The sequence below is a fragment of the Rissa tridactyla genome, chromosome 1, assembly GCF_028500815.1.
Source record: "Rissa tridactyla isolate bRisTri1 chromosome 1, bRisTri1.patW.cur.20221130, whole genome shotgun sequence".
NCBI lineage: Eukaryota > Metazoa > Chordata > Aves > Charadriiformes > Laridae > Rissa > Rissa tridactyla.
This window is the reverse complement of record NC_071466.1, coordinates 109,586,189-109,658,277: the sequence shown is the minus strand read 5'-3', so window position 1 is coordinate 109,658,277 and position 72,089 is coordinate 109,586,189.

Below are 72,089 nucleotides of genomic sequence, written 5' to 3'. Positions count from 1 at the left end.
AAGTACTAATTCTTAAATTAAATCTCTGCTTTCTCCTGAAATCATTTTTTATCCTCTCTTAATTTCCTCACAGTTTGTTACTTTAGGCATAACCTAAGCTTTCATCTAAATAAGCATTATTCATGTGTGTTTTGATATGCCTTATTTTATTATCAATAAAAATTACTCTTTTTTATTCACTTAATCTTCCAACAACAGATCGTTGACTTTATATCACAATAGGACATGTTTTGCTACAAATGTGGAGAGAGGAAAGCATAGGAAAAAGCAATTTCTATTATTAATTTTCAAGTTTCTTCATATCAAAAAAAGCTCCTTCCTGTAAAAGCATCTGTCCTTCCAAGAGACCCAGAGAGAGTATTCAACACATTTGTAATCCCCCTGCGGGAAAGACATAAAGCTGTGGATCCGTGTTCATTTTATCTTCTCTAGCCAGCCCCAAATAAAAACTTAGAATAAATAATTTGTTAATTATAGAAGACCACACAAACTCTTCCACAAAGCGTTTATGATGGAGACATTGTGGTATAATCCTGATCAGTGGTGAAACATACGGGAAGCACATAGTTCTCTTTAAACTACATTTCTATCACCATGACTTGGATAAAGGCACAAAGTTGTGCATAGTTTTTATGTTGTATCCTAGTGTTGAGAATAGACATGTAGACTATGGAAGATCTGGTATTGTAGATTCTCTTCCATCGTTATCATGTTTAACCTTATAGGCAATGTAATCAACACTTATCTGATTTCTCACAATAAACTTGCTCTTTTTATTGTAGATTGATCTGCCTTGCCATGGCCTGACTGCATTTTTGAGGCTAGGCTTTTTGTTCAGACTTTCCATATTGCATAGGAATGATGGTGCTACTCAAAGTATCAAATACAGTATATCAGGCAAAAATGTCCACAAAAAATGCGCTTATCTAACTTTTGTCATACTTAACAGCAATATGTTGCTGACATCTGGTAAACATTGGTCTGTGCTGTTGGAATAGTGGGAAAATGTTAATGTGATTCACTCGTCTCAGATTGTGGATTGCATCAGCAGCTGGGTTAGAGGATACCAGTGTAGGACCTTGTAGGAACATCTACAAGATTTATTTTGGGGAGTAAAGAGATAACCAATGAAAATAATTGATAGGAAAATGTTGTAAGATCATGTAAAAATCACTGAAACTGTAAGTTCAAGAGTAGAATAACTGAAAAAAAAATCAAATTTATTTATGTTAATAGATGAAAATTATTCAGAGTAAGAAAGGTGTTACTACTAACATATCCTAGTCAGTAAGAAACATCCTGTGAATTTTAATAAGTGTAAGATCACACCCTTTCTGTATCTGCAGCAGAAAAAGTTGGCATTTCAAAAGAAACTGAGAAAGAGGTATATTTACCAATAAATTAGTGTAGAATATATTACAGAAATGTTGGAACTGTCCCCAGAAAGACATTATTGTATTGGGTCTATCTGAGACAGAGTTGATTTTCCCCATAGCAGCCCTCATAATGCTTTGCTTTGTATTGGTAGCTAGAAAGGTGTTGATAACACACCAGTGTTTTGGCTATTGCTGAGCAGTGCTCACACAGCATTGGGGCTGTCTCTTCAAAGCATTCACCTGACTCCTTCCTCCCCCAAAGGCAAGTAGGCTGAGGGAGGGCAAGAGCAATAATTTGGAGGGGGATATAGCAAGGACAGCTGACCCAAGCTGAACAAAATGATATTTCATACCATATGATGTCTGCTTAGCAATAAAGGCTAAGAGAAAGGAGGGGAGGGGGACATTTGTCATTAAGGCATTTTGGACATCGCATGCTGATGGGAAGTAGAAAATGAATCTTTTTCTTTTCCTTCGCTTCCACATGCAGCCTTTGCTTTTTCTTTACTAAACTGCCTGTATCTTGTCCCACGAGTTCTTTTTCATCTTACTTTCTTTCCCCCTGCCCTGCTGAAGAGGGGAGAGATATGGATATGGATATGGATAAGGGACCATCTACACTCTCATTGGTCATGTGCCAGGAAAAGATGTTTGCAGGGCACCTCGAACCCACTGCTGCCCCTGCAACTCGCAGCCTGGAACTCAGCTGAATGGATAGGCTGGGCTCGGCCAGGGCTTTCCAGAGTGTCCCCATGTCCCTTCCCCAGCCCAAACTGGCCCTGCAGGTCTTTTGGTTCTAAGATGCTTCTCCTGCCTTCCTGTGAGGGCTACCCATTAAAGCATTTCTGAGTGTGATGCCTGACGCCTGATCACACGATGGCTAATGGAGCACAGCTCATGAAGCACAGAGGAACTGTTAACAGTTTTCATCCTCATAATAAAGTTAGGAGGAAGAGGTTAAGAAAGTCTAGGAGGTGATAGTAGCCCAGGTAAAAATCCCTGGTTGGCTTTACATATGGAGCAACTAAAAGAGATTGGCCTGGGTTCATGCGATCAATGAGGCCACCGGTGACTTATGCCAACCAACTCAGTTAGAAAGCAGGTAATAATGAACACAATAACCTCTTGGGTTGAACATCAATATTCAGCGGTTTGGTATAGGAGTTTGAGCTCATGGTGAAATGTGACATGTAGGTGCTGCACTGTCAGCCCGGATCCACACATGCCAAAGCCCTGGAAGAGAATGTACTTTTGTCCTGACTCACAACTGGATTGTGGGGCCTGTTTGTGTTCTGCACACCTTGTGAGAGTGTGTCATGGATTAGAAACCTTGCAACAGAAACAGAAACCTCTTTGCATACCTTGCTTAATAATTCATTTTCAAATTTCATGTCACTGAGTGGTGTAGTTCTGTTCTTGGGATTCTTCACCTCTAGGTTCACCTGTGACAGCTATAAATCCCAGATATGGTAATATTTTTCAAGTATTTTGCTGGTAATGACGTTCTGCCAATCCTTTTTCTAAAAATGTCTAGTGTTTCACGTAATCCTCTACAGCCTTCAATAATCTTAGTGGCATATTGTAGTACCCCATTATGATGTTCCTTACAAGTATTCTTAGAAGCCATGTATTTGCTTACACACTCCATCTGCTCTGTATGCGTTTTCTATGATGCTTCTTTGCACTTCAGCTTATTTCATTAGTATTCTCTGCTATAATAACCAGTTTTGGCACAAAGTATTTTAATTATTTCATTGGATTTGCTTGTCTTCTGTTTTTTCCTAGTTGCTCATTGGTATCAATCCCTTTGAGTCTTAGCTTCACAGTTTAATTCCTGGCGTATATTATGACTTCTCATGTAGGGGCAAGGAAGAGCTTTTTGGTTGGTTGTTTTTTTAATAAAAATATATTGATGCTATTTTATTAGAAGTTGAAGATTAGTGGAGACCTAATCTCAAGTTTGAAAACGAAATAGGTTTGTATACGAGGCAAATATACAGTTTTATAACATGCTAATTTCTGTTACATACTCTTGCTATAGACATTATAGTTCAACATCATTGAGCATTTTATACTAGAACATTGTTAAAAAACATCCAACTTTACATCAGTTCATACAGGCTCATATTAGATCCATACTAGAACTTTGATAAAAATGAAACTTTGTATTACACGATATAGCTGACAGCAGACTTTAGACTTTATTTGGAGTGAAAAATCACTTTTTAATGATTTATATATCTAAAGTGAATCTCACTCTTATTTTTGAATAAGCTTTGAATTAACACCTGGGTGACCTCAGTTGCTTCTATGCAGACTTATAAGGATCATTCCTCATTGCCTGCTTGAGCTGAAGCCCATATGGATTCCTTTAATGTATTAACTTGACCTTTAATTATGTCATTTACCAAGCATTTTTGCATAATTGTCCCATCTGGGTTTATAAATTGGATGATTGGTGTTTTGCCATGTTGTCAACCGTCTGATAAGTAACTGACCAGTTCACAGCTGAACTTGTAATAGTGCAGCCTCTCAGGCTGAGAGATCATAATTTCCTTTTATTTTTTTTTTTTTAATTTTGGTTTGCTAACATTGATGTTACTTTACTTTCAAAATATGAGACAGATTAAAATGTGAAAGTGGATGAAACTGTGATCTGTACAACTTGATTATTCCCATTTCTTCCTTCAGCACTGCCGTTTCTGTAGATAATACACTCTTTATTTTCTGGATGTTCAATGATTTACTTCCCTGTTTTTATCTTTTTTTGTGACTTAGAAGTCACAAATTCAATGCATTTGAAGTTAGTAGGTGCTATTTGTAAACACTTCTTAAAAAGTCATAGCTCTATGTATTTCAGGTTAAGCTGTGACAGGACCTCAAGTTGAATTTGCCTGCCAAATGTGGATCAATCAGCATTTTTTCCTTAAAGATGATGCCCCAAAACATTTTGAATCTGTAAATGTGTCTGTATCTAAGCAGAAACTAAAGGAATGGATTTATCCAAATAAATAAAATTATTAATTAAGATGAATGGAAATAAAAGACAGTATAAAAAAATCTGTTTCTTTTTCCTCAACCTTCCACTGTTAGCAAAGCAATGAGTTTCTGGCTGAATAAACTTTCAAGGATAGTGGAAGTCTTTCTCTTTTTCTGCCTAAAGCCTAATTGTGTGTCTGCTCTCTGCTACTCTTGAAGTTTCATCTATTTGAAGATGTCTGACTTGCAGGGAAGATGTCAGAAGAGCTCTCAAGCAAGCTCAATTGCATCTAGGGAATCAGTTCTCCTGTGTCTGAATGTTACAGCTCACCCAAAGGGCAGCAGCTAGAACACGGAAAACAAGTAGCACTTTTACCTAAGCAGTATATCTTAGAAAATTGTGAAGTCACTGGTTTGTTACATGAAAATTAAAGGTCAAAGACTTTGGCAAGCCTTTTTTTTTAAGAACATATGACTACTTTGGTGTGCTGCAGAAATGTCTACAAGACTGGGTTCTTCAGAAATCCTGTATGCCATGACACCACATTTCTCAACACAGTTACATACTGGCTCAGACTGGATCAATTTGAGGTACTCTAAGATGCTGAAGAGTAGTCATTTTAGGAACTTTCCAGCTCAACATGAAAACTTCAGGGAAAGTTCAGGAGGTATCTTGGTATAACACAAATCCTGGACTCTATCCCATTTCCAAAAGTTAAAATTGAATGAATAGGGAATGTCAGGAAATCCTTGAATTTGAATAATTTGCACACTCAAGAGGATATAACTGAGAACAAAAATGTAATTTCAATGGTTAATTTTATTTATATCTGAGCGTTGGATGTCTTCTTCTACAAATACTTTTTTTTTTTTAGAATAATTGGTGGGGTTTTACTTTATGTCCTAGTAGCTTAAGGGAATGTACATGTATAGATTTGTGCTAAAAATACTTTAAGCTCTTTTGCTGACCATGCAACTTTCCATGAATCTTCAGATTTTAGGAAAGATGCTTAATTGTTGATTTTGTTAAAACATTACAGATTACATTTAGCCTTTTTTTAACACAATTGCAATATATAATCAGTCAGGGTCAGGTTTATTGTGCTGTTTTGATAAAATCATACAGTGCACTAATGACTGCTTTACAGAATTATATTTCTTTATAATTTACTGAGACATGATTATTCAGGACATTTGAAATAAAATATTTGTAAAAAATAAGTCTATTTTTTCAGCAATTAAGTTAACTCTGTCAGAGGAGCGGGTGATCATGGTTGTGATAGCAACGCTAAACTGAGAGGAAAGCATGCATGGGTTTCAAAAATGCATCAGAGGATATTTAATATTCATGTTGATTAATTTTTATAAGGAACATTTTTGTCATTGTTCAAAAAAGGTAAATATGAATATTAGAGATACTCAGATGTTCTTCTCTATCACAGGCTACCTGCAGTGGTTAACTGCCAGGTTGAGCCAGCAACTCCAGGTATAGGTTAGTGTTATGTTGAGTAGGAAGGGAGTCTCTAAATTAATCATTTCAAAATCACGTATTCCAGGACTGACAGACAATACTGTGCTTGCTTTTTACCTCTCTGTATGTTAATATACCCAGCTGCTTTGAAATTGGAAAGTGTAAGGCTACAGACCCATAAGGATTGCAGCGTACACATTATTAGCTCATCCTTCTACACCAAAGAGAGATTTGAGACGTTAACACTAAATGACTCAAAGGATAGTGGAAGGCATACAAAACAGAGAAACTTCTTTTTCCAACTAATGCCATTAGCAGGGTTATTTTAGCTTAAGTGGCCATAAGAAGACATTTAAAGATATTAAGGGAAATCAGATATCACCCCCAAACAGCTTATATATATATATGGGAAAAACATTAGGACAGATATTGCAGAAAGAGAGATTCCTGCGAAGCAAAGCAGATTGGATCAGAATGAGATTTGCAAAAAAAAAAAAATAAAAAAAAAAAATTAACTCTTTTTCCTGGTGAGTGAATATACTCATGAGTAAAGGTTAGGACTATGCCCTGAGTACATCAGTCACATTCTCAAAAAATTTTTGAATTCAAATAAATTACCAATTATCTGACATAGAAGATTTTCCTGACAGCGAATGGGCCTTGATAGGACCACTTGCTTGCATTTTATAGCTTTGGACTATTCAGACTGACAACATAGTGACATACTGTCAAACTCTTGGGTCACTTCATAAAGGCTGATCTGACTATATTTTCATGGTCTTTTTCATCATAGCTTTAGTTATCCTTGCTAAAGTTTGCAAAGTCAAGGGAAATGACAGCAGAATGATGAAGTGCATGAAACCTTAATTATTGTGAATAATTTTGAACATAGGTTTGATTTTGGAAAACATAGTATATAAGCTAATAGATCATCCCTGAGAATTTGAAAATCTCAGTAGTTAAATGAAAGTCCTGTCAATAGGAAAGCTATCATGGAATTGAGAAGAAAAGATGATGATACAGTCACTTTTTTGATCAGAGGAAAAACGTTTCTCATCCTTCCCACCATGACTACTATGCACTTTGTTCATTGACTAGCTATGAACTAAAAGAAAAGATCCTATACAGAGCACATTTCTCTACAGCTGTGTATTCAGTTTATTGTTAATTTTGGATCAATCTAGCTTTTCCTGAATACTGCAAATGGAATCTAGCCATCTAGTATAAGCTGCCATTTTCCATTTCAGGAAGCAGAAGCATAAAAGTTTTCTGTCAGCACTATTTTGTTCAAGTTTCTTTTTGGATTTGGAGCGAGCTGTCTTGTGAAAGTGTAATAAATTGGACCCACTTCAACCATTAGACTGTCTCTGCTTTGCATCTTTTCTGAAAGAATAGGATCCACTAGGCAAGTTTTTTGAGAACTTGTAAGAGTAGGCTCTGAGATACCTGTCAGGAAGCAGGCTCTCGCAGAAGTCATCAGTCTTTTTTGAAGGATGCACTGAAGTGCCAAAACTGGACACTGAAGTATCAACACTGGAGGATTTTTTTCTTTTAACACTGAATGGAATTAGATTGAAAATCTTTCTGTACCTTTTTATCTCCTCAAAAGATACATATAAAAAAAGTGCAAGTTAAAGCCCTGTTACGTACATCTATGGTCCTGATTTCTGAGCTCTCTTAAAGCATATACATGGGGAGGATCATTCCAGTCCTGCCTTTATTATTAAACTTTACAATATTATCTTTATTTCAGAATCAGTGCAGGGAGCAAAAAGATTATCTCCCTGCTTTAGGTATAGGCTAGTTCTCTACTAGTTAAGGCTAAAGCAAGGATTGTGTTTTTAAATGGCTAACACAACAGTTTCGATTATATTTGATTTCTGAAGGGTTGTAACAGAGCTATACAAGCAATTCTGCTGTGCTCTGCTCAGTGCATAAGTTTCTGGTTATTAGAAGTTCATTTTCTCAGAGATATTGCAAATATTCTTGTCCGGCATACTGGAAAGATGTACTATATAATTATTTACTGTCCATCTGCTCATGAACTTTTTCTCACGTTGCTTCCTGGCTAACTTAGTCTATCTCTTAGCATATTTTTAATTCCTACTGCTAAGTGAGAAGACAACTATCATGTCCATTGTCGGGCCAATGTTCTGTTCCTTCTCTTTAACTGTACATAGAGACTGTGGTTTCACACTTTCTTCAAAACAACTGATTTTTTTTCCCACTTTTTCATTATACCTACTACGTCTTGGAGTTTTTTCTATTAATTTTATAGAACATGGCGGCTTATTTTTTTAATTAAGATCAGTGTTTAATAGTATAAGTCAATTATGCTCTGAAAAAAATGGATGAATTTCCTATAACTAGCTCCATGACCAGAAAAAAATAATCCCATGATTTGGAATAATTCCAGATTTATGGTAAAGAAAGAATCAATTAGGAGGAGACTCCTCTTTTTGTGTTGAGAATTGGTATCTGAATTCCAGCATAACAGCTCTGAAAATATTTTAAAAATGTATTTAATAGTAAATTTTAATTTATTTGCTCAAACATATTTAATTCCTTTTTCTTTTAATTGTATTCTACATCTCTTTGGTTCTTGCACAATAATCTGCAGAGAAAGACTCAGAGCTGTTCCTGTCATTGCTTACAAATAGGTCACCCTGGGGTTTAGGAAAAATATGTCACGCTGTTCTGTTTAAGGCTTTAATGGATTGTATAACAGTGTATTTTAATGGATCAAGTTAAGGTGGTTCAGTCGTTGATGAACTTCATTGTAAAGTCTTTTTTTCTTGGGGTTTTAACATAAATCACTTTTAGAATTTTATGTTGATGCATTTTGTTTTTTGTTTATGTGCAAAAATTTTATTTAGCCCCTTGTTGTGTTTTGAAGATGTTTTTGTTTTAGGAATGCATACCCCAGAGTACATGAAAGTAATGCACGTCGTTCTACCATCTCTTTTAACTGGGCAATAATTTGATTGTACTTTATGTATTTATGCATTCCCCACCTTTCTTTCAAGTCAAGGCACCAGAACACTGGGCTGTACGCATCTCTCACCGAAACACTGCCCTTTCTGAATGATAATCAATAGTGTCATATTAGCAATGGATTTAGCTTAGTATGCTTTCCATCTATGCAATGTGGACCTCTTTTGCTGACTATCCACAAAGTAATATATCATTCATCTCACAAATTGCAATGCTACAACTGATATCATATAATTTGTTAACTGGCTTATTATCTAGTTTAACACATTTAAGAAAAGAAGCAAACAGAACTGTTGGACCTTTTAACACTTTAAAGTTCTTTGATAAAATACTTTTACTGCTCAAGGTGGCTATGTCACAATTCTGAGCAGATCCCATTCAATACCAATATTACAACGATGCTCATAGTATGGATAACTGTAGCAGGGCCCTGAGTACATCCCACCTCCTGGAGGTTTGGCTGCCAGGGATCAGACCAACTTAGAGACAGCACAACTGATGACCTTGAAAGAAAGAGCTAGAAAGAGCCTGAGCAAAGGAAGCACTTTCCTCCCCTGTTAGGTCCCATTAGGCTGATAGTCTTGCCCTTAGTCCATATCACTTCCCTTCCCTTGCAGAGGATCCTGCTCTTGCTACTCCTCGGCAAGCTGTGGGGCTTATTTAAATAGTGGTAGCATGTTAGAAGCAAATGCTACTTTGGACAGGAGGCAGCAAACCAAGAAAGTAGCTGTTGCTTCTGCGTGTCAGGAGAGGGAACTGAAGCCTGTGATACTTAACAGAAGGGTATCTCAGCATCTTCTACCATGCAGCTGTGGCCCATGCTGGCCTGACGGGTTTTGGTGTGGTGCAGCTGTGCACCAGTGTGTATAATGCAAAACTTAGCTTCATGATTTAGATGCAGTTGATGTGTGAAAAATAGATCACTGAGTAAACATCATGTTTTGCCACTGAAATGTGGTCACATGGGTGTCATCCTCCAATATGCTGTCAGATTCAATGTGGCCTAAGTACATTGGCACAGACGTTAGCTTATCTCCTTCTTCAAATTCTCTATCAAGTAGCTCAGGATGGATTGCAAAGGCATTTCTTCTTATTTAAAACTGTTAATGGCCTTTATTTTAACCATCTTTTTGTCACTTCTCTAAGCCTACTGTTTCACTCCTCCCTCCTCTTGAGAGATGTTGCTGTTGCTGCCTTACACCTTAGATACGAAAACATGGGATAGAACATTTCCAGTCTACTGCAGTCTGTGTGAAATATAATAGATTTTTCTATTATTTGAAAATAAATTCCGTTTTTATAGATATATAGTTAATATTTGCTTGCCGTTGTCTGTTTAGTGTGCTAAAAAAGTAATTTAAAGCATTAAAAGCAAATATTCTGTGACTAGAACAAAGACTCCTCTTAATAAAATTACTGGACTAGAGGCTGTTAAGAACAACATTATCCTTAATAATCTCCTGTATGCTTTAAATAAAAAAAATGTGGCATAGAGCTAACAGGTCTGTGAAGGATAAAATTATTCCTAAAAATTCAGAGTGCTTTATGAACCCTTCCCTGGAACGTACTAAAACCTTAAAAGAGATATGTTGTTTATTGGAAGTTCAGGATTACTAAGTCTTCAAGATAGGTGAGTAATTACAGAGAATTTATAACTGACAACATATTGCTGTGCAGACATTTGCATTACTTTTACGTTAAAATTAACAACTCACGAACGGCAACTTCGATTGCTGTGTTAGTAAGACATCAGTTTCAAAATACAAACGTGTTTTTAGTCATTCAATCATTTTTACGGGTAAGCTTTGAAGCCTGGTGCTGTACACCCACGTGGTGGCACTGTTGATTAAATTTGGATTCTGACAACGTTGTCGTGTCAGAGCCCTCTATTAAAGCTGCTGGAGAGCCCTGTTATCTCTGTGCGTGAATCTGCCTGCTACCCTTTATTTGGGGATAATGAGGGGACCTGAGTGCAGAGGCAGATGTTGACAGTTACTTCAGAAACAGGTTCACAGACAGAGGAACTCACGATAAAATGAATGTAGTCCAGCCTGATTTAGCAATCCAGAATCCAGCTCTCTATGAAGTGTACACAGTAAGATGTTGTCATTGATGATTTTAATTGTCTTTTTATTTTCCTTTAAAGCTCCTTCTAATAGCAAGTAGTATTACAGCTCTCTTCAAAATACATTAATTTAGTTTTGAATGGATATCAACAAAATAACACCTTTGACAGAGAATTATGTTCATTGTCTAACGTGACAAGAATGTAATGTAGCTCAGTGGGAGAAATACTTTTGGTATTCTAACCTTTTAGCATGGCTCAGATGTTTTTCCTATTACTATTTCACCATTAAAATTATTACTTAGATTCTCCATGTGCCTGGTTTATGTTTGAAGCTAGCTATTTCAGGGAGACTACAAAGAAACCTGAAGCATCCACAAGACATTCCCAAATTGCTGAATAACAATTGAATCTTTGAGCCCCTGAGATCGCATGTGCTTTAGGAGAGATGAGTGAGTAATAGCAATGCAGCTATCTGTCTGATGGTGGAAGCTTCAAGAGTCTCGATGGGTTTGCATGACTTGTGTCTATTCTTCATAGTAATAAAAGGTAATATTGGAATCAGTTTGTGTAGTCTGTCTCTTTTCAGTGTGTTGGTTTGATGTATATTTGTGAGATAGAACATGGAAGGATTCTCATAAAACAGTCAAAGGAGGCAAAGATAGAAATTTATGTGTAAACACAGCATGGTGTGAAATTACCAATGGACTGCTATGCCTGCAGCCAGAAATCTTTGTCTTGGATCAGTAAAAACTAAAATCCTCATGTTTGTCTGTCTCCTGCCAGATCAAATGCCTCTGTATGAGACATTTGGTATATGGCTGCAGACAAAAAAAAATCTTTTTTTTCCTTAATTTTAAAATCACTGCAACTTGTTTTCAATGCAGTTATATTAAATCAATAATATTTGTATGAATATTACTTGCTGTAATATTTTTTACTGTACTTATTTTTACATACATCAGACTTCAGATTTTCCATAAAACTGCAAATTCAAAGCATTAGCTATGCTTGTTAGAGAGTTCTGACAGTACAATTCATAACAGATGAAGTTACAACTTGACATGGTATATAAGTTTATATCAGATACTGTCAGCATAAAGAAAGACAATCATTGACCCTTTAAATTTTATATTCACTGTTAGTAGCAGAGCTAAACTCTTGTAACTGATCTTGTTTGTATACTTTGGCCCTCATCCTGATACCAAATCATTGTGAGTCTATTTGTCTTTCTGGTATCGTTTTGGGTTTATGTTAACATAACATGAGCTGACTTACCCTATTTATCATTGTAGAACAATGGGCAGCTAATTTATTAGCAGTTCAAGACGCAATACCCAAGACAAACTAATTTCTAGGAACTGGAAACCCCTTGCATTCTTTTACTTGTCACTTTGTTTCCTTAGAAAGCTAACTTATTTTCCTATTATTAGGTTTACTACTGTGAGAGGATTTAAAATCTCTTAAGGGAATAAAGTCACATATGGGATGGCTGGGCTGCCCTTGGTCTGAGCTGGGTTTACCAGGTGCCCCATGACCACATGCCAGGTGCCCAACCTGTCTGAACTCCAGCTCTGTGAGTGCCGCTGGGGAAGGGGCTGACAGCCCCAGGCAGTCCCTGAGGGGGACAAATGGCCCCTGGGCAAATCTGGGAGGCTGCAGGGCCACTTTCACCCTCTCCCTGCGAGCAGGGAGAAGGGACCAGGTAGGGACAGGAAAATCCATAAAAAGAAATCTAGTAGCTCATTCCTTCAGCCATGTCACTCCCAGAGACACACACATAGCTGGCTCCCAAGCCACTTCACTTTTGCCTCAGCTAGCCTGGCTTAATACTGCCTGGTAAACACACAGACATGAATACCTTCACCCATACCAGTTGCTAGCACCACACACATACATGACCCTATGACCCACAGTCCAACTCCAGTTACTGGTAGCCAGCCTGCCGTGCACACATGTACACACAGAATAGAAAGTCCCTCACTCAGGGAAATAATTAGAAATGGAGTTTAGTGCGGGGATAGGATGGACTGCACTGATCAGGCACAAGGCATAGCCAAAAGAATGAATTAACCAACAACCTGTTTACTCACATGCAGTTCCTTTTATCACCTAATCCATCTGTTCTCCCATGTTTGTTCCTCCCTGATTTATCTTGGTCCCTCCCTTTCACTGACTTTGGTTTCTCCACTAAACACAGAATCAGAGTGGTTCGGGTTGGAAAGGACCTTTAAAGATCATCAATTCCAACCACCCTGCTGTGTTTTTTCCAGCACAACTGAAACAAAAGGGCTTATTCTAAGTGACCATTGTTATCCAATCTTATTAAGAATGTCATTGTTTTCTGCGGTGTAAGGTAAGGCTGATTCCCTAGGATATTCCCAAACAATAGAAGAAAAGGAAGCAAAGAACCTACTTAGAGCATTGATGAGGCTGTTGTGAATTTCTGTCTCCAGGTATGAATTTCTGTTCCCAAATATATACTACTCCTTATACTTTGTGTAAAACAGGAAAACCAAATAGAATTTGTCACACTCAGAGAGTTTTATTATTTTGTTTGGGGTTTTTATGTAAGGCTTGCAAAGTCAATTTCAAAACTGCAAATTAATTTCTCATTTAATTAGATACGTAATTAAACAGCAGTATTATTACTTTGATTTGTTCATTTTTGAATTGTTCTGCCAGTATTCCATGAAAACACAACCCTTAAAGGAGCAAAAATGACTTACAGTTAACAACACAAGGCATCTGCAAAGCAACATGGCAAATGGGGGTAAAAGAGAGAAGCTGGAGATGAGACCAGCTGTTCTGTGATTTGCATTTTGAGATAAACTGCACACTGAAATGTGAGAGTGGTCTTTTTAAATGACCATGATAAAACTCAGCACCCATGTGTCTATGATCATTGCTGAGAAGTGAAAAATGAACAGCCTAAATGAAGTTCTGAGAGCTGTAACAGAAGGCTGGAGAGGCATGGTTTATGAAGAAAAGTAAAAAAAAAAAAAAAGTTAGATTCTGTCTTAATTGGGAATTTCAGTAAGTATTTGATAAGTGAGAACATTTGAAGACAATAATACATGTAGGAAAATATAATCACTCATGACAGACCGCAGCCCTTTTAAATTATGATCATAACTCCTTTCATCCTGACTGATACACCAGTATCACAGGAAATGAGGTGCTTGATAACCATCATCAATTTGGGAAAGAGTGAAGAAGGTTTTTTTTTTTAATTCCTGTTCAAAATTTAGCATTTGGCAAGAAACAAATTCATGACAGAAACTGACTGAGACATTTCAGTCTACTTTTAAAAGATCCACAAAAATTCCTGTCTCTGCCTAAGCTTTGCAGATACTTTCCTTTTCTCACAAATACACAAATATCTTCCTCAAATATCTTCCTCCTGGGCATGCTTTCTGTGTCACTCCCATAGTTCTTTCCTTTATCCAAATATTCATGGTCTGTCTATCAACTAGTGGCTGCAGCCATTTATGAGATCTACGTTTGGTTCAGAGGAGTCATATGCTCAACCCAGCTACATGTGTAGTTTGTATTGTCCACTGTCTATACTGGACAGTGTGTACTTGCATTAAAACAGTGTACAGTCACAACAAATAGATGAATAGATAAAGTAAGTTTGATCCTGACCATGTTATTTTCACCAAGTTCAACATTTCTTATTTAGGTTATCTTCTCAGAAATCCTTTTTTTTCCCTTTTTGATTTCCTTTTCTTTTAAATAAAATACACTTTCTTGTCTCAATAGGCATGCATCCAACAACACCCAGTGAAAATACCTATGGCAGAACCAGTTTCTTTGTGTAGTTTAACTGTATTTTGATCATTTTTCATAGTGTTATTTTTATGACGTATGTTTTTTATTGTCTATGATTAAAAAAATATAAATGTATCTTTTGTTAGATTTCATATGATAGCTTAGTCTTTTTATGGATGCTTATTTTTAAGATTTTTCTCTTTCCATGTTTTTTCCTTATAGTATGCTACTCTGGTTTAAGTAGGTCTCACCTTTACTTTTCTATCTTTTACTTAAATTCTTAGTTCACAGTGGAGTCTTTCCATTAGTTTCAATCAGCTTCAGATTGAATACTAATGCTAACAGATTTTGAAAGTTTGGGGGGGGGTTGGGTTGTTGGATTTTTTTGTTGTTTTGTTATTGTTAATAGAAATGTAGCCACTTTTTTCTATTTAAGATAAGATATTAAGATCCATTTTGCATTGCAGGCACTATGTAAGATCCTAAAAAAAAATTAGGGTAAAGGAAAAGTAATCATGGAAGAGTTCACGACAGGAGCAGTCAGTTCACATGTGGTATATCTCTCCTGTCTTCCACAGTCTGGCATCAAAACCAGTTCAAGTTCAACATTTCCACAGCAATTTTAAGTATCCTCTGAGGACACAGGCACCTTCAGCACTTCTCCTTTAATGACAGAAGTCAGTCAGGAATAACATATGTTCTGGAGTAAAAAAGCTGAATTCATCAATGCCCATTTCCCTGTCAGAGGAAATTGACCATGTCAGGTACATTCAGCTAAACATAACAGATTAATTTTCTGGCGTTATAGAATGTAATATATTTTCTAGAAATATAAAAAGAAAAAAAAATAGAATATATTTTTTCTAATTTTATTTTTTCCTGTCTTCATATTTCTGCAAGCTGTTGCATGTCGGAGTACATAACCAAGGGTTCTGAATCTTTCTCCTACTGACTGGATAATGCCTTTAATTTTCCTAAGGGGCAAATCAGAATTGATTTTTTGTTGTTGTTGCTTGTTGTTAAAAATTACAATTATTAAGAAAACAACTTTTACATCAGTCTTAAGAAGCATCATATCTGATTTCCATTCCTGTTACAAATGTGGTGCACAACATACGAGGTAATTTTGATGAAGTCCAGGCAAAGCATGTTTCTTGTTATAAAATGGAACAAAACAAAACAAAACAAACTCCTCAGAACAATGTAACTGTTAGTAATATAAAAAATCAAGGCTGAAAGAATACTGTCAGCTGATCTATTTGAGATGAACGTGGTATATAAATAACCCCAAATTTATTACTGGACTTTTAAAAAGTGTTTGGAATCATCTCTTCTTACTGAGTTCCACAGGAAAAAATCTGACAGTGAATAACTTTTAAATGACAGTTTTGAAGGACAGTATAAAACAATTTAATTTTTGTTAGTTTTGTAAAGACTAAACACACACACATTATTTTGCAAAACACAGTACACATTTACATTATTAGGGATTAACTTCTAAGAGACTCTGTATACCCTTTGCTCCCACAAAGTTGCAAGTGACAGAAAGCATTTGCATCAGTTAAATCTGTGTCTTCAAAGCTTAAGTATGCTACATATTGACACCTGCACTTCTAAATAGCATTCCATTCAAAAAAAACTTGATCATAGTGAGCATGAATAAGGTCAGCAGATCTAGTTCATATTAATCAATAATCCATGCAATGCTCTAAAAGTATGCAGAAAAATGAACAAAACTGACAGGGTGATGATGCTGAAATACAGGCTTGACCAAGTAAGTCATCATCAAAGGCATGACAGTTTCTGTAAAATTTTCTGATATGTCATATCAATAAAAAAAGTGATAAAGAGTGGAAATTAGCAACTAGAAACTGGAAATATGTTTGCTACTCAAGACATGAAGCTTTATGTAGTGGAAGTTGCTGGAAGGTTCTCTCACAAATCAGCAGTTTTAACTCTCCTGGACCTTGGTTATTTGATCAAGAGAAGTTATTCTGTGGATGTAATCAATATCCATAACATTATGTGAGTTTATTTCTACTCCAGTATTGAAGATACCCTTATTCTCTTATATACTTTAAGTGAGAATTTCTGCAGCTAAGCTGTAGTCTGTATTGATCATATATATATACACACACATACCTACTGGCTTCCATTTTTCTTTTAGCTATGCAAGAAGCAATATTATAAGTATTTATAACACTTACAGCTCCTGGAAATATGATGGAAGGATAAAAAAGCTATAGGAAACAGTGGTAAGTTTTTCTGTCTAAAGAAACCTGTGAGTAATCCTCAGTCATTCAATGGAAATCTACAGTACAGTTATCTTTCTTTCCTTGCTCATTAGCTAAATTGCCATTGGACTCACTTCTATTGCTGTGTTTTCGACTGTAAATATGTCAGAACAGACAGTTATTTTTTTTTTTCTTCTTGACCCTCTTTTGAAGTTTTGTCATATTATGTCATTTGCTGACAGCAATTTGTATAATCTAAGACTTATTTATTTTCTCCTTTTGCACATGCATACAAGGAAAAGGAAAAAAAAATTGCATTCACATTCTAATATCACTGGATTTGCTGGCAGTTTTCACTACACTGTTTATGTTCCTCATCAAAACTGAAGCTCTTGAATTTTCAGTAGAAGTAGAGCTTTTATTTCTTTTCACCTTGGCCTTTCTTCTATCTTCAGCTCCTTTTTTTTCCCAAAATTTCACATGGAAGTCTCCCTTCTATTTTACAAGTCTAAGTTTCTATGTTACTCTTTCGGTATATCATAAATAATGTTCATGATACCAAACATCTTGTTCAAAGATCCAAAAAGACACAGTGGAATCCTGAAGATGCCATGCAGCTCATCAATGAACTCAGTCAGGCAGAAGTGACTATACACCAAAAAGGGCAAAGTAACATAGATTGACAAGGTCGACGTTAGCACTTACTCTTAGCAATTGTCTTTTTACCAGTAGTTCTAGTACCAGTAATCTGTACAGTAATTTCTCTGCCTAAAACTGGTTACTTTCAATATATTCCTCAAGATGCCTTTGAATGGCAGGGTTTTGCATCTAAAATAGCTGGCAGCAGGCTCAAGTCCTAGGAAACTTTATGACATTTTTTTCCCAGTACATAGACAAACCCCTCAGTTTTTAATGGAAGGACAATAGATTCAGAACCTGCTCCTCTGAGAATGATTACCCTAAGGACACCTTTCAGTACCTTTTGCGAAACAACAGGAAAAGCATCAAAAATAACGACAATCTTTCTTTAGTTTGTAAAGGTTATTAGGTGTTTATATATTCTATTTTCCATTCCAAAGGATGACAAAATCATCTTTGATTGACCGTTTTAGAAACTATGCAAAAACTTAAACAAAACTGTCAAAGGAAGGATCCACGTTCTCAGAAGTTACAGTTTATGGGCAAGAATAAAAGACTGAGTATGTCCTTACAAGAAATTCTCACTCACTGTACACATGGCTTTTTTTTTTTTTGCTAGACAGAAAATACCAGTCTCCAAACACAGACAGTATTACAAAAGCTACAAAGGAATTCTACATTAAGCCTAGACTGTGGACATTTTCTTTCTTTGGAAACAAAATATTTTTCTTCGTACTGTGGTGCTCTTACCTTTAATTGATATATATTGTATTTCACCAAATAATCATAGAATCATAGAATGGTTTGGGTTCAAAGGGACCTTAAAGATCACCTAGTTCCAACCCCCCTGCCATGGGCAGGGACACCTCCCACTAGACCAGGCTGCTCAAAGCCCCATCTCTAACCTGGCCTTGAACACCTCCAGGGATGGGGCATCCACACCTTCTCTATGCAACCTCTTCCAGTATCTCACCACCCTCAGAGTAAAGAATTTCTTCCTAATATCTAATCTAAATCTACCCTCTTTCAGTTTGAAGCTGTTACCCCATGTCCTATCATTATAATCCCCAGTAAAGAGTCCCTACCCATCTTTCCTGTAGGCCCCTTTTAGGTACTGGAAGGCTGCTGTAAGGTCTCCCCAGAGCCTTCTCTTCTCCAGGCTGAACAACCCCAACTCTCTCAGCCTGTCTTCATAGGAGACGTGCTCCAGCCCTCTGATCATCTTCATGGCCCTCCTCTGGACCCATTCCAACAGGTTCATGTCGTTCCTGTCCTGAGGACTCCAGAGCTGGACGCAGTACTCCAGGTGGGGTGTCATGAGAGCAGAGTAGAGGGGCAGAATCACCTCCCTCAACCTGCTGGCCACACTTCTTTTGATGCAGCCCAGGATGTGGTTGGCTTTCTGGGCTGCAAGCACATGCTCCTGACTCATGTTGAGCTTCTCATCCACCAAATCCATTCTCCGCCCAACCTGCATTTGTGCTTGGGATTGCCGTGACCCGGCTGCATGACCTTGCACTTGTCCTGGTTGAACTTCATGAGGTTTGCATGGGCCCACCTCTCAAGCCTGTCCAGGTCCCTCTGGATGGCATCCCTTCTCTCCAGCGTGTCAACTGTGCCATACAGCTTAGTGTCATCGGCAAAGCTGCTGAGGGTGCACTCAATCCCACTGTCCATGTTGCCAACAAAGATGTTAAACAGCATTGGTCCCTGTAGTGAGCCCTGAGGAAGGCCACTCATCACTTGTTTGCACTTGGAATAAAATAAAATAAAATAAAACAAAACAAAATAAAATAAAATAATAAAATAAGATAACTAATTATGTTTTTAAGATAAATGTTAAACTGCAGTTTTTAAGGAAATCACTGTCCTACTGGGATAGTCTTGTAAAAAGTCACATACCCACCAAACCTTCTAACCTCCTTTCTCTCCTTCGGTTAAATGAAACCTTCATTTCTTATTAGCTCTCTCAAATCTTTTCTATAGACTCTTAAAATGATTAATTTTGTAATCCCCTATTTTGAGAGTTTTAGTATACAGTGATGATCCTTATGCATCTTGAATTATGAAGAATATCTAAGTTTTAACATTAACAAACTCTCTTTTCTAAACCATCTCATTCTGATTAATACAGTACTTCTATAAGAAAAATCTAATCAAGATTCAAGTGATTATGTAGTCAAAATGAGCAAATAATTTTTATTATATAGTAGTTAAACTCATTTATTAATCCATTTATTTTTCAGATGTTCTTATTTTTCAGAAATGAGGGATAACTGTTGCTGTGACACTATTATGTTTATTGTCTATGTGACTACAAAGTGCTCACCAAATTCATGTAGGCCTACAAAGCTTCCAGTGATTTTGTCTTTTTGCCTTCTACATCTAAACTCTGCTATTCAAATGTTATGTGCCTGAACAGGTCTCCTAAGAATTATATGTTAAGGACCTCTGAATATCAGTGTATTGGTGTCTCATACTGCAAAAAAGGAAATAGGTTCTAGACAAATTTCTATTACTCTCCCTATTTAATTTATAGTTAAGAAGTTCCAAACGGCAACAAAGACCTGCAAAAATCTCTCATCTTTTCCAGCTGGTAAGTCATGAGTGTCCCTGGGTACTTCCATTTTGGAGAGCCCAAACAACAAAGCAACAATGTACAGTAGGTAGAACATGGTCTTTAAAATATAAATGGCACTGGAAACCATAAAGCTCTTAACCACTGCTTACTCTGGAAAGTTAAGAGAATTTTAGTTCTCTATTTCAGTCATTCTATGCACAGAAAAATACAATCCCACAACATTAGAATCATTTTAGTACTCTTAGAGGTAAATTCTTATCCTGACAATTGCTAGATCTAATTAAGCCATCAGATGCTGCATTAATGAATTTTCTGTGGAATTTAGCTAAAAATTTAAATAGATTCTGCATTTATGAATATATGAACTGTGACTTATACCATATATTTTGAATTGGATTATATATCTATTAAATCTGTTGTATTAAACCAGAATATACCAAAATGTTTGGTATATATGTGGAAGCAAACACTCTAATAAAGGCATTTAAGAAGGAAAAAAGAAAAATCAATTCTTTACTTACTGTAAAAGAGATACAGCACCACACTTTAGTATGAGTTCTGTCCATCACATCACAATTTTTTAGACAGAATTTCTAAAGCAACCTATGGTTGGACATCAGAAATAAAATACAGCTTGTTCTTTACATATCAGAATTTTACAGAAGCATAAAAGTATTGTCTGCATCATACTAATAAAAATAGCTGCATTGTCTACATAAAAACATACACGTGAGTAAAGTAGGCATGAAGAATCTTCCTTATAGTAGAGAACTTTGGTGTTGGACAGGTGAGATGGTCAAGAAAAAGGACCTTGTGAAGTGAAATTTAGTTTTAAAATGGATTGATTCAGATTATACATGTCTGTGTATTCATGTGAGTGTGTCTGTGTATAGATATACATTAAAACAAAAATGAAATAAAAAATTGTTAGTTTCAAGTTCCATCATCTGGAAATAGATTACAAAATAGGTGAAGATGTCAGAGAGATATTCCCAAGAAAAGAATTCTCTTTGTTTTGTTGCAATGAAGTTCAAGAGGAATTGAAATAAAATGCCTTCATCCTGAGCATATTTTCAGCCATTTCTAGTAACTACACATCCATCTATGTAATGACTGATATTGTAAGAGTGTTACAGTATTACAGTTCACTTTTACTCATATTCATGGGCTAAATTTAGTAATGATTGCATAAGTGTAATTAAAGGAAATTAGATCTGATATTACTAAAAGGCCCTGAATAGTTTTACATCATTCTGCATTACATTAAGAGGAAACATACGTGAAAAAGTAAGACTTGAAAATCTCTTAAAGTTCTTTAAAACCTATCCAGTATTAAGACATTTACAAACAGTCCTTTTGGGTGACCTATGGAATTCACAGAAGATCATTGCATCAGTAGAAAATCAACCAATAACATAAAAGTTGATTTCATTCTCCACTTTATGGTCTCTTTGGTTAAATTACTGAGTGATATAAAAGTTATCTGGATTTATTTCCCACTTTAGAAAGCCATATGCTACATGTGAACTACTTTTTTAAGACCTCATAAGCCAAAAACATGCTGGTTCTTTAGAGTGTTCTTATTGAAGTGAAATCAAGTCATATGTTGGATCTATACAAGTATCTACATAACACACAGTTATAACCAAGAATATTAAAATAATTGGTTAAGGGCAGTAAAATTAAGAAATGAAGTGGTAAAGGAAGAAAATAATTGTCAGGTCCTTAAGTGCACTAGTAAACCTTAATGGCCCTAATGAGGCTCAACCTGGGGCCTCCAGATTTATCCATGGACAAGGAGGGCTATTTAGGCTTGGTTTGGGGGCATTTGGTTCTTCTCTGAGCTATGTTAGAGGGCAGCCACTGTCCATCTCAGCTACAGACGTAATCATGCCCAGTAATGGAGCCCCTTGAATTGCACCCTGCCCTTCATCACTACGGACACACCCAGAGGTCACTGGATTGACTTTCGACCTGTCTCATTGCCATTATATTGCCTTTTGATCTGAACTCTTGGTTGGTCCTGGTTATCATCCGTGGGTATGTCCTGCTCACGTTTCTCCAGTTCTGCAGGGTATGGCATGTCACCTGCCCTGCTGGCTGTGTGCTTCCCTCAGCTCCTGTCCCTTAAGGAGCAGTCATGCTCTTGCTGATCCATGACAATAATGTAAGAATGAGTAAGAGAATTAATTGTTGCTTAGACATTTAATTAGCCAGGAAATTTTAAAGAACACTCACAGATATTTCAGAAAAAACTTCCATCCTCACATGAAATGGACAAAAAAGCCTGATTGTTTTCACTTGTGTATTAAATACAAAATAAACTTCTCAATTATTTTAAGGGACCTGAGGTTCCCCCCTCCTGAGGAAGATCTGGCTGTTTGGGAGTTTGACTCAGTGTCTGTTTAGAGACAGGACAACTGAGAGTAGTACCTTTCTTCTATAGGCCGTAGAGTGCCCTCTGTACTGATTCTACTGAGAGAAATACCTAGCACCTAAACTAGGGACTTTGGAACTAGTAACCCAGTAAATGTACTTCAGAAAGGGGAAATTATTCAAAAAGTTCAGTCTCCTCAGCACTTGAATATGCTTTTTATGATAGGACCATTGGATTTTGTACTTTATAAAATTATAATGTCTGATCTGTATGGTGGTTATAATAGTAATAAGCTTAGCTCTGAAAAGGCTTACCTCATTTCTCTATCTTTACTGATCTTATAGTGTTTTTTTCAAGTTTGTCTTAGTTTGTAAAGAATACTTTGAACAATATTTAGCTCTCCTTTTCACATTCTTTCTGAAATAGATTTTTTTCCTGAAGCCAACCCTCTGACTTTGACAGGCCCTGTTACTTTTGTTACAGGCCTTTGCTATCAGATTTCAGGGCCCTAATGGACAGGAATAGTAGACTTTAAGGAAAATCACAATGGAGTACATCTTACCGCCTTTCCGAATGGTGATAGATCTCTAAAAAGTTATGAGCATCAGGGGTTTCTGGCAAAGTCCATCAGGATGTTTTCCTGACAAGATGATCACATTTTTGGAAGCCTTTCATGTTCTGGCAGAGGTTATTCTATTGATATTCTTCATCTATGAATTTATCAATTAATTACGAGATCCACCATCATTGTTAACCCAGTTGTTTGAAATCTTTCTCTTTAAGTCATCATTCTGTAAAAAAGAAGGTTCTTGGCAGTACATTCTCTGAACTACTACATGTCTGTTCTGTAGTTAAAAAGTTACCTGAAGAAAATCTGAAGTGGTCCTCTCATAATTCCCACCCTCTTAAAATTCAACTTCAATAGAGAGTCACTTCAAGCTAAGTCTTTAATGAGCAACAGTGTTTTCTTTCTCTTCTAACCCAGTTAGGCACCCAACCTCAGTAGCTAATCTCTGCAGTCTATAGTCAGCTGGGAAAATAAGTGCTATTGGCAGGTGCACATAATAAGGAGCGCTACACTCCTTTGTACTGATCATTACAGATATAATCTCTCCCTCTAAAGGAGGTCTGGTGGGATGGTGGGAAGCAAAATAAAACATTGCCAACTCATTTTGGCCCCTGAAGCTGGAACAAAAAATATAACCCATCTAAAGTATGGACTGAGTCCTAGCTTTCCTGTCACTGACTTTCCCCCCTTGATTAAACTGTAATTCATTACTATTAAGATAGTAACATCATTTGAAAACCATTTCAAGGAAAGTTTTTAAAAGTCAAAGAAAATCAAACCCTTTCTAGGAGTAATGTTTCTGTTTTCTTTTTAATTCAGCAGAATTGTTTAAAGAAAGGAATTTATCTCATTTGTTTATCATCTCAGGTAAAATCATAATCTTCAAAGCCAGATACATAGTCAACATTTCAGACTGAGCAAGAGCATATTATAAACTTAATTTTGCTTTACTGTTACTGAGAAACCTTAGAAATGTAGCTTGCAAAGGCTAATTGTTCTCTTCTATATTTAGAGAAAAATAGTATCAGCAGATTTAGGAAATACTATCGTTGGAAATTTTGTTGAAAAAGACTAATTTCTGCTGGAAAAACTAGCAACCTCAACAAAGTTGGACTTGGGATAATTTATGGACATGCAATCTGGGGGAGAACATAAAGACTTCATTTTACTATATTTCAATAGAGACAATTAGAGTTATGCAGCAATAGTTCAAAATAATGGTTTGATTTATAGTAGGGTTTGTGCCAAATTCTCTTATCGTAGACCTACTGGCAGAGGGAGTTCATATGGTCAGTGAGCTTGTGCTTCTTATCATGCCAGATGCCAGCTGTGGCTGCTGAAAAGGAAGTGGCAGTAGTTGAGATATACCACAGGAGAGAGAAATATTTCTTGCAGGCACATTAGACTAGCAAATATTATCTATGCTTTATAGTTATTAAGGGGCTCTGCAAACAACATCTGCCATCCTCCAAGGCTGCATATCTTCTGGTGTGGGAGCTAGTGCTGGGATCAGAGAAGGAGACTCCAGCAGAGGAGCTGTTATATAGGTAAGCAGGCAGCCTTAATTGTGCTGCTCTTGCATCATTATGGTTGGGCTCTGAATGAAACCTGCCAGAATCTGGCAGGAACTTCTGAAAAGTACTTTGTCATGGCAGAGTCAGGAAAATATATTTGACAGTGTTTTATAAAAGCATCCGGATCAAGCTAATGAGATTTACTTCCTCTTTTGAATCAGTTTATTATTATTAATAATAGAGCATCCTCAATTAATTTAAAATACTACTCTGATTGAGGAAAAACCTTAAATTGCTTTTCAGGAGGATTTTTGCCATTTGCTATATCAACTAAAGCTAGTAGAATAATAAATCTTCCCCAAATAGTTGCTTTAGACTTACCATTATCTGATACTTAATCTGTAGTGTAGACGTGCAACCAAAACTATAAAGTTTTTGTTGAGATACTATCAATATTATTTTGAAATACTTTGAAATGTATTTGACTTATGTATTTCCCGAGGATTCTAATCCTTTGAATACCAAAAATTAGAAATTTTTTTTCTTACTTCTAATTTGAAGTTCCTACTAGGCTTTCACAACTTTCCTACCAGGAATCATGACTAGCCTAATTCTGAGTTGCAATAATCAAATGTTTTGATACAGTATCCACAATAAAGCATATGAAAACAATCAGACAGCTAAAAAACTTTTTAAAAACTTTCTTTAGGTTTATACAACTGCACTAGTGGCCTTTTTCCATTAGGAAAAAAAAAAAAAAAAAGTAACTTTTTCTCTTACATATCCTACTAAGTGAGACTTGCTCATATGTAAAACTTGGAAAAAACTTATCAAAACAAATAAAAAAACCCCAGAATTTTGTTTAGGAAAAACAAACAAATCCCTTAAAAAAAAAGAAACTGCAATGACAAATTGACATACTATGTTGCTATTTTGAAAAAAAGAATGGAAACAGAAGTGTGTCTTACAGGAAAAAAAAGTAATGTCCTAAAGAACACAGTAAAAATCTGGAGTTGATAGATGGCACAAAAAAATTTGATTCAAGAATTCCATCACATGGAGAGCAGAAAATTATGAAGCACTTTAACGTAAACTCGGTCTCTTTCAAAAGCTTAATCATCTTATGGCTGACTCTTTTTTTGAAAAATGCAGGGTATATATTCTTGCTTTAAAGAAAATGTATTTACTGCAACTATGTTTTAATGACATATGTATGGTTTTACTCTGTGAATCCACCAAGGACTCAATATCTTGCAAAACAAATTTTGTATGTTTAGTATGAATAGTTTAAAAAAGCCAAAAAAGCAAACTTTCTGTTATTTAGAATGATTTTTACTCTCTGATTCACCTTGTTTAATGAGAAAAATAGGTGTCTATTTCACTAAATCTGAACTTTTTTCAAGTCACTTTACTGTTTTATGTGAAATGTAGCTTCTTCTTTGGCTTGGTGCGGAAGAAACTGAAAGTACATTTGTACATCTTTATTTTTTGAAGTGGATTCTCTGTGCTACTTGAAGTGACTTAGAAGTTGGAATATATAAAATGAGAATGGAAACCCCACAGTGCAAATAGAACTTCCATTTCAAATATGTGCTTTCAAAGTCTTCATGCCAAATGCATCCCTGGTGTAAATCAATTTTAGTAGCATTACACCAGGGAAGAATTCAGATTTTCCTCTGCATGCCAGTGACCCACTGGTAATATCAATTTATCTGCCACGCTACTTTCAATTTTCTTTCACTCACATTTACAGAATTAGTTACAATTTATGGCAGAAGTAGTAAGACAGCTTTTTTTTACCCCAATACCTTCAGGAGTGAATGCAGTGTGAGTGAATTGCACCTTTTATTTATTATTTTTCTCAAGATAGATGGAGCAGGTGTAAAGGAATTAATGAAGCAACTGCCAAATTGCAAGGGTCATTGGTGTGTAGAAAGCTATAAATTAGGTGGTTCTTATGGGAAATTAACTTCTACCTTTAAGATGTTGCCATTTGTAAATTCTTGTTAAACTCCTGGGAAATAGTAGTCTGAAAGTTCAGAAAAGAAAATGTTGAAATCATTTTTTGTTTGCAGATTTTTCAGAAAAAAGTCTGTAAGAGCTTGTAATATAATCATAAACATTCAATGGAAGCTACAGAACCCTAAATTTCTTTTTACATTTAGAAAAGTTAGCTGAAATATACATACTAACATCCATTTTGTATAAACAGGCTAAATATATGATCATTGAAGACCAGTTCGCTACCTGAAGTATGTAAATATGCAAATCATAACACTTTTTGTAAGATACATTCTTATTCTCTTTAAACAGGTAGCTACAAAGATTTTTTTATATAGGTAGAATGGAGGACCATGAAAATTCTTTAGTTATGTATCTGTTACATAATTCTTCAGGATTTTATTGAGGAACAATGGTAATATGCATACATTTACAAGAAAAAACGTAGCTCTGCTACTTCCCTATATGGTAAACCCAGATGGCTAAAAATAAGCTCCTAAAACCAATGAAATATGTAACAGCAATGTCACATATATAAAAATGTAAAAAGCAATGAAATATATACTGGTATCTTTTGGTAATTAACATGAGAAACATCACAGTATTCTTGGAGCTGAAAGAGTAGTATCATTTGATGTATCATTTGATGTGTCAAATGAGTCTCATAATATGAAAGTTTCAACCAGCATCCTCAAAAATTCTCTGTACTTCTATTATTATTCTTAAGTAGATCTTCAGTTGATGGACAGTTGATTAAAAAATCTGTTCTATAAATTAATTTAATATGTACAATTTTAAGCCTTTACTTTATTCTTTTTTTCTAAAATGGATACTTGACATAACACTATTAAAATAGAAAAGCATTACATTGTAAAGAGGAGGAAAACGTGCATTCTGTATTTCAGTAGTCAAAAGGCAGCTTGAGACTATTTTTCCTATCCCTTATTATCAAAGGCAATCAAGTCAGAGAATTTACTTCGTATATTTTGCAACTTAATTGTTCTTTTAGGGAAGCAGTTTGTAAATGTTTGCCCCATTGCTACTTTTAAAGATTTTACCACAGCCTTCTTCCTTGGTAGTTGGAAGCTTCTTTCTAATTTCAAATGAATTCAAGACAGTTTATAGCCATTCTTTTTGCCATTTCGTTTAACAAGCTTTTTCTTATCTAGCGTTCTCCTCACTTCCAAAATTGTATTTGCATTCCTTCTCTGGCACTGTACAGCTGCATTCAAGAAGTCAAATTCTTCTACTGCATATCTAGTAAGGTAGAATACCCTTTCTTTCCATCATAAAATTTTTGCAGTTAGCTGCAAAGGTTCATTTCAGGGGCAATTCATCTTGCATGTGGATGATAAGAAATACATATATGCTATCATTTTGTAGAGGTCTTGTTTAACTATGAACACCCCTCCTTTTCTTAGAAATGTCTTACTAGAAAGAAAAATGCCAGTGCTGCATTTATAAGTAGTTCATGATTGCACCATACTGATAATGCAATGTCAAACTGTGTTCAGTACGCAAGCTTTGCTCCTCTTCCCATAATTTCTGCTGAGGAGGTTTTTAGCATGAATTCAGAAATCTTATTAAACTCTGCAATATGGTACTTTGTACTACTAAATTTAATCGAATCCATTTTATTCCCATCCTTGAAGTGTTCAGGTTCTTCTAGCATGACATTATAATCTTCTTCTGTGTTGATGTTCCTTTGTACCTTCAACAGATTTCACTAACAAGCTCCTGCATTTTGCCTTGTCAATAAAATCGATTATGTTCTCTAAGCCTGATTTTCAGTTAACTGGTTTATCAAAAAAAGATCTATCCCATTTTATTCCCTTTTCTGTTTATCTCCTTGCCTAATTTATTAGAAATCTAAAAATTATTCATTTTGAATAATTATCTAAAGCCATGGGCACTATCATGGTATTTCAGGGTAGGCTGCAATAGATAGTATCTTATCTGTAGTCACCAGTACTCCTAAATGGATATTCCTTTGTTTCCTGTGCTGTCACTTTTATAATTCTGAAAGAACAGTGTAGCAGTGAAAATAGTTTGTAATCATGGCAAATACAATATTATTTAAACAAAGTAAGTTGCATAGAAACATCTTCCATCAGCTCAAGAAAGAAAGGGGATCCAGATACTGACTGTCATTGGGTGTTCATACTCTGTGTCGATCAGGGTCCCTGTAACTGTATCCCAAGGGATTAAACAATGAAGAACATGCTGTTAAATGGTCTGATTTTCATTAGATATATGGGACATACATCATGCAATATCAAATTGACTAGCTTGCGGATGAATATACATATACCCATGTTCATATACCATTTTAAGTGGACTGAATACAGCTTTGCATTTTCTCTTTTGCAGTTCTCTGATTAGTGGATAATTCATTTAATTTCTCTTGTCACCTCCATTCTCATATGTTCTGTTCAAAATGACAAATATTATATGTCATATAGAGTGAGACTACGCATCACATAATTTTGCATATAAAGACAAAGGATGCCAGCATTATGTTGTTATATCTATTCTTGATAATTTACTGAGTTTTTTTGCTGTGACATAGCAATAAGTATAGTAAAAGTGGATAACATAGTCTTCTGCGAATATTACTTACTGTGATAATTATGATCTTAATAGGTTAAATTCAGTGAAAAATCATCCTTCCTACGTAGGGTTTGATGCATAAACTAACAAAGTGTATGAGATACCCTACCGAGCCCTTCTGGATCTGGCCTGTATCATGCTTTATTCTTGCTAGCTACTAAGAAAGTTATTTTAATGGAATGGGTCAGACGAATATGATTTGGAATATCTTGCAAAAAGTTTCACTTCCCTAACATACTAAAAATCTCTGAGAATTATTTTCCCTCATACAGGGGGGACTTTGAGTTGGATAATTAATCAACTATTATCTAGCTTCAGCTATCATTTGTTTGCTTTGTCTTGAGATATTGCAGAGTGAGAATGTTAGTTTTCCAAAAATAAGCCCTCCACTGGTCGATGCCCTCCTATTTATGAACAATATTTTTCCCAAGAATTCAAATAAAGGTCATATACATACATTATTTTAGCAAACTCATTAGAGCATTGAAATGCCTAAACAAAGACATAACAACATAGGTTGCTAGAATAAGACTTCAGGCATTGCCCTGAGCAGGAGGTGATACATAATTGTATGGGTCCATGAGTTGCTTCATGTCGTGTTCCTCACTCACTATCCCTATTCCCTTCACTGTTCTTTCCACAATTCATTCATTCCCCATGGAAAGAGTAAATTCCACAATTCATTCATTTCCCATAGAAAGAGTAAATTACGGATGGGATAATACAGTAAATCTTCTAAAGTGTCCCTTAAGTAAAATCAGGAAATTGACTATTTCCCGCTTGCAACGGGGAGAAAGCAAGCAAGCAATTAGGATCAGTAAGCTCTGAGCACTCATATCCAAAGGTCAAAGTAGGCCAGGTGGATTTCAAAGGATTTCTTCCTTCTTTGTGCTGGCATAGACTGAAAGTCACAGAGTAAATCCAGTTTACAATTTACAGCTCTGTGTGTGTATGAAGGAAGCCACTTAGACATCCTTCCTTTCTCTGACTTGACATGTAATTACTGTAAATCTTGGACACTTGTTTTTAATAATTGAGACAAATTATGAATTGGATAATTCATCAGAAGCTGGTCATCTTCTGGCAGTCACCACTATCAGGTGTTTCTTGTTAGGCAGCAAGCCACCTCTAGAGAAAGAACCTGGTAAATTGTTAATGATCTGTCTTTGCCTTGATTTGAAATAGATCCTTTTTTTGCGTGTTACTCTCACCATCTTAGTAAGTCAATGAAACCTGTGAACTGAACTTCTGTCAAAATGAAAAAAAAATCCAAGGAGGATCTGTGTAAATTTTAAAATGGGCTCCAAAAGTTAAAATTTTATTTCAAACTAGTCTATTTTTTCTGAATTTGTATGCATTAATTTCTACATCAAACTTGTTTCTGGTGTTCAATATTCACAGAGCGAAATTCTTTATAACGCACTAACTGACATGTAGCTGGAGGGCAACTAGGCTCTTCATGGTTACTGGAGTATGTCATCTTTGACTGTAGCAGCCCAAGACATATTTTGTGGTAGCAGATATGCTTTTTATGCATTTTATCTATTCTCAAATTAAATCCATTACTTATACTGTAGAACTTGAAAGATCACTCAACATTTAAATTGGTGAAGGCCAGTGATCCTTATGTGAGGTTCTTCAACTGTGTCTTAAAAAGAGTATGAGGAAAATTCACTGAAAATGAAAATACTAGCTATAGGAAAGGTGTTAAATAACATGTAACAATACATTTTTATGTGGGTTTACCACTCTTTGTGTTGTGGTAGGAGTTTTGAAAATACTGGCACGTATTTTGACACTTTAATAACTGTAAAAATGGCATTAATTGAATGGGTAGTAGAACATGAAGGTGCTCCAAAACTTAGGATATTAATGAACTTCTACAGCGATTAGGATTTTTTGTCTATCTTTGGAAATACCTCACAGTCTCTGCTTTGGTGAAAGGAAATACGAATTCATGAAGGTATTAAAGATGTTTGATTTCTTTCAAAAATCCTGAAAAAAAAGTCTGCTGCAAAAAAAATAGCATTTCTAAGAAGATAAATTAGCATTAAGGGAAACAATGGTTTTCACCTGATGTATCACACAGATTATCCACTTCACTGCCAGAGTCAGGATTCAGAGATTTTGAACACTGAGAATCTGCAAGCCAAGCGACAGCCTATTCCTTAAGGAAACTCTCTGACTTGCACCTTAAACAATTTTAATATCATGAATCTCCAAAATGTATTTCTAATATATAACCTAATAAAAAAAAAAAAGAGTTGTATGCTCATGATTGGTCTACAGGTAGTGTTGATCCTCTTAAAGATCCTTTTCCAGCTTCTAAAGAAGCACCTCATATAGAAAGTAGGAGTTATTGAACATTTCCTCTTTGCTTGCTGTGTTTACCCTCAAGAATTTAAAAGTGCACTTCCTGGATTTAGTTTATTCACGGAGTTAAAATGTGACCCCAACAAGCTGTTCAAATATTACTGCAAATCTTTGGAAGTTTTCAAAGAACAATTATATTTTTTTTCTTTTGAGAGGGACTTTCAAAATGACTGCATATGCACCTGATCTCCCAGGCATGCATACCACATATATAATATGTTTTTGTAGTTTGATAGGAAAAGAAGGATAACAGAAGGAATATCTTTGTTTCCTGCTTTATTGGGATTTAGTGTAGTCTTGTTTCACATTCTATTCCATTTCTTGAAGGACAGTAGTCTCATGATGCAAAATATTTTTTCAAATATCTGGATGTTCAGTGTGTTTGGAAATTGCTTTTTATCAGGACAAAGAGGACTGAAAGATGCGTAGACAGTCATTTAAAAGGCTCTTGACTTAAAAATGCTAGAGATTTTTCACAGCTCTTGATAAGAGATTTAGATCTTGTTTCACCAAATCCACTTTAATGCTAGATCACATTGCACTTGCAATGAAAGGAAACTGCAGATATAATACTAGTAGAAACTGTTCTGTAGGGAAGTTTTGCTAAGAAGCTATTGTTTACACCGAGTCCATTCTTTTGTTCAGCAAGGAAAAAACTCCCAAATAAAATCCACTTACTGTGCTGGGCTTGGATGTTAAAAATAACATTGGTTAATAAGGAGTGATCAATCCCTAAACTATGCTTATTGCTTCCGGATTCACTCATAATAGATTCTTGATTGTAAAAGTAGAACATATTCTGTTCTGTACCGCCCTGTTTAGTTGAGGGTATTTTCTAAGAAAGAGAGTTTGATTGGCACAGTCTGTTCTGGTTCTGTTAACAAAACATAGAGAAATAGATATCGTTAAGTGTCATTACAACAATCAAACTTTTCCGTTGAAGAAAGTAGTTTTTGAGTTGCATCACTTTGTCTGTGATTTATGAAGCTGTTTTGGGATCAGTGACTAACAGGGCAGAAAATGAAAATTCAGAGCAGGAACAATACGAACTTCATGCGTTACTTATTGTTGAGGGAGATACACAGCACGTCAGCAATGCCAAAGAAGCTGAGCAGCTGTGCTTGTGCTAAGGTTAAATCCTGGTATGTTCTTAGTAAAAAATAATATAATCAAAAAAGTACAATCAGCAATCAAAATGCTGGGAGGTGTATTTGGCCTATTTAGGTAGGGCACAAACGTCAGTTAACAAGTTATTTTTATGTTTTGTTTCCTAGTAACTAAATATGCATCTAAAATGTACAATACTTACCTACTTCCTTATATTGCACTGCAACCTTTTGCTGTATGCAAGTGTAAAGTTTAACTACATGCAGGGAATGTCATATATTAGGTTTTTAGAACTTACTGAAAGTACAAAACTCATTTATTGAAATTCTCGACAAAACTTTAACTAGAACAGATTTTCTTTTCATCAAGGAAAGCAGACAACTTCAAATAATAAATGGCCTGTGATAAAGAGGATATTTAGAGTGTGGTTACATCTACATTAGTACTGTAGTTCAGATGAAGAATGTGCTTTTGAACTGAATGTCCCAATCATCCATTAACAGCACTTTGGCTAAGACAGCATAATAGTCTTAGAGGAGTTGAAGTGGATTCCTTTCAAACAGAAGTAAACTAAAATGTACACTCCAAAAGTGCACCTGATGTCCTCCTTGGCATTCAGATTACAGGCCAAGAAGATGGTCCAAGCCCTGCCAAGACTTGTAGCAGGTATGTTCTGAGTGTTAGTTCTTTAGATTGAATTGCTTCGTCTACAGAATTGATCCCATTACACTGCATTGCCTGGTATTGATAATGTAGGACATTGTCTATTTGCTGATACTGACACAGCCTTTTAAAACAAGATGAAAGATAGTGGAGTTTCACAATATTACAGAAAAGCATACGTAGGTCGTACCTTAAAAAAAGTGGGAGAACAGGTAATTATTGTTCAGTAATGTAGCTCTTGCGAAAACATACAAACAACCAACTTTTCTGTGAGTATCTAGGAGATGACAAGGTGAATAACAGATGCTTTGGATTTGTCAGGAACAAATTATATCAAATCAACCTAACTTTCTTCTGTGATTGTGAACAGGTATGTGACCAGGGAGGAACATTAGATCTTTAAGGTTTTTGTCTCATTACATGTTCTAATAAGGAATATGAAAAAAGACATATTAAACTATTATGAGGTGGCTTCATAACTGCTTAGAAAGCCAACTCCATAGATAATGTTACTTGTGAATCTTTTATTACCTTAAGTAAAGTGGAAAACTTAAGAGTGGAAAGACAGAGACAGACCCCATCTAGTAGAGGCAACAAGTATTGTCTAGTCATTTGAAACTCATTCTAGCTAATGTTCTGAAACTGGTAAATTAACAATTAAAAATTATGTATTCTGCATCCTGGTTAATGAATCTAAAAAGCAGCCAAATTTCACTCTCATTTTTTGAAATATACTACATCTCCTAAGGAAAATGTTCTACCAACTTATTAAGGGTAGCGTGTTCTCCTTCTGCTCACTCTTCAGATTCAACCTTAACATTTGAAAATCAAACCAAGTTTTTCCTTAAACAAATCACTGCCAAGATAATAAGATTCAGGAGGACTGCTTCTGACCTCATTTATACCTGTATGATAAGGCTGCCTTCAAATTATCTACTCTAACTTTTGTATGATCCTCTTGCTTTGGTAAGATTTCATAGGTGCAGCTAATTAGAAATTTGTAAACAAACCTCTTGAGATTGCACAAGATGCAACACAATCTAGGGACAACTTTGTTCTGTCAGTAAAACAAGCAGATAACATAGCGAGTGTATTTAAAGAGCAGTGAAAGCTGAATAAGTGTTCGATTTTCACTTAGTCACTGTTCAGAATATATTGTCTCTCTAGGACCCCATTAGGTCATTGTTCAAGTCCTGCTCTTCCAGAATCAAGAGCTGTCTGTCTCACTGGAACAGATGTTCCCCTCAGCTTTGTGCATACCATATTTTTATCATCTGTGATCTGTCTTTTAAGTAGGTGAATCTGAATGCCTGAATAAAGCTGCCAGGCCACAAATAATAAGATGAATCTTATCAAAAGATGTTGTAATTAGACCACATTGTTTTACAGTTATACATTTGCTATTTTGAATACCAAAGTGCAAACTTGTGCATTTAAAAGAATGCTGCCGTGTAATGCTAGGTTTCAAAGGATATAGAAAACATAAGAATACAGTAAGATCAGATAATGAATATTTTTGTCATATTGAATCATTACCTTAAGAAAATTTTTCAGGAAAAAAAGCTTTACAGATTTGCATGTGGACATTATTATGTGTGAACTGAATTTGAGAATCAGAATAGGTAAATGGCTCAAGCATACTTTAAGAATCATAATGTGTAAAATGAATCATCTATCAAGGAATTCAGAACAAAGGAATTGAACTTTACAACATGGTCTTAGTGGTTGTAATAAATAATTTTATCCTAAATTCATGTCTTAAATATACATAGAATCATAGAATGGTTTGGGTTCGAAGGGACCTTAAAGATCATCTTGTTCCAACACCCCTGGGGCACCTCCCCTGGGTCACCTCCCACTAGACCAGGTTGCTCAAAGCCCCATCCAGCCTGGCCTTGAACACTTCCAGGGATGGGGCATCCACAACTTCTCTGGGGAACCTGTTCCAGTATTTCACTGCCCTCACAGTAAAGAATTTCTTCCTAATACCTATCTAAATCTCATCTTTTTCAGTTTAAAACCATTACCTCTCGTTATATCGCTCCACTCCCTGATAAAGAGTCCCTCCCCATCTTTCCTGTAGGCCCCCTTTAGGTACTGGAAGGCTGCTATAAGGTCTCCTCAGAGCCTTCTCTTCTCCAGGCTGAACAACCCCAACTCTCTCAGCCTGTCTTCATAGGAGAGATGTTCCAGCCCTCTGATCATCTTCGTGGCCTTTTCATTATTATTCATATGTTGTATTTCCTTCCTCAATTTTTCAGCGGTATTTACAAAACAACCCTTTGAAATGCCAAAACGGTGGCATACTGTTTAGAGAATGGTGCCCTAGCTGTTTCTCAGCTGTGACAGCAGATTTTTGCAAGTGGCTGAGCATTTTTCCATTCTTCCTCTTTACTAAAATTGAAGAGCTATCAAGTAGTCTTCCGCAGATTACAGATATGCAGATATGTCCTGCTAAACAGAATTTTAAGAGGCTTCTTAATGTTTTTATTTTCTTAATACAATTTCTAATCAAATCAATCAAATTATCAAATTCTAATGCTCAGGTTATAATGGGAGTCAAGTTAGTGGACAGTGAAATTTTATGAAATTCATTCAATAAAAGATTTTTTCTTTAATTTGAAAGTGCATTTGAGTAAGAACATAATATGCTAATGAAATATCAAGGTTATTTTTTTCAGTTTAGCATTTTTTTTCATTATAGGGCTATTTAATTTTTTTATCAGTGGTTATTTATTTAATAATTTATTACCACTTTTTATTCTTTCTCTATTTTTTTTTAGTTTAAATTCAATGTTATCTGATTTAATTAAAAGGTTTCTCTCTCTCTCTTTTTATTTAGGGCCACTACATGTGAGACTTTACAGAAAAGGACCAAATGGAGGAGAGACACCTGTCAAATGCCCCTGGAAACAATGCAAATCTTCCCCTAGCTGTGATGTTGGAGGACAAGTCATGATCAGAGAAAGGCTGTGTAACTGAGTATTGGAGGTACTGGCCATTCTTTGCCTGGCTGCTCGGTCTAGGGTAGGTGCAGAGGGATTTGGCTAACTGTGAGGAGTGCTGGCTTCCTTTCAGCCTCGAATCAAGTTCTGAGGGGATGTTTGGTTCTAAATAATATAGGCCAAAGAAAAGCCTTCAAGTTAAATCATCTTTGATTTTGATGTTGAAACATCTTTGATCTGATGCTAGCAGTTCTGAAACTTCTAAATTCATATCCTGAGCACAAGAAGATGAGGGAAGTCAATAGAATAATCAAAACCATGTCTAGTCCCAAAATCTTTCAGGATATGTCATTTAGGTTATTTTATAGGGAAAACCACCACCACCACCACCACCAAAACCCAAAAAAACCCAACAAAAAACCAAAACAAACCCCCCAAAAAACAACAACAAAAAACCCCCACAAAATCAAAAAGCCAAAAGACCCAATCAAATCCCTCCCTCTTAAATTCACTGAAGAGTTTTTGCAAAACAATATGATTTGTTATTCATAGTTTGAGCAGAATCGGACTTGTCAATCACTGGCAATAAGCAGTGTTTTATCTGACTTAATGCCACTTGTCGGTTTATCTCATATTTCTGTTGATATTTCTTTTTTTCTGAAGGACATTTCTATTTTTTCTAATGTTTAAACATTTGGTTTAAAATGTAATGTTCTCGTCCCATTTCTCATGGCAGAAATTGTCCCTGCTTTCCCTTCTGAGCAATTTGCAGTGGCTAGTGCCTCTATAGACTTGCAGATAAGGGCCTCAAAAGCAGCAATTGCTAAAAGAAAAAGACCATGTTTGTCCCTCTGCTTTTTTAGCAAATATTGTATGAGAGAAAAACAGTGGGTTTGGAATTTGACTCTTCTCCTTCCTACAGGCAATTTTAGAATAGAGAGCATCAAGTAAATATTCTAGAAAGGGAATAACAATAGATGAAAAATGCTGGGTTTAGCAGAACTGTTCCTTGCAGAATAGTGATTTGGGTAAAAGTAAATGATTCACAGACAAAATAATTTCTCTGGAACAATGCTTTACAAACCCCATCATAATGGATTTCTGGTCTTTGTACAAAATAATTTTTTTTTGTACATACCATAAATACCATGACAGAAACATTTATTTGTAAATACCTAAAATGTTCTTTGGTTTGAGAATGAGGTACAAGCAAATGAGAAACAAAGGATCATCTACGGTGACAATGAACACCTCCAGTTTTTCTGCAAAAGACAATAGTCTATTTTTATTTATATCATTGTTATCAGAGTCTTTAAGAAATGAGAATTGAATATGCCTGACTGTGAAAGTTGTGCTTGTTAGATGTAACTTCACTTTGAAGTCAGCTCCCAAATGGGCTCTTAGGAGAATCTGTATAGGATGCTTTGTCTCGCAGAAGCTTATGAACAAACGTGCATTAATGGATATCTGGAGGTGCAAGACACAGATAAAATCTGTAAGCCAAACATCCACCTTGGGGTCAAAGCGGACAGCAATTCAGTCAGATGAGGAGAGACATCTTCCTGGTTTTACCTTAGAATAAATAGATTTTGTGCTTCATTTCACTTATATCTTCTGTTGTTTTGTTCATTATTGACATTAAAAATACTTTTATCTGCCTATTTCTTTGATCCAGCTTAAGTCTGATTGTAAGGTACCTGGATAACAAGAAAGCATTTCTTACTGAAACATACAGCAGGGTTTACAAGGTATATTAATAAATACCCAAGTTTCATAGCATATTTCTCATATAGTCAAAGGCTAGGAGTGGGTATCTGTTTCATATGTCTGAGACAGAGGGAAATATTGCACTGCAGAGGTCACGAGAAACAAAGAGCCAGATCATAAACAAGGTTGCTGTCTGGAGTGTTGGATGTGTCCTTCCTTGAAGGTTAATACAGAGAATATATCAGCACCTTTCTGGATTTTGTGACTCCAAAGCATCTAGATTTGGAGGATCAAAAATTCCAAGCATATCCTCACTAGAGACGAAAAGATGTCTTTTTTGGATTTATAATGTATTAGCTTAATCATGCAGTTTGGGATGGGCCAAAAGTATTTACATATTCACGGTGAATAAAAACACAATATACTTTGCAATTTTTAATAATTTAAATTCTTTATTTTGAAATAAAAGTAGTTAAAATGTTTATCAAAGATAAAAATTAGGCAAATGAAAAAAAAACAAGCTCTAGTGTTCATACTAAACATTTAGCTCTTGTTTGGGTTGTTTGAGGGTGTTTTTTTCTATTCATTGCCAACAATTTCAAGTTCAAGCAGGGACTCAAATGTTCAGATGAAATAGTTTTTATCCTCAAGCAAATCTCGTAAATGGAGAAAAGCATCCTTACTTTATACTATTCAAATAAAAAAGGCCACAGATTTCTGCAGCCTAAAGACTAAAGTAGCCCCTGAGGTTGTAGCAGTGTGTTTCAATAGAGTTCAGGAAATGAATCTCTGCACAAGAATGTTTGGTGAAATTGGAGACCTGTACATACATAAATACACAATTGTGAATCTCAGTCCCTTGAAGCAACTCAAGATATCCTCTGTCAGCTTTTGAATCACAATTTCAGGATGAGCTGTCCTCGGATATGCTATTTATATTCTCCTGATGTTCATACAAATTGGACTGAAGACTGATCCCTTGCTATAAAAAAAATCTTAATACTCCAGGATAGCAAGATACAATCACTGCCACTTCACTGTTAAAAGTCTTAGCTTCCATGACAAACAATAAACTGTGCAGCTGGTGATAACAGCAGTACAACACATCTTCAGTTTCTTTTTCGCCCATTTTGTTAATTTTCAAGGGAACAAAACTCATATTCAAGTTTGTACAAAAGCAGTTTTGTACCATTCATAATTTACAATTTCTGTTCTTCAGCTTTAACTGTGATTAACAGTTTCCTATGCCCTGTATGTTGTCTCTTCATTTCATGGATATTTTCTTAAATCAGCACTCTTATATAGATGAAATTTGCTAGAAGTTAACACTTCAAAAATCTCACACAGCCCTGTGAGGTAGAAACACAGTGTTAAATAGGCCTTCATTTTTTTAAGGATCTCCCTGCTTTTTTCTTATGCTTGTATGTATCTTTGCAAAACATAGTTTGGAACAACTGTAGCTCCAAGCCACTGTTTAATACTATTATGCAATAGTGTTCAGCATAAAAAAAAAAACTTTGCTCATTCAGTGTGCTTTTAGTTGTTTCTGGGTATGGCTTTTACTTCTTTACTTTTTTTTTTTTTAATTGGATTTTGCTATTAGCACATTCTGATGCTGTTTAATATCATATCCTTCAAATACTATTGGTAATAGAATTATGTCAAAATAGGACACAATTTCCTGTTTTAGGATATAAGTTGAATTAAAAATCTCTGGTCACATGAAGTTTTCGAAGCCCTTGAGCATCCTGTGATTTACGAGACACACATTCACGTATTGATAATTATGTGGTCATATAGCTGAAAGAGAAACCGTAGAAATATTTAATATATTATATGAAAAAATAGGGCTTTGTAGGAGAAATACGTTATTGTACTTGAGTGCAGAGGACTGTTTTTCTGCATTTACTTTAGACAAGTTATTTTCTCTCAGATCATGATGCCTTTGACATAAACATGGAAAAACATTGGAGGAATAAGAAAACTATTTTGAAGATGTATTTTTCTTCTTAGAAAAAGAAAATCATATCTGCATGGAGGAATTTGTCTAACAGATCTTTTCATTAGGTGATAAGAATCCCTTAATTTAACATGAAATATTACTTAATTATTGCATCTTTCCCTCTCAGATTTTTTTTTTTTTATTCCGAACCCTGGTATTTTTATGCAAAATGACTTAATTAAAATGTCTCAAGGTGTTCTGGTCAGTGCTGCAGCAATGTGGCCTTTTACATACCAAATTAACATAATTACACTGTTTTATAGAGAATTATACGCTGCATCTCATTGCAAGTAATTGTTAGCCTTTTTCTCTCCCTTGATTTATGAAAAAGGAGAGGAGTGTTTTATGGATCATTCATGGTGCTATTTTCTTTAAAAAAGGCATTAAAGTAATAAAAAAAAAGATTTTTATTTGATGGACAGAAAATGTAATAAAGCCATACTGAGTTTTCCTTTTCATTAACAGAAAGATAAGGAAAACTTAAATAATAAGAGAGTGTTTCTTTGTGAATGAGATAGCGTTTATTGTTCTTTTGTTTGTTTTCTTGTAGCTTAGGAAAACACATGCAGCTGTGTGAAACCTTCAGTTGTACAAACTATGTGACTAAGCATTACTCTGTTATCATGACTGGTACTTTGATCTATCTATTTCATACCCAAACTCTGAGCACATGCTTAAGTATCTGCCTTATGTAACACGATGGACTCACAAGTAAAAAGAAGATCAGCTAATACGAAGAACAAAATCAAAAGCAGAATAAAATTAAGAGTGAAGTTTGAGAACAGACTATTTGAAATGAGAAAAATCAGAAAATGATTTGAGCTAGTTTGTGGAGGAAAAAAAAGTCAGGTACCTATTTGCTGTATTGGTCTACAAACTATGTAGAACCCCCTATACAGACTATGTATGCACAAATTTTCTCAACAAGTTCAAGAAAATTATATGTAAGAAATCTTCTCTTAGATTTAGCATGGGAACTACCTTACCAGGAAAGCAAAGGATTTCTCACCACAGTCCTGTGGTCACAGCCTACAGCATCCTCTATTTGCTAAATAGCGCCTGGAAGGTCAAGTTTATCCTGGCTTTCTGTTGCAGGGATCCTTAATGGTCTGAGATTATGCAATGCTTTAAATTTAAAGTCTCTACAGTTAGTATGCTGCTTATTCCCAATGCCTATATCTTTTTAATCTTCCTTCTGTTCGGTGAAATTAAAAGAGAAAGAACAGGCAGTTAAAGATGTTTTCAGCTTTTGGCAATATGCATCTATACTGTTTAGGAGGTGACATTCCCTACTCCTTGCAGAGTTTTTTATTGGCTCTACACTTATTTGGATCAGTGGAATACCAACTACATAATTTTTAGGAATAAAAAAAAAAAAAGACCGAAAACCAAACAAACAACAAAATCAAAAGCATATAGTTCCAATACTAGGGTGAAGAATATCCCCTCCTTCACTTTACACTGCTAAGGAGGTCCCTAAATTCCTGAACACAATTTGTTTGGTTTTCAGTACAGATATTTAAAGAACTTTTTCCACACCGAGCTCAGTTTTCCACAAAATACATGTGTTCAAATTTTCTGGCTGACTTTGTTCAATGGTATGTGTCATGTTGTGTTGTGTCAGTCAAGGCAAGGTGACTGAAGCAAAGCGATGTGACTCATTAGCTACTAGAGATTTCAGCAGTAACCATCAAAACCCAAATCTTACTGGCTTCTTAAAAGTAATTGCTTTTTATTCTTGTAAATAGTGTTTTCCAACCTGTTTTATAAAGGCAGATTGTTTTCAAATGGTCTTGGCACAGGATATGGATGGTTCTGACTTGTTTTTGTTTTGAAATGCTCAGCACATCTCTAATTGCACAAAAACATTATTTAAATGCTTGACTGCAACTTTATTTTATTTTGGCATAAAGTACAGTAGATGCTTTAGTAACTTGCGATAGTGGAAAAGAAATTTAAAAGTAAATGTTTCTAGGTTAATAAGGAAGAACAGCTTCTCATCTCAAACTGTGACTGCAAAACTATTTTTTAACTAGAAGCACTATCAGAAGAAAAGAAGAGAAAGCAGCAGCAAGAATGAATCTCGACTATAGCATATAATTTACTTAGCACTAAACTGAGGAACAAATTCCAGAGGAACAAATTCCTTTAAAATTATTCATTGTTCAGAAAGATGTCAGTGTTATTAGAACCTAGGTATATATTAGCATGTTTTAATACAGTGTACAAAATGAAGTTGTTTGACTTTTTGGTTAATACTCTAATCTAGGACTCAGGAAACCGCAGTTCATCAGATTTCTCCTTTTATTACAACTGTAGTCATGTTTGCTTTTTTTCCAGATGCAGCCGAGACAGTTGAAGAGATTTCTCTTCTCAGCTACTTTTCAGCACCTTCTGGCTGAAAGTTACCTTCCCCCCTCTCAGCCTTCAAGTGTAGATGTTCCCATTCCACTTCTGTTAAAATGATCCAATTCAACTTTTAGTGATAGCATGTTCAAACTTGACTGTCTCTGATAGAACTAGGTTGGTATTTCCCATATTCATATATACACTCTGACACCTGAGAAGGTAGCAAATTCTGGTGTGGTAAGGTTAGTTAAAAGTGAGATCTTTCCCACCTCAACTGTGTTTGCCCAAGGTATCCCATTGACTTGCTTTGGTTTGTCAGTTTAGAGGACAAGCTGTTGCTGAGAAAATTCAGTCTATTCTGTGATTGTGAAGCACCTAGTAGGACCTTGTTATTGTTTGGATACCTTCTGCATTTCTGTGATATATATAATAAATTCACAGCAAATGAACACAAAATGAACAAAACCCTGCTATGTGGTATCTTAGCACTTAAAATTAATTACTTGTTTTTAAGTTACAGCAGTTATATCACACCTTCCCTGTGAGAATCTTGATTCCTTTTTCTTTGTTCCAACAGGCTTAACACTGGTTTTCCAAATCATATAATTATATAATTTATGTAATTTTTTTCTTCAGCTTCAACAAGGCCACTTGCAAAAGTTATTACTTTCAAACAATATATTATTGTAATCGGAAGCTGTGCAGATATACTTGAACTCTGTTATTTTTCACTGAAATTGGGATTTTTTAAAAAGAGGAACTAAATTAACTAACTCATTGAATAGACACTAAAGACAAGATCTAAAGAATTTTACTGATGTTCTAAGTCTTAACATAAGGACAAGAATTATTTTGTTCCAGAATACATTTTTCTGTAACAGCAAAATGAAGACAACTTGAGAAAGCAGAAAGAAAGTAGGAACAGCCAAGTATATTGCAAAATACCGGGTTTTGAAGAAAAAAATCAAATCTAGAAAGAACATGAAAAAGACTAATGTTGGATTGCCAACATATTCAAGGCAAAAGAAAGCATAATTTTTAGAATCATTAAATTTTAAAATCATAGAATCATCTAGTTTGGAAGGGACCTTTAAGATCATCTAGCCCAACGATTAACCTAATACTGACAAAACCACCACTTAACCATGTCCCTAAGCGCCACATCTACACATCTTTGAAATACCTCCAGGGATGCTTGACCACCCTTTCAGTGAAGAATTTTTTCCTAATATCCAATCTAAACATCTCATAGTGCAACTTGAGGTCATTTCCTCTTGTCCTACCACTTGTTACTTGGAAGAGACCGACCCCCACCTTGCTACAACCTCCTTTCAGGTAATTGTAGAGAGCGATAAGGTCTCCCCTCAGCCTCCTTTTCTCCATGCTAAACAACCCCAGTTCCCTCAACCGCTCCTCGTAAGGCTTGTTCTCCAGACCCCTCACCAGCTTTGTTGCCCTTCTCTGGACACGCTCCAGAATCTCAATGTCTTCCTTGTAGTGAGGCGCCCAAAACTGGACACAGTGTTTGATGTGTGGCCTCACCAGTGCCAAGTACAGGGGGACAATCATTTCCCTAGTCCTGCTGGCCCCTCTATTTCTAATGCAAGCCAGGATGCTGTTGGCCTTCTTGGCCACCTGGACACACTGCTGGCTCACATTCAACTGGCTGCTGACCAACACTCCCAGGTCCTTATCCACTGGGCAGCTCTTCAGCCACTCTTCCCCAAGCCTGTAGTGCTGCATGGGGTTGTTGTGACACATGTGCAGGGCCTGGCACTTGGTCTTGTTGAACCTCATACCATTGGCCCTGGCCCATCGATCCAGTCTGTCCAGATCCCTCTGCAGAGGCTTCCTACCCTCAAGCAGATCAGCACTCCCACCTAACTTGGTGTCATCTGCAAACTTAGTGAGGGTGCACTCAATCCCCTCATCCACATCATTGATAAAGATATTTAAAGATATTAAAGAGAAAAGGCCCCAGTACTGAGCCCTGAGGAACACCACTTGTGACCAGCCACCAACTGGATTTAACTCCATTCACCACAACTCTTTGGGCCTGGACATCCAGCCAATTTTTTACCCAGCGAAGCATACACCCATCCAAGCCATCAGCAGCCAGTTTCTCCAGGAGAACGCTGTGGGAAGCGGTGTCAAAGGCTTTACTAAAGTCGAGGTAAACAATATGCACAGCTTTTTGCTCATCCACTAGGTGGGTCACGTTATCATAGAAGGAGATCAGGTTTGTTAAGCAGGACCTGCCTTCCATGAACCCATGCTTACTGTGCCTTATCACCTAGTTGTCCTGCACATGAGGTATAATGGCACTTGAGTTGATCTGGTCCATAACCTTCCCAGGCACCGAGGTCACACTGACAGGCTTGTAGTTCCCCATATCCTCCTTTTGGCCCTGCTTGTGGATAGGCTTTTTGTTATATAACACACATACATTTTCTTGTATAACACATGTATATTCCATTGACAGCAAGAAAAATTAAGCCTTCTCAAACACTTAAATATTTTTCACAAAGCTACATAGATTTAAAGTTTCATTCTGCTTTGTACTAAATGAAGTGGAAGGTGAAATTGACTGGAGATGTATGGTAGTATGCCTCTTTCAGTACGTATTTTAGCTTTTCTAGCTTATTTAATATTTTTTTTAAAAAAGTTAACTTTTTTTTGTCCGAAGCTTTTATTTTTACACTCATTCTTGGCTGCTTAGCAACCCAGAGAATATCACAATGTAACAGATTGCATAAGTGAGATCACTGACTAGTTGTACCTAAGGGAAATTTCTTTGCTATAGTTGGTTTAAACTAAAAAATGCTATGGACTCAATTTATCAAGGCATTGAAGATACTTTCGTCTTCTGAGTAGTCTTGCTGACCTCAGCTGACACCCTTATCTCACTGACATCCTTTTCCAAGGAGGAACACTTTTCTGTGTAAAGAACTTTAAATTATAATGTCATGTAGCACTTTAGATCTTCTTAGAGGTGCCTCTGGCATATTATGTAGTGATTCTTCTCTTCCATTGAAAACAGACAAGTCTATTGTATAAATATGGAGTCTCAGTCTTGCATCTTTATGTGAAAAAGAAATCTTGCAAAGCTGAGTTAAAGGATAAAATTCTAGTACTGTTGCAAAAACGTAAGGCTCCTTATGCAGAGCCTTGTAAATTCATTGGTGCTTGAGTATGCTTAGCCTTTTCAGACATGCATTTTTTTCTCATCAAGGAATGACCATGGTTTGGACTGTGTTCTTTTTATTTTATAATCTATGTTACTGAGTTGTTCTCTGAACTGCATCCAGTTTAGAAGAAGCAAAAAAGAATTCTTAACTCACTCACTTAAGTAGTTCTTCACTGTGATGTCAGAATAAAAAGGATATGGATGAAAAAGCACATAAATGTTGAAACAGCAATTTTCTGTGTATTGGTTACTCCATGAAAGATATCAAATATCCAGAAGCACATGCTTTCTATCATACATAATTATAACTACTTGTATGCTACATAAATATTTTAAAGAGCAAAATGCAGAATCTTGTATAATGCCAAAAAAATCAGAAACTGTTCAAGACTTTAAAGCATGTTCTGATGCATAAAATAAATGGTGAAAAGAGTAGATTTAGGGTGTAATATTGGTTTTCCATCTACTGTCTTGATGTCAGTTTTGCATGCTTTTATGCTTAAGGTAACACCTAATCTTAAAATAAGCTTGTACTGTTTCATAACAGCCAGCTAGAAATTTCTCTGTGGTAGGACTACTTCTATATATGGCTGCCATCCTGGTTTTAAGTTTATGGAATGCAATATGGTGTGCATCTGAATAGGTCCACAGAATTAGTACGATCCCTGCCTCCCCCACTGCACCAGTACAAGATGCATATGTGGTGATACTTTATTATGGCTTGATGAGTCAAAAAATGTTTCCTAGGGCTTCACAGCCAATCTCAACCAATTTTGTATTCATGCTGAACATTTCCATAGACTTTTTGTGTGAAGTTCTGCACTGCATGAAGGGACTGCAATTTCTAAAGTGTTTCTTCATCCCAAATCCTCCAGTCTCAGAAATACTGCTACATGTGTTCATGTGCCCAAGAAACCAAGCGCAGAAAGACGTTGAATGAATCATGCTATATATGAGGTGTAATTCTGAGATGGGGCAAAACACAGTACAGCATTTGTATTCAAATTGATATCTGAAACTGTAAAGAGAGAAAGCATTTCAAAATTACTTACACCTGAAAGCTTTGAGGGCAGCTATGCCAGAAGATGGCCACTAGGAAATCCATAAACACGGATATACAGGCAAGATATCACAGATGCCAGTACTTCTATCTCCTGGACATAGGTGTTTCTAGAAATGAAACCTGGGGAAAGTCTCATTTTTCGTCCTTGATGCACAGTGTCTGCACATTGTGAAGTAAGACATGTGATGAGCTACAGAAGGTATCATGTGAAAAAAATCCCAGGAAAAAAAAAAATAAGTTTCAATATAGTTGATAAAGGAACATTATTATCTTTAGATCATACATTCACAGATCCCATCCCAGTCCCTCAAGACAGAGTTTTAAAAAGCATTATCTTCCACCTTCCTGAGTACATCTCAACCAAATAGGATGGTTGCAGGAGGCTACTACCATCCCATTATTAATCTAATTCAGAAAAAAAAAAGAAAAAAAAAAGGAAAAAAAAGCAGACAAGGAATTCATTAGTTATTTCAGAATCTTAGACAGACAAAAACCTGCCTACTGCCATAATAGGAATGAAATTCCTTTATGCCTTAATTTCCACAAGATGTCTTAAAAAAACAGCAGTACACGAGATGGACCACTTTGCTGTGTTGAAAAGTGATTTGTCATTACCAGTGACAGGAAGACACAAGGACATAAATAAGCAACCAGGAAAGCAAGAACTGCTTAAGTTAGCAATGCCAGTGACAGAAATGCCTGTAGACTTACAAGCTTCAGTGTCAATATTGTTTATAAAATTCTAGAGACTCATCCCTTGCCGTATTTCTCTGTTGGGCTAAATCACTCTGGGACCTCATGCAGGAGTAACAACACATAGCCATCAATCTAAGATTTCAGGTAGCCCGCCCAAAACTTTTTCATAGGCACTATGTAGGTGTGTGGAGAGTAGGTTCAAAGACGTTTTTTCCAATCATTAGACATACCTTTTTCTGATGCTCTGAAGGCAGGAAGAAGGACTACCTCTGGCATGGGTTATACAGTCATTCTGACAGATAACATTTTTTTTGAAAAGTAAGCATGAATTGTATCCTTGATGTCTTGGTAGTTCTGTAAATTTTTAATAGTTACAGACTTTCCTATTTTAGTCATTTTGATTCAGATGTAAAAAAGGAACATATTAAAGGTTTTAAAACAGAATATAACATAGTGTTTTACTTGTCTCTAAAGCACTTAAAACTGAAGTGCTCCTAAACTGTGTTGAGCTTAAATAATTCAAGAGTCATTTATACAAAATTCTTGTAATGTCCAGCCTTAGGAACACAGTAATAGTCTCTGCATTGACAAATAAAAACCTTGCCCTGAGGAATCAGAACATATTGTCCAAAACCATCTAATAGATGAGGGAAGCACAACATTTTTAAGACTGGATATACCATGAGATGCCAAAGGTAAAAAGGAACTTTTACCTGCCTCTTGAACAGAATACAGTTACAGACTAGTAGTGAGCAAGCACAGGTACTACAGGGGTCAGTTGTTTAGTGGATTACACTAAGCAGGATTGTAGGACAGAGAACAGAAAAACTCCTGACGTTTCCTCACTTATTTTCACTTGTACAATGTTGCTCTAATGAAGCATAGTAAACAGTTCTGACTGAAGGACAATGATTCCAGTTCGTCATTCTATTGGCATGTAGTAATAGAAATTTGAGTCTGAATATGTTCTTGATAATAATGATTGAAATAGATAATAAATGAAATAGATAACAAACAAATAGAAACAGAATCCATTTAATCACTTCTCATAAAAGCAGAGATTTTAATCACGTGCTACTTCTTTGAGGACTTTGTAGACTGTCTGAGACATAGTGACATCTACAGCTCTTAAAAACTTTATACATCTAAACACCCTTCCTACCTTTTTTTTTTTGTTGTAGGCAATGTGCAATGCATTTAGGCAGAAAATGTTTGTTAATAATATGTTTAATCATTGAGATTTAAATTACGAGATGCACATGAGATGCTCAGTGTCACACATAGTGTGCACAGGGGGCAATAACTTCTTAAATGATCCTCCTTTTAATAGACAAATCAATCTGTTTTAAATGGTATAAAATAAACCTGCAACCAAAGAAAAAAAAATTAGAAGTTAAAAAAAGTAACTTGATCAGAGTAACACTCTCAGTATCTTAAATATTTATGGAACAAGTATGCTGCTGGGCATGAATTTCCAGTTCTGTTTACCAACTTTATCCAATTCTGATTAATATCTTTATCAATGATGTGGATGAGGGGATTGAGTGCACCCTCACTAAGTTTGCAGACGACACCAACTTAGGTGGGAGTGCTGATCTGCTTGAGGGTAGAAAGCCTCTGCAGAGGGATCTGGACAGGCTGGATCGATGGGCCAGGGCCAATGGTATGAAGTTTAACAAGGCCAAGTTCTGGGTCCTGCACTTGTGTCAAACAACCCCATGCTGCCTGGTGGATAAGGACCTGGGGAAGTTGGTCGACAGCCAGTGGTGTTTCCAGCTGGCCAAGAAGGCCAGTGGCATCCTGACTTGTGTCAGAAATAGTGTGGACTAGGGCTAGGGAAGTGATTTTCCTGCTGTACTCAGCACTGTTGAGGCAAGTGCCCACTGGCAAGGCTTGGGCTCCAAGACATGAGCAGCCAGTTTATTCAGAAGTATGCTGTGGGGTGTCAAAGGCTTTACTAAAGTCTAGGTAGACAACATCCACAGCTTTTCCATCATCCACTAAGCAGGTCACCTTGTCATAGAAGGAGATCAGGTTAGTCAAGCAGGACCTGCCTCTCATAAACCCATGCTGACTGGGCCTTATCACCTGGTTGTCCTGTATGTGCCACGTGATGACACTCAAGGTGATCTGTTCCATAACCTTCCCTGGCACCAAGGCAACGCTGACAGCCTTGTAGTTCCCTGGATCCTCCTTCCGTCCCTTCTTGTAGATGGGTGTCACATTTGATAACTTCCAGTCAACTGGGACCTCCCCTGTTAGCCAAGACTGCTGATAAATGGTTGAAAAAGGATCGGTCTGCACTTCTGCCAGCTCCCTCAGTACCCCTGGGTGGATCCCATTTGGCCCCATAGAGTTGTGTGTGTCTAAATGGTGTAGCAGGTCACTCACCATTTCCCCTTGGATTATGGGGGCTTCATTCTGCATACAGGCTCTCATACCAATTCTGCAAGAGCACCTGGGAAGGCGAGGTAGTCACAGAGGTGAGGTGCCTGCTGTGCTGGGGAGGAACTTGTTGCCATTGTCCCCTATCCCTTAAGCCACTGTGTTCAGCCAGGCAGAGAGAGGATAGGGAATCCTCCGTGTCATGCGTCCTGTCTACCTGTTGGACCTGTGCCAGGGAAGGTAGGGTGTGACACCAGGAGGAATTAGGGGACTGAGGCAGCTTTCACCCTTTCCCTGAGAGCAGGGAGAAGGGAGTGGGTGGTGATGGGAAAACATAAAAACAGTCCTAAGCAGACCCAAGACTCGGGAAAAAGTTAGCCCACTACCTGTATCATGTTCTTTCTGGTGAAGACCTCAGGGTGTTGGTGACTCGTTGTCACCACCATCTCTTGCCCACAGTCTTCTTGAGAAGGATTTCAGTGTTGACTGTGAGATCCAAATGGACTTTAAAAGAGTGATCCTAACATCAGACAAAAGGGGTAAACCTAATAAATTTCCTTAGGTAACAATTTTAACTTTATTTTAATTATTAGTAGTGCTTTCCTGTATTTATTAGATAATCTGGACTATGGATACTAATAATATGACTGCTAATAGCTGTTAGTTGTACTTTGTTTTACGTTGTGAAGCTTTTAATTAGGATAAGAATGCATTCTTGGTTTCATTTATGTGTCATGGTCCCTTTTGTCTTTCAGAATATTTTAAGTGTCACAAAATCAGGATGTTTTTCCTTGCACAAGGCACCATTTTCCCATCAGCCTTAAGCTCAGAAAAGAAGGATGTTGGCTTTCACTGTTGTTGGTATTTTTCTTTTCATTTTTACATAGTAATACACAGTTGTGCATGAAGATGACAGAGTACAGTGAAAAAAGAAAATATTATTCATTGTTATTTGTTTGTCCTGTAATGTCATTTTTTTTTCCTTTCTGGGAAATAATACTCAAGGAAATAAGGGTAGATCTTCAAGTGTTGCATTTAAAGTAAATTAAAAAAAAAAAAAGGTAATGTAGCAAGTATATGTACCATTCATCGGTATTTGCATAACATACTTAAACAAGTAAACCACCAAAATAGTGTAGTGTGGAGCTTTGAGGTCTTTATATCCTTGATCTTATTTATTTACTTTCCTGGTAAATGAAGCAAAGTTCTGCTGGAGAATTAAAAAAAAATAAAAATTAACTTTTAATCAAAAAAATTAAAAAAAAGAACAACCTCTTTTTCACTATCTGTAAATGCAATTTTTTTTTTAAAACCATTGTTTATAAACATACTGAATAAGAAAACTAAAGGCACTTTGAAAAGCAAAACGTTTTCCTAGTAAACTCTGAGTTGGAAATACATTTATTTAGGTGAATGGCATTCTTTTCTGTAGAGTCATAAGCAAGAAGACATAGTCTTTAAAGAAGCTTTTCATCATCTGCATCATTTAGATAATTTACAGTCAAGCCATCTACCTCCTCCTTTTAATATATTTCTCACTTTACAAAACTTCTCAACAAAAATTCTAAATATCTTCAAATAACATACTAAAAAAAAGTCTTTAATAGTTATTAAGCTGTGTTTTTATTTCAAAAACCACACAATATCTGAAATTTAATAATGTATAACAAGGTTAGTATGGAAAATGATGAATATAAAAATTAAATAGCTCCTATATGGAGGGCAGATCTTTTCTCCCATTGAGTGGCTTACAGCCAATAAGGCAAATTTCTGTGCACCATTCCCAGGCACAAGTACGAAGTTTCTATCAACACTTGGATTATGCTCCCGGAGTCTTCCTCCAAAGACAACTCCTGGACTCCATTAGTGTTTCCTGTCTTACAAATCTGCTCTGGAATATACAAGAAGAGTAGCAGTGTGTGGGTTAGTCATAGCGCAAGGGAGGGGAGAAACTTTTGATTTCTACTGACGTGTTCATCGACATGTACTTGAGTAGGTAAAACCAATTTGTGCTTCTGGATCTAAAACCTGTAATAATGAATTTCATCACTAAGTTTAATTTAGCCAATTTAGACCATGACTTTTGAACCTCTGAGACTCAAAGAAATATCATCATAATTTGTATTCAAGAATATAGCCGAAGCATTTCCCAGGTGTTACTGTTTACAGTGCTTTTCTCTTCATACCAGTAGGTTGCACTTAGGACTGTGGCTGCAGAGTGTGCAAAGCTGACTGTAAAGGAAAGGAACAGGGGAAGGCCAATAGATTTCTTAGTCTCTCCTCTAAGAAGATATCCAATGAAACTCACAAATATAACAGTGATAATTAAAACACGGATGCATGTAGTTATTCAAAACTCTTTTTTAAGGTGTTTCAGTACACACAGGTAACATTGTCAGGAATTTATTGAAAGGATTGTGCTTGTTCCTGCTCTCTACATGTGACTTTTTTTTTTCCATATGACACAGAGCACTTGTTTATATTTAGAAGATTATAACAGAGACAAACACTTGAAGCTATAAGAGTAATTAAGAAGTGCAATAGAACACTGTTCAAACAGTAAAAAGGAAGGGGAAAAGACCTTTTCCTATTCCTGAAGCAAGAGAGACTGTGATTTCAACTACTTTTTCATAAGAAGAAAGTAGAAACATTTTTCTAACAAGGAAGTAAGTAAATAGAGAATGTCAGTTTCTGATGATACATTTTTTCCCCATATTCCAGACATAGAATTGTTCTCTGAAGGAACATATGAGATCCCAGAGATTAAAGCCAGGATATTGAAGCAAGTAGGAAGAATAATTTTTGTTAGTTTTAAACTATAGAATATACTAGCCTTTTTTATCTTTATTCTGTATTATTTAATGCAAATGTGTTCTTTCAATCTTAAAATTTATTTACTGATAAAGTTAATGAAAGAATTGACACCAAGGACTTTCATACTAAAAGTGAAATGACTCAAAAACCCTGCAATACTGAGGCATTTCCACAAGTTCCTAGTTTTCCAAAATACACCTTCAGAGCACCTAGAAGGTAGGAAATTATTTTAGCATATAAGCAGCATAAGCCATCTTTCAAAGCACATTTCAAAAAAGCTAGGAGACAAGGAAATACCTTCCAAAGACTCATCATTACAGCAGCAAGGACATTAAAAACATTTCTAAACTGTGAAAGAATTTGTGATGCTGCATAAGGCTTTGTTAATCCATTTCAATTGCCTGGTATTGGACATCTAAAGTAGAGATCATCATTTTTACTGCGTTCAGTAGCATCGACAAGTCTGTGAACATACCTGTCCTTCCCACAACACATACAGTACCAATTTTCTTAAACTTATGTGCTTCATGGAATCTAGCATGACTTCACACACAGATATGTCCTGACAATACACCACAGCCGCAACACCAAGGGCTTTTTCTGTTAATATAGGTGTGAGTTCTTTGCAAAGGGTAAACTATGATCATATATGATCATATCAACTTGGACAGTTGTCGCTGTCCAAGTAGATATTCTACATTCCTGGAAATTCCAGCAAATACTGGGGTATTCTGTATGTGCATAACTTTAGATGTAGTAAATTAGTGACTTCTTCTGTGACTGCACTTTACTGGGTAGCCCTCATTAAAGTTACAGCTGTCTCTTGCGATTGCTGTCTTTCCAAAGGTGATAGTCATTCTTTTGTCCAATGTGAATGGATTATTTTCTGACGTCCCTCAGTGATGTGGTACAAAAAAAGAGCCTTTGCTTACACAGCATTTTTGCACTCCTGAGAACTTGTTCCATATATATGAACTAGACACTGCTTGCAAGCAGCTTCTGATTACTTGAACATGGTCCCAGGAGCTGAATTAAATTACAAGATCTTGTCATTGGATTCCATGTCCTTAAAGATCTAATTACGCTGGAAATTCACTATGTGGTAGAAAACTTGCAGATACTCCTTTTCCAACTTGTTGTCAGTTGTTTGATTTCCCTTCAGAAGTGTCAGTGCATTTAGGGGTCTCTAGTAAAGGAAACTAAAAATATATTTTAATCGATAGCTGCAAATGAGGTTCATTTCCTCTTGTGTTATTGGAAAGTCTCCTGACTCAAAGCACATTTATATTAATATACGTGCCTACACGCAGGTGTACACAGTAAGTAGCGTATGGTAAAGTGGAAAGTTTGCAGCTGAAAATTCACAACTACATTTCATTTACAACATAGTAACTACATGCAAGACACTAATTTTCAACTGTCAGCATGAGAAAAAACTTGTCCCAAGTTTGTCTTTTTATTGACCGAAAAAAGATTATTTCTTACACTTGAGAGTAAAGAGGAATAAACACAACCTTTGATTAACTTTTTGAAAACTTTGTGTGTTTATCCAAGTACAAACTGAAAATTTAGATGGTCAAAATTCAGTTCCTAGTGTTTTCCCAGCTCTTTCTACTGTGCTTAATTTTCTTTCACCCACCCTAAATCATGTTTTTAATCTAAAGTTCAACTCTTGAAGTTTGCAACCAATTCTGAGTTCTACAAGTTCTTCTTGTACAATGTCTAAACTTCCTGTGTATTAGTGTTAACAAGAGTCGTCATCAAGGTTTTCCTCCTTACTTTTTCTTTAAATACTGCTTAACATATTCTTAAAGAAATGCCAGAGGAAAGAAGTTCTAGGACCAAACTATAGAATTACTGTTGCTTTCCGTGTTTTTGTATGTCATCTTGCCACATTAAACCTGGTTGGGCATCAGCGTAATGCTTCAGTTAGTTAGTTTTGAAATTACATCTACATGACAAAAGTACATCTATTTTGCCATTCATTCATGTGTTAACAGAGTTGTAGAGAAAAATGTGATTAAAATGATCCCTCATATTCGTGAGGAATAATGACAAGATTTCCTAAGGCTTTTGACAATGTCGATTTCCTTTGAAATAGGTTTTGTTTTGGACATAATTTTAATACATCGTTACTCAGAGTCTCGCAAGCAGGGCTTACCTCAGACACAATACTGCACCAGTATGGTTATCAAAATAAGGTCTACACACATGGTATTTCATATACAGACAGAATTCATCTATATTGGGGGCTGCATTACTAATTTTTAGATGCCATGGAGTGGAATTCTAAACTGAATGAGGGGATTAGTGTCTTCATTCAGTTCCCAGGGAAAATTAAGGACCTCAGGGATACCAAGCATTTGCACAGTAACATAGAAAATGCTGGAGTCATGACAGAAATCTTCTAAAAAATGTATGCCTAATTCTCCGTCTCTGGATACTTGAAAGATTTGTCACTTCTTTTATCATCTTTTTCATTTGTCAATACCTTAATCATGTAAAGTCAGAGTAGCTTGCAGGAGTGGTTTCAAGCAACAACTGCAAAAAAATTAGGCTCCTCATTTTCTTCAACTTGTAAAGGTGTTGCGTGAAAGGGGCAAAAAGGTTTTGGCAGGAAATAAACCCCCTTGTGTTCTAACAGTCCTCACCAAGGTGGGAGGCTAGGTGTGGCTAGGTTTAAATTCTGAGTGATGCCCAATTCAGCACTATCAGTCCCATCGCGTTTAATATGTATTAAACTATTACAATTTGGATACACTAATAGTGGACTGCACCTTCAGTCTAGTCGTGCTTCTGAACTAGCACAGCCACTCTCGAGTCTTTGGTCACATTCAATGAGAAACCGAAATGACTAGCTACTTAAACAGTGCAGTTTATTTAAGCGACAGATATATAGGTTCTTAGGATTGCTGGTGATAAATACACTGTCTGCAAAGCACATGCAAATAAAAGTATTGTTAAATACACAAAACACGTGACAAAGTTATAAACAATACATCCTGGCTATAAATGTAAGAAAGAGATTCTCTAGAGAGATTTCTAAGTTCCCCGAGGAAGCACTCGGTATAGTCCAAGTCTTACCCAAAGGCGTCCCTATGAGGGGGAAGAAAGGCTCAGCCCGTCAACTGATCCCGGAAATCAAAGGTAGTCTGTGGTGGAGTTCTCCTTGACTTGTTCACAGTGGTGTCTTCCCTGATATCCCCCCTTTCTTGGGCTATTTTTATACTATTTTTTACCTTCAAAGTGGAGTTTGAGTGACTTTAGTCATAAATACTTTTATTGTGATTGTTGTAAAATTCTCTCACTTCACATTTAAAGGTATAGTTTATGAAAAATTCAGGGCACAGACTCAAGGAGGAGTGGTCGCACCTTGGAGGCGGGTAGCCTTTGGGATGGAGGTGTGTTTTGGTATTATAATGACATTATAATGGGCAAAGTTTGCACAAAGGACAGCATTTCATCAAAATTCGACAGACTGTTGGCTCAGGGTAGCAAGTACGCAGCTTATCAGTTTCGTAGTACCATCTTGTTCCCATATCTGCTGTATTATCACAGGGAGAGACCATGGACTCTCCATTCCATTTCACCCCCCGTGTTGCTTTGCAAGCAATATTGTACAGGGGATCGCTGATGACGTGGTGGATTCTTCGCATACCAGCTGCGGCTGTATTCTACCCTAGAAACTTTTTGATTTTGTACCTTTCCTTAATGTGTGAACAATGCTGTATTTTTGATCATTTTAGTAATTATTCCACAGAAGGTCACTACTTTTTGTAACATTTCTGACTGATTCTATAGATAGATATTCTACAAAATTGGAGAATTATTATCTAATCGAGAATAACATTTTCCCCCTTTCTAAGGGGGTAAGTGAAAAAAATCTCTACAGTACTGTATATTCTCACGTATCTGATTGCTTCATTTAAAAATATACATATATATATGTTAAGGAAAAACAGAGTCTTTTTTTTTTTAATTTTAAACTTTCTTTGCACGTGCAGGAAACACATGGTACAAAACATTAAGTCCTGCTGAGTCAGCTTTCAGTCTTATTGCAGGACTGCTTTTTAAAGAGTACAACTTCACCGGTGATGTTTCTATAGTGTACTTAATACCTCTCTTCTGTGCTCACTTGATCAGGATGCTCTCTTCATCCCCTGCCTCTGCTCTGGTTTCACTTAGGAACTGAAACCATCCATTGGAATGAAACTCTTAAATGCGTTTTTGAGGCTGTTTTCCTTTGGAGCCATTTAAGTTGATACTTAGAAGTCAGAGATGTTTAGCCGTTGCACTTTTAATAATGGGATTTCAGCTGAGGAGGTCAGGTGGAGCACACCACACTATTCAATTACATTCAGCCACCGGCTGTTGCATCAGCAGCAGTGCCATTAACTGAATGGAATAGGCCAGTCTGCTAAGTGACAGGGAAGCCAGTGCAGTGACAGTGTTAAGGTGTTCAATAAAATGCATCCTAAACCAAAGCAAACTTGCTGTTAACAATGCAGATAGATGTGGGTTAAGGAAAACCAGAAAAGCAGCAAAAAGATTTTAAAGTGTTAAATAAGACACTGAAGTGTTGGTTACAACTACACAGATATAGTTATTCAGTTCCTTGAGTGTATCATAGATCAAAAAGAGTTAAAAAAGGAGATGAGTAAAGTATTTTTATAAAATAAAGTATATATTTTATTATTCTCAAATCATTTACAGTACATTTAGAATAATTGTTATGAGTGTTAAATTTGTCCAAAATGTTTAGCCATTGGTACTGTATGCATGGAATAGCATAACATAGATAAGTTTCAAAATATGATTTAAGTAGAGATTAATTGGTTAATGGAATTTTTTCAAGTCGGATCCTGCATTTACTTCCAATTGTGTTAGTTTGAAGGTGTCAAGTGTGATGTAAGACTTGGAAGAAAACAAAATCACTTCGTTTCTTTTAAAGAGATAAGACCATCACTCTCCTATCATTGAGGAATACATTTTAGCTAAAGATCAAGCATTTATATAACAAATATCAATTATTGTGATTTATTATACAAAATAAACTGCCTCACTTGGGAAATTGCATATAGTCAACATTCCATTTTTAAGAACACACTTCCAGGGGGAAAAAAATGTCTGTACATTAAGGATGCAGAGAAGTCATACTACATGTTTGGCTGCTAATTTCACAGCAGAGATTAAGTTTCTCTCCCATCCAGTACATAGCATCAAAACAGTAGCATTGAATGGCCTCTCTATGTGTTTATTTACAAGTATATATTAATGACATAATGGGAAGTTAAATGAGCTATGTGGCGATGATACGCATAGGTTCTACTTTTTTAAACACGGAAGAAAGAAAAACTGGAATATCCAGACAACAAAATGATGTAAGATTTATAAAATTCTCTTCATGTAGTGAGACACGAAGGGCTGAATCATTTTGACTCCTTCAAAATTAAACAGTGCTTGACCATGGTCTAAAACTGCCTGCAGCAGTAGAAAAATATCAGATTCTACAGAGCCCTTTAATGTTTCAGACAAAAGTATAAAAAAAAGCTGGAAGCTAAAGCTTCTGAAAGTCCAGGCTATTAAAAGTTATTTTACCATTAACCATTAAAACTACTTATTAAGGGTTGTGCCATCTACTTGAGAGATTTCTTGGCTACATCTGAGAACACCCCTAACTCTTACAGGTCCACATAACCCACTCTCATACTAGCCCATGCATTTAGGCAGGAAGAATCCTGCACTTTCCAGATATCCTGGAAGAGTCTTTCAGAGGAGAAAGCATGTGCCACAACCTCACTTACAAAGATTTGATCATAGGTAGCAGACACAACTGACAGAAAAGGAAAATGTATGATAAAGCGCCTCTTTTACAAACTTCCTTTACATATTCATCTCACAGGGTGTAGGCAACTCTTATCCTAGATGGTAGCAGACTTGGTATCCTTTTGCATTAATTTAATAATTTACCTTAAAATCCCTTCCAAATTTTCTCTATTTAAAATTTAATCAGGTCATTTAATTGTTTCCGTCTGGTTCCCAGCACAAATAACTTCACAGAAAGCAACCAGTTAGCCTAATAAAATATCCCTGTTCAGCTGAATTGAATCATTCCTCTGACTGGCTTATTATTTCTGTATTCTACTTCTCTTAGTTGTAGAATGAGACTAGCTAATTATTATAGATTTCACTGAGATAAAAATAACATTTTCTAATAATTGATTTTGTTATTCCTTAAAGGGGAAATAAAGAATCATTTTTTAAGTATGATTGATCAAAATCAGTCGTGGGTTTCATATCAGTTATTGATTTTTTTCCAATATAATTCATAAAGAGACCAATGGGTTCACTTAGAGGAAAGCAAAGAAAGCAAATGATTTACACCTACAATTTAATACAGATGCAACAGAAAGACAAGAACATGAGAAAGAGTTCCTCATAATAATGCACACAGAGGTAATTTTCAGAGTAATTTTTCCTTACCTATATATCATAAACAAACATAGGATAGAATCCAACAATCACTAAGCAATTATGCAATTATAACATTAGCTTGCATGTTTTTTGTGTATGATAATATGAATTAATATTCTTTCAAATCTCTTGCAAGATCTTGGTGAGATAATCAGTAAAAATGGCCTGGTAATAAAAAGCAATTTTACTTTTTAAAATAAAACAAAACAAAACAAAACAAAACAAACTTATAAATGTGAAAGATATAATAAACTGGAATATAAAAATGTATTTGTAAATATACCATGAGATAACAAATATGTTATGTACTGAAAACCTCACCTCAGATATTTAAGACACACGATGTCTAATTAGGACTTGTGAGTAAATAACTACTTTTTGACTTGAGGTCAAAATGGTAAAATTTCCACAAAACTAACTTTTAATTCCCTATGAGAGTGTAGCTTTCTATTTGGACCTGAGTAGATTTACATAAAGCTGGCCACCATAAGCCAACACAGTTCAAGATTTCAGCATTAATCCTTGACTGTTGGCAACCAGAGCTCAGGTGTATTTGGAACATCTTGTTTGAGACATTCTTTTTTTGACTATTACCTTGATCCAGCTGGGTTTTTTTGTCATGTTTCACCTTTAGTCTTTCTTTCTTTCTTTTTTTTTTCTCTTATCTCTACCTTCTTACATTCTTTCTTTCAAATCCTGAACAATACTTGTCTGCATGATTATTTTTAATTGAGTCCTAATGTATGTTCCTGTTGTTCTGTTAAATATCTATTTAATAAGGTACAAAGAGGTATTGGAAAAATTGCATCTAAAGTAAAAAGTCAGTACAAAATCTCATTAGCCACACAGTGTATCAAGGGAGATTAATTAAGCATAGAGATCAATGCACATATTATATGTTGTAACAGATCCATGCATGTTTGGGAACTGGATGGTTGTCATTGTTTTCCACAGGGCAGCCTTTCATAAATTTCTCTCAAAAGATGAAGAATCATCAAGAATGTTTTTTTTCCGAGGGGGAGAACAGGAAAGTGGGAGAGGTGAGAGAGAAAACTGATTTTGTCTTGATTGAGTTTTTGTCAGCAAATTTGTGTTGCTGAATGACTTTCTTCAGTGAAAGTGGCAAGGAATAAAATTTGATCTAAAGTGTTAAAAACTGCTTTCTGTACATTCAGCTTATTATTTTCACTGTAATAATTCAATTATTCAGTAATCAGAGTGTGGGAGTTGACAGAGGTCTACTTCACTCATTTTGTTATTATTCATATATATCACTATGCAAAACAACAGCCTGCTTCAGGTTATATTCTTACGAGACGATGCTAAACGTGTAGCTTCTCCAACCAAATTCAACACAAATAATATTTAAGCAATCAATTTTGATGTAATAAAGAGCAGTAAATACTTATAGCAAAATTGCTTAAATACTTATAACAAAATTGCTGAAAATCTTCCTTTTTGCCTGAGACACTGTCAGCTACCATGTGGTCTTGCAGTTATCCTTCCAACTCTTAATATGAAGAAGGCAGTAATCCCATCAGTTCTGAACGCCACAAACGCCTGGGCTCAGACTTAGCCTGCCTGCTGTGATTTTTGCATGTCTGTGAGTTTTTCTGGCAAAAAGGCAGTATTAGTGCCTTTCTTAACTCATTTCCTCCTGGGCTTTAAGGAAATGCTATGATTCTCTTCAGGATAAGGATTTAGTTGAGCTGAAAAAACAATGTGATTTCAAATTAGCCATTTGTGGTGGCAGAGCTGGTTTTGATCATTATTTCCCATTAAGAGACAAAGTGTCATTTTGTGTTTGCTGCTAGATTCCAGTATTCAGGATTATAATGAGAGTTTTCTGATGTTTCTTACAAAACCCACAATAACTGGTGTGAGTAACATCAATACAATTTTATCTACAATATTGTTAAACAAAATGTTAAAAGATGACAAAGTAGAGATTATTGGTCTTGTTCTTGCATTTAAAAGCCATACATCTGTGACAAATTTTGATATCGATGTCCTGTTTTCAGGACATAATAATTTCTCTATCACCAATTTATTGCTTAGTGTTCAGGGATTTAAAGTAACACAAGGGATTTAGCTTCCTTAGTGTTAGATATTTGAGCTACTCATCTGAACTCATACAACTAAGGAAACAAATAGACACTTCTAGGGAACATCTCACCTGACACTTTAGGGAATACATTAGGATATTATCTGATATTAGGAACTTATCTAAATTTCTGTTTCTTTCCATTGAAATGTCCTATTTTATGAATCTGTCTCACTCTCCATTTCTGTCTGTCTTCAATCTGGGCCAAGATAGTTTACTTCCAGGTTTTCTTCTGGATATAGTCAAATAATTCCTATAGGAAGAGACCCAGACATTTTTTCATCTGGCTTCAGGCAGACATTATGGATGTATACCAAGCATGGATGTCTCCATCCAGCGTCATTCTTCAACACTGCCTAAGGAGGTCACTGGCTCTCAAATGCCCACAGCTTCATGCAGCCTCACAGTATGAGGTCCTAAAGTTATTTTTGGTGAGTTGTGAAATTTCCTCCCGTTATTTCAGGCTCTTTCAACTGAAAGCAACATTATAAATAGTATTTGTGTCTCACACTTACCAGGATACCTCTCAGATCCAGCAGAAGACTGTTATGCTACTAAGAAATGGCTCTGGAGAACGCTGGTTTTCTCCTGAGGACAATTTTGCACAATTACCTCAGCACCCAGTATTCTATCCCAAGTGTAATTCAGGAAAAAAGTATGGACAAAAAGTATAATGACTTGCTCAGATAAAAATCCTACTATGTAGACCATTACATTTGGCAAGATGAATCTTAGACTGTATTTCTGAATTGTACAGAAATTATTTTACAATGACACCTACCCATTTGTGGTCCATTACCATCTTGGATGTAACATATAACACAAATTGAGTTGTTATGCATAAATGACAATCTTTTTCCACTAGTACCGTTTGGGACTATTTTAGAAGATTATACTCCCCTCAGAGCTGTCTTTAGACAACTTAATTTTTTCTTCCATTTTAAATAAAGGAGCCTTATAATTAGTGATGTTAGCAACAAAAAACTTGAAACCTATGTCTGTTGGACTTGTTTGCTTTTTGGCTGCTGACACTGTCCGCTAGACCAGATGATGATTACACAAAAATTATGGGTTTTAACTCTATTGTATATCTTTAGGTCTTTACACAGCTTCCAAAACCTTTTAAAGAATATTCTGCTACTTTTCGCTAGTTTAAAATGTTAACTTCATTATGGATAGAATTTTAGGGAACAAAAAGAGAATAAAAATGAGATCAAAAGTACACAAAATCAAGCTGTATCTCTGCCTTGAATGCCAAGTGTAGCTTTGGTTGTCCCATCTCAAAAGGCTAAGCCTGGAAATCACTCAGGAGGTAGCGATGAAGATGATCAAATGTTGGAAAGGTTTCTGTATGAGACATGACAAAATAGGCTACTAACTTAGCTTGAAAGGAAATAACCAAAGTTAGATTAGCTAGAGATCTCAAAAATTATCACTGACAAACAGAAATAAAACAAGGATCAATTAATTACATTCCTTTCTAGCAGAAGGTTGAACTATTAGTTGGAAAATGTAAAATCCCCAAACAAGCAACCAAAAATCCCCCTCCAAAGCCAGTAGTTCTTCTTAGATAATACAATAAGATGTGGAGTTCCCTAGGATGTTGTGGACATTAAGTTTTGCTTGGATTCAAAAGAACACAAGTTGATACAGAAAATCCACTGAGGCTCATTATAAAAATGCCATTTCTGACTCAGAAAGCCTCAAGCTGTTGAAGGCTGGGAGAGCACACTCTGTGAGCATTACTGTGTGGTTTCTGTGTTCCTGTACTCTTCCACAGGCATCCACTGTTGCCCACTGCTGGAAATAGTGTACTGAGCAAAATGCTAAAATGCACTTTTTAGCCTAGCTCATGATGACTGTTGCTGTGTAAAAATATATTAGACTGTTTGTCAGTAGGCAGCTTGTCAAAAGCTAAACTGCTTTTAACACTACTTTCCAAGTCTATATTTTGTTTGGGATTTTATTTTTTGTTTTGTTGTGGGTTTTTTCCCCCAATAAACTAAGCTGTAATTACTTCTTAAATCAGAGATTGCTATCACTCTAGAATTGGTATGGCATAGTTTTCAGCCTTAATTCAATCGGTTCCATAGCTTTCACTTCTTTGTGCTCTCGGTTATTTAAAAGTATGCAATTTCTATGCTTTATATATACATGGCATGCAGTGCTATTCAATATAGCTTCATTCTTAAGATTCCTTTAGTTGAAAGAAATGAAACCTATTGAAGCAGGTTTCATAAGGTACTTAATAATTAGTTACTGTCAAAATAAGAATTAAGATCTTGTCTGTTGTTTGGTAACGCAAAATGAACCATGGTTTATATTTTCCCTATAGGAACTTTCATTGTTTTTATTTTAACTACTCTAGTCTCCTGTTCAAGATATTGTTTTGGTTTGTTTAATCTCACAACTAAACACTGTTCAAAATCAGTTTGAAATACGAAGCCTGATACAGCTCTGGTCTCATGCACTGAGGCACGGCCTTTGCATAGCACAAGTGGTTCCAGCACCTGCAGAGCACTGCTGCCCCATAAGCATGTCAGACAGTCCACTGTTAATTGATGAATTATGTTAATATTAATAGAGAAGGGTGCAGCATCACTGAATATTTACTTATCTGAGGAAGAGAGATGATATCATAGATATAATATAAACATACAATTTAGGACTAGAGGAATAGGTTAATTTAATGTCATGATATTCTACATCTCCTTTTGGAAAGTCTGCTCAAAATCTCATTGCTTAAGCACCATTACAAAAACAATTACACACTTGTGAACGTTATGCATTTGTCAGAGTTCAGTTTAATCATTTCATATATGTATGTTTACATGCATACAGGCATGCTTATGTCTTTCATTCTTTCCCCGTCACTGTCCATTTTTCTTCTCTTTTTTATAATTTTTCATACTCTGTAGATCAGTTTAGAATCCATTGCAACACTAAAGAGAAGAAATGCATTTTTCTTTTGTAGGAACAGGAAAGGAATAATACCTTTTATATGAAACTAATAATAATGTGGCACTTGCCTCCTGCTATTAAACGATGACCTGAGAACTGAGAACTCATTGATATGACATTGATATGTATATATTAACCAAGGTAACACATCAGAAAACAACAATAAAAAAGTAATTCAAGTAAATCTACACACATACAGACAACTGTGGGAAATTAAATCCAGATTTAAAAAAGTAGATTAGTCTCATGAAGATTTACTTTGCCAAAGGCACAGAAGCATAGTATCACTTAAAGATGTTACTTCTTACAGGGAGCAGCATTTAAACAGCAAAGTTCATAGCTTTCTTTAGACATGGTAAGTGGAAAAAAAATGAAGTGAGAAGAACTCAGGAGTGAGTGATCTTTTTGTCAAACAAAAAAAAAAAATCAATGTTATTTATTCCCACTAGGTCTGCTTGGTCATTCTTTTTAAAATAAGTAATACAATTTTCTCTAAAAAGATTAAAAGGCAAACACTGAAGTTCCCATTCATAAATTTGGTTGAATAAACTGACTTGCTGATAGAGGTCTACTTAGATTCAGTTTCAGAAGCTTTGTTTTATGTTTCAAGATTTAATGAAGACTAATCGCTCTTCTGAAGTTTAAAAAGAGCTGGTAAAATATGGTAGTTTTCTCTTCTCATGCCTTCCCTCATGCTGGTTGTTGCTCACGTATTTTTTTCATCGTGACTTCCGCTGGATCTAACTATCTTTAACAAAAGAAGATTTTTCCTTTCTTACAGTTATTCTTGAATCTCTTTCAGAATGTGTTCTTGTATCTCAATAAAGTTCGCTTTCCTGAAGGAGTTTTAATCTTGTAATTTGTATGTACTGTGCTATATCCTGGGGTTAGAGGAAGATTTAGAGCTGCAGAAGCTTGGAAAATATGATTTCACAACCATTTTCTTCTTTAAAAGTAGACTTTGTCAGAGATTTCCAATTTTAAAAGCCCATACTAAAAAAAAAAAAAGTGTTCATTTCTAATAAATTGTCTAAATCCATATTCATGCCATTTCATTTACATCTTATTCTACAGATACGTTGCCTTAAAAATACGTCCTCTATATTTTTAGAGTATAGGAAAATACTAGGACCTTGATGTAAATTTTCAGAACTGAGTTATAATTTGGGATGTGTCTACTTCTGATAATTTTTCAGTTATGGTGAAACCTCTGTATTTTACATTTAAAGAATGTTTCATTAGCAGATGGAATGTTGAGGCCATTGGAATTCGCAGCATTTTATACTTATATTGGTCAAATGAAGATCTCAAAACATTTTGAATACTGAAAATACAGAAAAATTGCTTTACTCTCAATCTTTAAGACTTCTTAAGACAGTAAGAGCATGTATAAGGAATGATAGTGAAGAATCTAGTCACCGATTGACTATAAGCCATGTAACGTGACAGAGAAAGAGAAAGTCTAAGAAATGGAGTCACAGAGAATCTAGAACTATAGCTTCTTTAATTCACTGCAGTAATTTTGATAAAGGGGAATTATCATTAAAAAAAGGACATTTTTTTCTTTAATTAATACTTTGCTTCCCAAAAAAATCAATACTGAAGAAAAGATGTTTTCCACAAAATATTTCACTTGTATTTTCTTTTAGTCCACCACAGTTATGAAACACTGTGTCTTATTAGTGATTGGTGCTGAGAAAGTTTGCTTTTTGTGTTTGTTTTTTTTTTGTTGTTGTTGTTGTTTGTTTTTTGTTTTTTGTTTTTTTTTCTAATGTAATGCTAAGGAACTAGGTCCCCAGTAAAGCTCTCTGCTAGGGAAAAGTCAGTAGTAAACCTGGCACAGGATCAGGGAGGCTAGGTAAATTGTGCTTTCCTGGGTGTCAGGCTGGTTGCCCTGTGTGACAGGCAGAGCAAGGGTACTTGTCAGGCTGAGCTACAGATTACAGAAAAAGGTCTGCAATTCTATCCTGCTTGTGTGGGATATAATCTACAGAATTAAGTACTTCTGCATGATGGCAGTAGCTGCAGAAGGGATCTCCTCCTTAATTCTGTAGAGATTTTTATCCTTTAGGAGACAGAAAAAGCCTCAAATGTTCCTATCTAGCCCCCAAATCCCGAGAGCCTAATATTCATGAAGAATGTGTTGATTTCTGTGGTTATTTTTATAGCTCACAGGTCCTAGTTTACATTTTCAACTCAGTAGGTCTGTGTTTGTTTAAGTGAATGATAGTCAGTGGCATGGGTTTTATTTTATGATTTTAGAAGGCAGCACTTTGCTATTTTAAGTTATGCATTTTAATGTTTTGTTGCTTGGGGTTTTGGTTTTTTTTGTTGTTTTTTTTCTTTTAAATGAACAAAAGTGCATATTTTGAAGGGAAATTTGCTAATGAGAATGGATAAAAATAACATGCCTCTATTTTCAAAGAATTTTCCATAAACAATGATACTGTAACTTGCTGTATTGCCAAATATCTCAGCTATAATCTGGTTTTTACTTGTAAACGCAGACATTGAGAGAAAATTCTGTATTCAAGGAGGTTCTGTTTTGTGTATGTGATGAATCGAAAAGGTAGGAGAAAGTATTCTATCCCTATTAAGAAAAGGAGGAAATGACTCACTTCAAAAGGCATGAAAAAAAATGTTGAATTCACACAGAAATTGAATGCTAGAAATTGAGCTCAAATATCTCAGCTATAAGGCTATAACTTTCATAGTCTGCAAGTCATATGTCTAAAATCAAGTCATGTACTTAAGAGAACAAAACATATTAGCAAGCAAAATAAGGAGAAAATATGAGAAGTTTGTGAAAAATTATATATCTTTCAAGGTATGCATTCTTCCTTTGCTTCGGTCATTAAATTCAGGTATCTACATGAAAATTACTTGCTTTAATTTTAAATCTAAAAATAGGCCTATTTTGTCTGGGCCCATAATTACAAGTTCTTTGCCATATATTAAAGTGCAAAACTAGGTAGATTTATGAATAGAGGCTTATATTCCAAAAAACACAGTTATGATAAACTCTGGTCATGTTCAATGCATGTGATCATACAACTCAGATTAGCTCCGTGAAGCCACATAAATATGTACAACTGAAAGTTTAGGAATGCATAGCCTCCTAGTTCAAGATGTAATGAGTTCTGTTTTATCAGTAACAGAGTGTTATTTTTTTTTGTTGTTTTGGATATGATTTTAGTGCACTTAACTATAACCTTATTTCTTATTCTTCTCAAAGTCTAAAAAGTTACCAAAAAAAATCCAAGATAATTTTTTTTTCTTTTTCTCCCTTTATTAAAAAAAGATCTAAGTAGAATGATTGACTTGTTTTTTCTCTGTTACATTTTTAGAATTTTGGGAGTATCTGGAAGTTGTGGGGTTTTTTTCCTGAGAAAAGTTTGAAGAATAATTATCACACTGTTGTCCTGGTTCCGGCGGGGATAGGGTTAATTTTTCCTGGTATTCCATGCCATGTGAGCCGTGCCCACTCTGAGCTGCTGGGGGAGGGGGCAGGAAGTCGCCGCTTGGAGCGGGCTGGGGCGTCCCGGGTCCGGTCGGTGAGCGGTGCGGCGGGGAGCGGCGGTTCCGTAATCGTGTTTGTATATTCCTCTGTCCGTGTTATTGTTGTTGTTTGCCTGTTCCCTTTGCTGTTCTGTTAAACTGCCTTGGGCTCAAACCCAAGAGTTATGCCTTTTTCTTCTGATTCTTCCTGTATTGGGAAGGCCCGAGTGAGCGGCACGCGGCTCTTTGTTGCCGTCTGAGGCTAAACCACGACAACTGTGAAATTTGGAAAATACTCAAAGAGCAGTTTTGAAGGTTTAACATCCCATTTCCAGAGAGAAAGACCCTCTGATGCTTTCTTGCTGCTCTCCCAAGTCCTCCCAAAACAGTGGGAAATCTAGTTTGTATTATCCACCTTTTTTATTTGGGCAAATCTATTGTAGCACCTTCTCATTCCGCAGTAGAAAAATCAATATAATCTTCCTATCCTTGTTTCTTCAGTTAGACTTTATATCTGCTATGCACAGTAACATCACACAACTTCCTCCCCTCTTACGCAAAACTGAACACTACGTTTGAAATCTCTAAATCTCATCTGCCTCTTGGCTTTACAAAAGCAAAGATTTAGAACATTATAAGGTTTACAGTAAACCATGATGTCAGACTGGTTTTGTCTCATGAACAGTTACATCAGTGTTCTCAGATGAATTATGTACACTACTATAATATTAATAAATTTAAATTTAAACATATCTTCATTCTGGCTATTTCCTGTCCTAAACCAACATTTAGGTCCTTGTAAAAACAACTGGAAAAAATGAAGATCCATGTCTCCAAACATTTCAAAGAATTTCTCATAGCTTACTCGTTTCTTACATAGTTGACTTTGTTTAGTGATTTTTTGTTTGTTTGTTTTCTCAGATATGGTGATTTATGAGTAATGTAATGCACAGTTATTCTCTAGTAAAAGGATTTTCCATCTCATTCTCATTAAAGTTTTTCATTAGTGTTTTTATTTTATTCTTGGTGTACAGTATATGAAACCAGGAAGGAATGGGATAAAAGATGGAATATGCTTGGCTTTTAACATATCTCTTAAAACAGCATTAATATAGTGTATATTCTGGAATATATCTTCTTGATATCAAAAGAATCTTAGGTAAGGATAAAACTTGTTTCCAGCATTAGTTTGAAAAGCAAGCTCCAAGAAGTATTTTGCACTGGAAGGCAGGTACTTGCGGCTTACTACAAAATTAAGATGTAACTAGCTTTCTTCCCAATCAAAATTTTCTGAGCTGCTGTTTTTTGAATTTGAACTGAACATCTCCATTACATGACCATCCTATCACCTCACCTCTTCCCATTTCATATCTGGCTGGCAAAGCAACCTCTTCCATTGAAAAGGGATCCAGGAGCTCATTTTCACTGGCAATACTTTTCAAAAATCTGTACAGTAAGATAGAAAATTAAACTAGTGCAGCAGCTTTAGGTATTAGCAGTAAGACTATTAAAATTACAGTACAATGTTGGGAGAGACTAAGTACTTCTCTTTCCCCTTTTTCACATTTATATCTACGAGTTAAAACTCTTTTACAAATACTTTATCATTGTGAGAAATACGAAAAAGACACAATTCTTGTACCTCCTAAACTTGTATTCAGCTCACTGATATGAATGAAAGTGTCAGACCAGTATATAAGCCCTGAAAAACTCAAGAGCACCAGAAAATTTAGAATTTAAGTTATTTTTAAAAATATTTACCTCTGTTTGAAACACCAATCAGTGAGGCAATCCTTTCCTATAACAGTCATATCTTTTCACAATAAAAGAACACCCTGAAGAACTTGTCTAACAGACAGCCTCACATAACAAAAACTTCTGATTTACTGGGTTTATTTTCTAATTCAGGAAGTTGAGAGAAGTGAGTCACATCTAGTCTTACATAATGCGGCAAAAAAAGCTTTTATCTTCTGGAAGTTCTTCCTCTGTGTGAGAAACCTTGAATTCAGGCATTATGGATGCCATTTTGTTAGATATGATCTTGCTATTTTATCCCCAAAAATTGAACTTGGAACATGTTTTTCCACAGAGCTTATCAGAGTATCATCAGTTGGTGGAGTTTGCTGATTTAGGCAGTTGTCATATTTCATGGTATATATCTAATGCCTTCCTATTAAACCACGGAGAGATGTTATTGCCTTTGGATGTCCTTCAGTTCACTTAGTTTTCTCTTGAAACAAAATAAAAAAACATCCGACAGGCTTATTTTTTTCAACAATCCATGTTTTGTAGTAAGTGGAGTTGAAGCAGTAAGGTTCTATGGAGTGACTTGATAAAAGTTCATGGCAGATGATGCATACAGCACTAGCTTACTTTTAACCACTTCATATAAAAGCAGATGCTAAGCAGCTGGGAACATACTTTCATATAGTCTTGCTTTGTTTTAAGACCTGTTCCATTTCAACAGTGTTTAAAATAGCAACACTTTTTTCACTCAAATCTTCAGGCTGCCTGAGGATTTTCTTCTGTCTTAGGTGTTTTGTTTTCCAGGATAAAACTTACCCTAGTAATATATCTGTCAGTTTCACCAACCTCTACTTGTCCCATATAAAAGTCTTCCTTTTATAACATCCTCCCTTTCACAGGTTACAAGTCCTCATCCCTAAACCAATCAACTCTAAAATATTACGTCTTCACATACAGAAGGTATTACATATAAGTCATTTTTGAAGGAGTTTTTTCGCACTTTATGATGCCGTATCAATCACCTTTTCGTGTGGGAAGTATGGAACAGAAAACAGACACAAACACACATATTTATCTTTAAATTTCTAATTTATTTAAATCAGTTATAAGGTAAAAAATGTACTTTACATATCGTCAAGTTGCAATAATCAAAAATGATGAGTAGGAAAGGAAAAAAATTGTGTTCTTTCTCGACCACAGAGGTGTTGCTGGGTTTTTTTAGTAACAGACGATCAGGAATTAAATCCATCGCTGCGATACATATATATACATTTTTGTTATCTCCTTTGTCATATATGGGATATTTTACTCATGTTGCATGTTACATTTTCCTCTGTTCACTGTGCCTGGAGTCAGTTTCTACCTAGTGTTCAAGATTCTTTCTTTTTACTGACCAGCAATTGACCTTTTATCGTTTGCATTTATACTGTTTGGGTCATTCATTATCACCCTGTTCTCTCAGTGACCTCTACTATATCACCAGATTCATGCTTCCTACCCCAGAATTCAGAGTCAGGAGTGCATAGGCATATATGTGTGTTGGCCTCTGTTTAATGCACCTATGTGATGTCTCTGCATATGAAAACATGAACATACATGACAGCCCATTTGAGCTTCAACTCTCTGAGTGCTGTCAGGGGGAAAGGGCTGACAGCCCCAGGCCATCCCTGTAGGACAAACAGCGCCCTGGGATCATGGATGCTGTGGGAAGATTTCACCACTTCCCTGAGAGTAGGGGGAAAAGAGCAGGTGGTGATGGGAGAATCTGTAAGAACAGCCTCAAGCTGACTCAAGGCACAGAAGGAAGGGAGCCGACTGGTTGAAAAATTGAGGTACACTGATGGTTGGCTAAAATATCCTCCTAACCCTTTGCTCCTGGGGAAAACTGAAACTGCTAACTGTAGGACTCAGAGGGTCTTTGGGGGGACAGATAAGTGCAACACCAGTGAAAATGCTTTAATATTAGAACAGTTGAATGCAATGTCAGGAAAATTTAATTGGGTCAAGAATAAATTCTTAGTACCCTTTGTGTATTCCTGTTTACCCTTAACAAGATTTTGAATGTCACAGCTTAGCTATACACACCTTAGGTGATACTGACCACCTAACATTCAACTTCCCTGTGTGACCTCAGATGTCAGTGTGCACTTCATCAATTTTAACTGTGGCAAAAATTTTGCTAGGCAGTTATAAACATTGTCAATCATGAGGTATTAACAAAATGTGGAAAGGAAGTAAGTAAAAAAAAAAAAAAAAAAAGTAGTTTTGGTGCCTTGACTTCTTGTAGTTCTAGTAATCTCGAGATTATATCTTGAAGGAGTAGGAGGAAAAAAGAAAACCTTTCCTAACGGATTTTTTTTTTTTAAAGATTTATTATCTTCCCCTAATCAACACATGCTATGATTGGTAATGCTCTTTGGTTCAGCCTGGTTCCCTTGCGTGCGCCGATGCTTTCTGCCTGACCTGAGCAGTTGTCCAAGGTACTGAAATCGTACCGATAGCTCAGCCTGTCCGGGGATGTTTACACCCGCACCTGTTTTGGACGCGATCTTTGTTTTCTCCACTAGCATAACATTTTCCTGTCACGATTCCATTTTTTGATTTTTCCTTCACGAGGGTAAAGAATAGTTGTTTGGATTTGCTATATTGCCTACATAAATTGCCTTCAAAGTACTGGATCATTTTCAGATACAGGAAATGAGCTGGTTAAAAAGCTCGCTTTTTACTTTGGAGGTCAAATTCCCCCAAATTCCAACAAAATTATCTCATGCTACTTTAATATAGATTCATACATGCAACAATAGAGAAATCTGTCTCTGTAGCTTTGCATAT